Genomic DNA, 72,089 nt, shown 5'->3' with positions numbered 1-72,089 from the left:
AGATTATGGTCTTTTATCCTACGGTGGATGTGACAGATTGTGAAAAAATGATGATTGATTTTCATAGAGAGCTGTGAAGTGACTGATCACTCTGATTTATTAAAGACAAATCTGAATAATACACTGACCCTGGGAAATGTGTTCAGTCAAACACACACATGCACACGCACACACACACACACACACACAGTACACGCATACACAGAGAGAAACGGGGAGGGGGGGGGCAGATCTCCCAAAATCTTTGCTGCCATACATGTGCTGTTTAATAAATGAAATGTAGTGGAAATTATCTGGAATTTTTAAAAAGGTTTGCTATCATGTTCTCTCTCTCTCTCTCTCTCTCTCTCTCACGCACACACACACACACACAGACACACACACATTCTGTGCCCCAAGGGTCGTTCCACGGGAACCTGAGTAACGTATGTCAGATGTTCTTGTGGTTCTAATAAAGAGTTTGGGTTAAACAGACAGACGAATAGAGCGATACTCTAAAGAAAGAGGAAATGACAAAGGGAGAAAAAACATGCCTGTGTACCTCACAGTGTATTATGATACAGACAGAGAGACAGAGTGAGAGAGAGGCAGAGAGACAGAGTGATAGAGGCAGAGAGAGAGAGAGGCAGAGAGAGAGAGTTTAGTCACTAGGTGGCATTATTTTGACACATTTTAAGTGCTGATTCAGATAAAAGATCAGAGAGGCACACTCGCACATATTCTCTCTCTCTCTGCTTGTCTGCCTGCCTGCCTGCCTGCCTGTCTGTCTGTCTCTCTCTCTCACTTTCTAATAGCCAAGGGTGTGCCTGAGGGCTACATAAGGGTCTAATAGGCGTGTCACTCACTGCTGTTGTCTGATTGGTGAGCTGTCTGTCTGCTGTGTGTGTGTGTGTGTGTGCGTGCCTGTGTGTGTGTATGTGTGTGTGTGTGTGTGTGTGTGAGACAGAGTGAGAGAGATGGTTTGTAGGTTGCTCCCCACACCTCTCCCTCCCTGGGGCTTCTTAAGGAAATAAGATTAGCTGTGGTAACTGAATAACACACACACATACACACACACACACACACACACACACACACACACACACACAGAGTTTAGTCTCTTTATGTTCTCTGATAGGACATGAACAAAACATAAAGTAAACCAAGAGCAGTCACAGGCTGTATGTCTATCTCAGAAACGCTGCCTGTGTGAACATGTGAGTGTTTCTGTTAAAGTTAAAGTTGTGTATGGTTGTGTGCAGCTGGTCAAGTCTGTAGATCATACATTTATAGTGGAGAACAGAGCATGTCTCTGAGTAATATAGAGATTATATATTGCACACTGTGTATGTGTGTGTGTGTGTGTGTGTGTGTGTGTGTTTGAGAGAGAGAGAAACAGAGACAGAGACAGAGAGAGGGGAAAACACAGAGAGAGAGAGAGAGAGAGAGTGAAAGACGGAGATGGATGCAGTTGATGAAAAACAGATGCAATGTAATTGGATTAAGTGGCACTGGCCAGACATGTCCCAGGATGCATTTGTGTTAAAGAGGGCATGAGCTTGTCTCACGGGGAGAGAAACTGCTCTGCTTTCAGACCCAACCATACAAATCCATACACGGACACACTCAAACACACACACTCAAACATACATCCTAAATGAGTCCACTGTAGCAATGAAGCTAAACACAAAATTGTCACCAAATAAATTGAACTCAGATATAACACAGCCAAAATCTTCACTTTTCCCCTGGAGGGTACATCTGTCACACCCAGAATACATTTATACACATTCAGTTCATTGGCTTATGGAAAACAAAATACTTTCTGAATGAACATATGTATATATTTATATTACTTAAATCAAATTTTTCTTTATGATTTAAATGTGTCCCTTATATCTGTCTCTACACAGTGTGTGTTTGTCTCTTTTCTCTCTCTTCTCTCTTAAGAGAAACACATCAACAGACAGGAAGAGAAGGCTAGAGGCTGACCCATGAATTGTATGATACACTCTAAAACTGAATGTGAACGGATAAGGATTTTTTTGTTAGTGGCTTCACAGTTTTTACTTAAACTCGGCTTTTGGGCATGTGGAGTGGCGGTTGGCGTTTACCACTGCCCGGAGGCCGAGACTGTTAAGCTGTCATAAGTAATATCTGTGCTGTAGATTCGTTTGAAATCATTTTTATATATATTAGCAGACAAGCTAAATGAGTTTATCAAACCACAGTGTGACAGAATATCCTACCATGGAAAAAAAAAAAAAAAAGGTTCTGGTCAAGTTGTAGTTAAGAAAACAGAAACAGACCGGTTATCTGTATCAACACTTCACACTCCCATCAGAAACGTTTTTTTTTTTCTCCATCACATGCCTACTTTAAAAACTGCTTTAGAAACGGAGGTCGATGCTCCCGGTCAGCTGAGTTTGTAGAGTGCCAGCAGCGGAAATATGTCAAATTAGACAGGAATTCCTTTGCTTCAACACGAGCTATCTCTGTTCTACAGTTAGCATAGAAACTGTTTTACATTTTTTACTTACTTATTTATTTTCATTTTTAATGTTGTTTGAGCTGATGAAGTTATTTAGTTGTTTAAGACAAACATGGTTTATAGATATGGAGTTGTCAGGTGTGAAACCAGGTAAAAAAAAAAAAGAAAAGAAAAAATCTAAAATCATTTCTCTCCAGAGCAGTACTATGATTCTTTACATGCCTCTGTAGTGACCAATGAAGTATGGCTTACATACAAAACATTATAATAAATGTAATATAATAATATAATGATATTGGCATCTGTGATGATGATTTATTGATGGGAATGTTTGTTGACAGCAGATAAAAGGTGTTAGAGCCTTATGAGAAAGGGTGAGGTATTCTAACAGGATGAAAAGCTTGGAGTGAAATGCGATTGCAGCTGATTGCATCTGCGGACAGACACAGCACATAGTCGTCCTTTTCCATCTTTCCACGTTGTCTGAGAAAACTGATCGCATGACAGAGAGGCATTCAAGAGAGAAAAACATGGGCGGTGAGAAACATCTCTTTCTCTCTCTCTCTCTTTCCCTCTCTCTCTTTCTCTCTCCCTTTCTCTCTCTCTCTGGCATGAGATGCTGTGTCTGGTTCCCAGACGGATGCGTTGGAGAGAGAGACAGAAAGAGAGAGAGGGAGAGAGAGAGAGAGAGAGAGAAGGATGCAGTGGGAACTGTCAGGGAATGATTTCCTGGGATCTTGGTTAGACAGACAAAATTTTATTAATAAATAATTCCTCAAATTAAAAAGGGAACTTCTTTATCCGTGCAGTATGGACATAATACAGTCATATTCCAAGGTTCCCTATCTGTCAATGCAGATGCAAACCATATAAATGATTCCTTATGTGTGTGTGTGTGTATGTGTGTGTGTGTGTGTGTGTGTGTGTGAGAAAGAAAAAGAGAGCGTGAGAAAGAGATGAGAGATGGGTTAAAATGGAAGCATAACAGAGATGTGATAAATTCATATTTGAAGAAGACATAAAATATGAATTTTAAACATAAGAGCTTGTTTACACACAAGACTCAAAGCCTTGACAGAACGTGCATCAACAAAAAAATATTTATGTAAGCCAGAGAAGTTTTCGGAATTTTCTTCACTTCCTACCTTGTTAAAATTTTCTGACTGTGGCCACGTTTAATGACTCGCACGTGCAAACATTCCAGATGTGGTGAGACGGCTCTGTTCCACGCCAGTAGCCATTGGAATAAACTTTTCCCGCGGCTGTCACAGATAGACAGCGTCAACTCCACAAACCAAATCCATCTGAAGAGTAGGACGCAGGAAGAGAGTTGCAGCCACTTCCTGAAGATCAAGAACAGTCCGATCAAGAACAGCCGGACGTTAAGAACAGCACCTAAAACAGCACTGGTAATACCACCGGGTTCATTGGCACTGCATGTGAGTTACACCTGTGGGTTTCTGTTCTGTAGAGAAACAAATCTCTGTTGTCTGAGGATGGCACGGATATGCAGTGTTTTGGCAGTCACGGGCCATTCTGTGTAATCTGCACAGAGACAGATTCAGTGTAATTTACAGTGAGAGAGATTCAGTGTAATTTACAGTGAGAGAGATTCAGTGTTATTTACAGTGGGACGGATTCAGTGTAATTTACAGTGAGAGAGATGCAGTGTAATGTAAAATGTGACAGATTCAGTGTAATTAACAGTGAGACAGATTCAGTATAATTAACAGTGAGACAGATTCAGTATAATTTACAGTGACAAGTTCAAGCACAAATACCGACAAGTCTGAGACGACAGAAGAAATCGTCTGGAGACCAAACTTGAGCAGTACAGGCCTGTCACGTAATTCCCTGGTGCCTGTTTTGCTTCTTCATAAAGCATGTGACAAGAGTCTCCGTGTGTAGGATTAATCTGTTTTTTGAACAAGATGATGTACCTAATAAACTGGTAACTGAGTGTACACACACACACTCTCCCTCTCTCTTTTTCTCTCTCTCACACTCACACACACAAGCATAAATATACACACGGCCTTGGATGTCTTTAATTGTACCTGCAGAAGAATCTAGAGAAATGACCCAAATACTTTGCTTTGTAAAGGCATCTGAGTAAGGCATGAAATAACAGACAGAGTGATGTTGTTGAGATCATGCACGAAAATACTGCAAACAATAAACTGATGAGAACAGCAATAAGTATGTAGAAAATGCCTCTGACAGAATGCTGGATAAACAGATCATTCTCTCTCACAAACAGCAGGACTCTCTGGAATAGCAGAGACAGACAAGTACCAAACTAAACCCGCTGTACTTCCTCTGGTCCAACCTGCTGTTTTCAACACACGCTCCACAAGTCTGTGTACATGCCCTAAATGACAAATCAACCCCCTTCCCGTCAGCTGACAGGTTTCTCCATAACAACTCATGTGCTCCAGCAGAGGACGGTATTCCAGCTATTCCATCATGAAAGCCTAGTCTGGACAAACATTGGATGAGTAGCCAGTTTCACTTACACAATCTTCTGGATTTCGCTGACAAACGTAACGTCCGGTGCATTGGATATGTCGCAGAGAGCATGATGATGATAACTAGGGCATTTTAACCAGTGGAGTTTTATAGTTGAAAATGTTTGGAGATTCTGTGTGGCATTTGAGAGATGTGTTTACGTTTCAGATGCTCTTTAAGGCTAAAATGGCCTCCGCTTCTGCCACTGTTCAGGGCTATTAGGAAATTACAGCCAATGACACTGGGACAAAACGACCTCTTTTCTCAGGTGACAATAAACAGTACCACACTCACTCACTCACACACACACACAAACAGCCTCATACACATACACATACACGCACACGCACACACACACACACACACACAAACACACAGTCAGCAGTGTCTCTCTGTAACATCAGACAGAATGAGCTGCTTTGATCTGGTTTAGGAGCAGGAAGTGGAAGCGTGGATATAAAATCCAACAAATGTAAATGAATTTACTGCTCATCTCACGCCTGAGGCCACACACACACTCACACACACACACACAAACATTATACACATATCTACACACACTCTCTCTCTCTCTCCCTCACACACACACACACACACACACACACACACACATACACGCTTCATATAGCTGACTGTGAGGACAGACATTTTCCTCACTCTCTCTTTCTCTCTCTCCTTTTCATCATTGGATGGAGGCTGTGCCACAGTCCAGATGAAATATTCTCTCTCTCTCTCTTTCTCTCTCTCTCTCTCTCTCATTTATGCATCGTCTTACACTTCCATCTTTCTTTCTTACTCCCCTTTTCATCATTCACCTCTTTTCATCATCCTACTTCCATCCAACCACTCATCCATTCTTCTCTCCCCTCCCTCTGTACTTCTCAATCGGTGTCATTCTTGGTCTGCCCGTCTCTCGCTCTTTCACACGGCCAGATGACAATCCTTCCTCATTCCTTTGAATTTTATTGGTTTGTTTTCTCTAACATACCCTCTCACCACTCTTTTCATCTGCATGTGACTGCTCACGCTCTCCAGTCTCCCCCGTTCATTGCTAATCATGAACGTTTCTTCTTTTTCTTTTTTTTACCTTCATCCCTCCATCAGCTCATACTCATAACTGTCTTCCACTTTTTCCACTTCCCTCTTTTTTATGTTTTAACTTCCATGCCGTCTAACAGGGAGAGAGACAGCTATTAATCCAGACACACACACACACACACACACATATATAAAAAGACTGTAGTCTATGGTCAGAGTGTTGAAACATGGTGATGAATGTGCCTCTGTGGCATCAACACCTTTCCCCACAAACCATCATCATAGAAAGCCCTCAGTTACCATTGCCACCTAGCAACCATGCAGCTTAGCAACGCTGCCTCACCTGCTGCCAGGTTTGTAGATGAATTTTTCCAAATGGATCACGCTGATGGAGCGATACTGAGAAGCAGGGAACGCTGTGGAAAAGGGCAGCGGATCTGTTCTCATAGGTCAATGACAGCCAGGAGACACACACTTGTCCTCTTATCCCTCCATCCTTCCCTTTCTCATCTTCAGCTCATCTTGTCCGCCAATTAAATGCTGGCCCAGCCTGGTTTCGGAGGTGAATTATGGGCTGTTGAGTCTCTGTGGTGATATATCACCACTAATTGATAGGCGTCGTTATGGCAGTGATTGCCCGCGTTCCCACGGAGATGGACCGCGGCAGCCATATTAGATTCCTGTGATGGGGCCTGTCGCCGTGGCGATATGGACAGCCCCAGTGGTGATGTTCAAACTCAGTTATGGGAGGATATTAAACACAAACACACACATACACACACACGCAAACACACACGCATACACAGACACAGAAAGCCAGTGGTCAGGTCTAAAACCTGGTTATGTTATATATTAAACATGCCCATCAACAAATGAACACCCACACACATACAGACACACACACACGCACACACACACACACACACCCAGAGACACAGTAGTGATGGGGAAACCTGGTTACAGGCAGTGTGATATTACATACGCCCATCAGCACCTTATTGCACACCACTGGGATTTGTCATTGTGTCTTGTTATCCTATTTACAACAGCCTGTAATGTAGAGCTAGCCTTGGGGTCAAAACACACACACACACACACATACACACACACACACACACACACACACACACAGAATCTGACACATTCACACGTACACACACATACACATGCAGAAACACCAAACAGGTTTAGATTTTGGCTGGACACAAGCACACACACAAACAAACACACACACACGCACGCACACACACCTGCAGTAACTCACTAGGATGTAAAACTGGTCAATACAGAAAACCATGACAGTAAACAGAGAAAAAAACAGGTGAAAAGTAATATGTCACCTATCACTTGTCCTTTTGGTAACTCTCTCTCTCTCTCTCTCCCCTCTCTCTCTTTCTCTCAACATGTAAAATGGCCTGTTTGGGATCTTTGTAAAATAACCAAAATAAGAACTCACTGCTGAACGAAACATTTATCTGCTAATCTTCAAAGACAAGCCTCAGTCAGACTACAACATTCCCATTAGGGATGATTAGAAGGAGGAAGACTGATAATTTTACACCTCACTTAACAGGAAATAACCGTAATGTACGTGACAGAACATTAAGTAGCATTTTACCGTCCCTCCTAGCGTTAGCATCTCGGATTAGCCCTCCAATGAGGCGCTAACACTAATGCTAGCTAACGCAGCGCGGCTAAATGCTTCACTTCTTCTCCAGTGCGCAGTAAGAGGGTCATTAAAGTACAGGAAGGGATGAGGAAAGGAGGACGGCACTGAGAAGAGAGGCAATGGGAGGGACTCTGCTGCTGTCCTTCAGGAATGTTCTGTTGTTCTCTGTCACACCCCACAGGTTAGCTTCCACTCCCTAACGAGCCTTTAATGACTCTAATGAAACTCCACTCAGAAACAACGACCATTATCATTACACACACATACACACACGTGCGCGCGCGCGCACACACACACACACACACACACACACACACACACACACACACACAGAGTCATTATTGTTAAACATGTCTGCGGGCCAGATCACCAATTACAGCTAGCCAAGTGAGTGTCATATTTAGCCTAGCACTGGTGCTAACACTTGGTGCAGCTCGCCAGTCCAGTATTTGCACACATATGCACATCCTCTCTCTCTCTTTCTCTCTCTCTCTGTCTCTGTCTCCCCCCCCCCCCCCCCCCCCCCCCCCCCCCCCCCCCCCCCCCCCCCCCTCTCGGACAGTAATGGGAGTAGAGAGAGGATCCTGCTCTCTGCTATAATGAAATTTGAATGGGAAGTGGCCAGCAATCTAAATCTAAATCTGAGCCATATGTGTCCACTTCCTGTTTCAGTTCCTTTCACACAGACTGCCGTTGACCCTGTTCACACACACACACACACACACACACACACACACAGCTGACCCTGTGCTGTTCTCCCATGAGGCTATGGCCTAGGGCACTGTGGCAACAACAGCATAAATAAACAGAGCTGACAGCAAAACATCATAACAGAACTGATAATGTGTGTTACTGCACAAAGCCATACAGCAGTCTGTGTGTGTGTGTGTGTGTGTGTGTGTGTGTTTCTGAAACAGTGTAAGATAAGAGACAGTGTGGGTGTGTATGTGTGTGTGCACGCGTGCGTGTGTGTGAGTGTGTGTTACTGAAACAGTGTAAGATTAGAAACTCTGTGTGTGTGTGTGTGTGTGTGTGTGTGTGTGTGTGTGTGTGTGTGTGTGTGTGTGTTACTGAAAAAGTGTGAGATAAACAGTGTGTGTGTGCGTGTGTGTATGTTACTGAAACCGTGTAAGATAAGAAACTGTGTGTGTTTGTTGTGCGTGTGCGTGTGCGTTACTGAAACAGTGTGCATGCATGTGTGTGTGTTGCGTGTGTGGAGGGTGCTGTATAGTTTCTGTTGACTGTAGAGCCTACAGTGCGATTTAATGCTGACAACGTTTAAATGTAGTATATATCATCTATGTAACATTGTAGAGTTGCTATATATTACACACATCCTGCAGACAAACACCAAAACACACAGACAGTGACTCTTGACTCCACACTCAAGACATATTCTATGATCTCAACAACCAAACACACACACATACACACTTAGTCAGCATGCTATACTCTACAGTGTACATAGACATACACAATCAGTCTACCGGTCTATACACAGTCTGTATCAACTCACACCTTACAGTAAACATACACTGTTAAATCTACACCTACTCAGACACACACACACATGCACAAACCTCTCTATAGCCATGTGTGCTGACAGGAGGACTGATAACTGTGAATGTGAAAACGGAGCAGAGGAAACATGACCATGGTGTCAGGTAAGCGTGGGTCAGTTTGCTCCCATACCTGACTCTTCCCTTCATCTCTTCTCTACTCTACTGTTATATCACTATACTGCCTCTGTTTCTTCCCCAAATCTGCTCACAATGTGCCTTTTATTAAACTGTAATATCACAGGTCAGTGTGTGTGTGTGTGTGTGTGTGTGTGATGGTGAGCATGTGTGTGTGTGTGTGTGTGTGTGTGTGTGTGTGTGTGTGTGTGTGTGAGTATGTGAGTGTGTGTGTGTGTGTGTGTGTGTGTGTGTAAGGATAAGACAGTTTATTGCTTTGATGCTCTAATATTGTGAGGGAAAGCCAGTAAATCCTCAGAGATCTTTTATTAAAACACCCGGCCTTTCTGTCTCCATCACAAAACATCTGAGAGAGGAGTGTGTGTGTGTGTGTGTGTGTGTGTGTGTAATGCCAAAAATAAGTTTGAACATTTCTTTTATAGAAATATTGTCATAGACATTTTGTGTTAAGCTGTTTCTTTGGTGGGGAATTGGCATTAGTTCATTAGTTGTCTGATGTCATAAAAGAAAACTAGGAGCTCTGTAAGCTGCTGTATACAGAATCAATCCCCTAAAATGTATTTGACACAAATAAAAACAAAGCCAAAGAAATCTTCATTCAGTGCAGTCAATGGCTGTGACTGTGTCCACTGCTTCCAGAGTCCTGCATGGCCTGGCTCACACACACTCCTCCTGTTAACCAGTGAAACCATTTGTCTCTTCTACTCCCACAGCTGAAACAAAGATAAAACAAACATAAACTCACACCAAACAAAGAACTTCACAGTAATGGGAACTGAAATACAACAATCGATAAATATATAACAAAACTTAATTCTGTGTATGGCTCCCACTGTGTGTGTGTGTGTGTCTGAGAGAGAGAGAGAGAGTTGAAGATTTCTCAAAAACACTACCAGATATGTATCTACACACTTTGTTTAAAAAAAAGACACACAGACAAACCCATACACACATCCACAATCACAATCACACACGCACACACATGCACACTGTTGGGAGGGTATTTAGTTAATGGTGGAGAACAAGAAGCCAAACTGGGAGTCATTCAGTAACTCGTTAAAACATTAACAGCGAAATGGACCTTATGCCCACACACACACACACACATACACACACACACACACACACACACACACTCAATATCTCTTTCTCTTTCTTTTTCTCACTCAATATCTCTCTTTCTTTCTGCCTGTTACCCCCCCCTCACTCTCTCTCTGTGATTTCTGTGTATAATCTGTTAGCAGTGGTTATGGTGTTGTAATGTTTTTTGACAGACTGCAGTTAGTGTATCACAGTCATCGCCGCTGGCTAACCCAGACACACACTGCCTCAGGGCTATCGCTCAGGGCCGTGTGTGTGTGTGTGTGTGTGTGTGCGCGTGAGAGAGAGAGACTGTGTGTTTAAAGAGGTTAAGGCTAGTTTGAGTGTCATCATTTTAAACAGCACAGACATAAAATCACTTTATCTCTCCTGGTAGTCAGAAGCTGAGTAGTCAGAAAAATGTTTTGTTCCACACTTAATCCCATATTAATGCTCTCTCTCTCTCTCTCTCTCTCTCTCTCTCTCTCTCTCACACACACACACACAGGTACATATACACTCACCAACACACACACATACACACATACGGGTACATATACACTGACACATATGCGCGTGCACACATACACACACACACACACACATGCTCAGTAGGGGAGGGGTGTAGAGTGTCTAAATGAAGCAGTCAGGGAGTGATAATACTGATCATTAGGTTAAGCACCCATTACTCAACAGGACCAAATTCAATTAAACTCAACTTTGAGTTTTTACAGCTCATTCTCAGACGTCACACTAATGTTTGTCCATGCATGGTTATATGCCTGCCAGCCCTCTGTGTGTGTGAGTCTCTCACTCTCTCTCTCTCTCTCTCTCACACACTCAAACAGACACACACAGACACACAGACACGCACACACACACACACACGCCTGCTTTCAGCCTGTGGATCAAGTCTCTGTGAGACACAAACTCAAACATATAGACAGGCACACTGACACATTAATTCCTACTGTCAAAAATAATACACACACACACACACACACACACACACATATATACAAATACACATACACGCTCATACATATGTCCATGCACATGCATTGTGAGGCAGCTGGACCTGAAACAGCCAAAGCGTGAAATCTTGGCCTCCCAAAATACAATGGGGCTGTTGTATACGAGCATGCTGGGAGGTGGTCGCCGTGACAATAGGGTGTGAGTGACAGCAGCTGCAGCAGACCCCATCCTTCACACGCAGGCCTCTCACTGCACCCGCAGGGTGTCTGTGCAGCTGCCCGTGTGTGTGTGTGTGTGTGTGTGTGTGTGTGTGTGTGTGTGTGTGTGTGTGTCCACTCAGCCCAAGGGACTACTGTGAAATTAAGAGGAACTGAATCAATAATCAATAATCAGAAATAATCACCAAGTAGCAGAACTGCTAGAAAGGATGGACTGTGTGTGTCTTTGCATACATGCACCTTTGTGTGTGTGTGTGTGTGTATTTGAGTGCCTACATGCACTTGTTAGTGTGTGTGTGTGAGTGCCTGCATGCACTTGTTAGCGTGTGTGTGTGTGTGTGTTTAGATAACAATTATGTCTGAATGTGTCAGTTTTACTTTACATTAAGAGGCCTTTAAATCACTAAGCCATGTTTTGACCTTTTTACACTCTGAATGGACAGAAAGGTGTGATTGTCAGAATTAGTTAAAGACTAAAGGAAAGTCTCATTAACTTATACTATAAAATAAGGAGAACAACATTTGAATGGGTTGAATTATGACATTGCATACACACTGTCACACTATCTCCATTTAAAGGATGCTAATGTTGGCATGCTGAAACCCAGCTCTCACAGTCAGTGGAGTGCATCCAACCTGGTCTCCCACAGACCTGTCTGAAATGAAAAACACCAGGGTGAAAAAATAAAAAAGAAATAAATTCATGTGAGGGGTAGGAGTTTGAGGTCAAAGGTTGCTTTTGGGGTGAATCTCTAGAGGTCATTTATAGGTAGGGTCTGTATTAGCCAGACTGCTGCAGGTGTCTGAGAGAGGGGTCCTGACCTTTCACCCTCAGATTGAGGGGTCTGTTTTGTAGCTCTACTGTCGGGGGTAAATGATGTGTGTGTGTGTGTGTGTGTGTGTGTGTGTTATTTGGGGAGATGGTCTAGAGTCTGTTCCTTTTCCTGTGTATCTGTGCCATTTATGAGGAAGGATGGGACAGAATGATTTTATAAAAACATGAGAGTGAATCTATGAAGCTTATTTAACTAATCTGTTGCTTTGATCTCACTGGTCTTGTGCAAGGCTCTCTCACCATAACAGAATGAAAGAGTCACATGTCAATCATTCCTGCAGTTCTTCATTTCCAGTCACTTAGAGGACTGAGTTCCAGATTTTTGGACCATTGCTTTTAGGCGCGATGAGACATAGTCTGGCTACATCCACGAGTCAAAACTATGAGACACACTCGTCCGTGACAAGACTGCATCTTCTGTCTATCTCCAAACATGACAGTTAGCTCATTTGTTTGAGTTGTTCCCTATCCCATGGTAAAATCTAAGTGGTAAAAGCTAAAGAGCTCTGTGTTTTTGTGTCATTCTTTGGACTAGTCCACCTCTGCTGCATCTTTCACATCCCCTCTGACCACTATGACTGCATAAGTTATAATCCCCTCTTAAAATATATTTTATAAACCTGCATTTAGTCATTTAAATCCCTTCTGAAATGCTTTTTGTAAATGTCATTGTGAGCGTGAGTGTGCTTTGGAGGCTTGTGTTGTATTGCAAATATTACTGTGACTATAAGAGTGTTTGAATATCTGTGTAAAACATTGGAGTGAGTGTAAGATTACTGTGCAACATAGGTGAAGCAGTCATAAATACACAAACACACACACACACACACACATACACATCAAACAAATGAAGCAAGCTGCAGTGAATGGAAACGATTCATCCCATCACTCAAATGATGAAATAAGCAGGAAAATTGTGATTTCAGATGTATGTGTAGATAAAATGCCTGAGAGTCACACTGTCTGCAGCAGGAAGCTGTGGTCATTTAGACTGGTCCTGTTTCATCAGCACACTGCTCACTGAGTCTATAAGACCCAAAGCTTTATCAAGGCACTGAATCACTACACAAACACCACCACAAGTGTTCTACATTCCCTCTCCAAACACACACTGTTGATTTAAGACTCTGTCTGTGTGTGTGTGTGTGTGTGTGTGTGTGCGCAGCTGAGACGGAGAAAGAGAGGGATTCTGTGTGGTAGGTAATCTGGGAAGTGCTCTACCTCCATCATTGGACTTAAATAGTTAAATGTTTATTTGTGTGTGTGTGTGTGTGTGTGTGTGTGTGTCAGAGCGTGTATATGCACATGCATATCTATGTGTGTGTATACAATGTGTGTGTGTGTGTGTGTGTGTGTGTGTGTTCCTGTCTGTGTGTCATGTGACACTGTTTGCCATCATACAATGTGTAGGTGGGCGAGTTGGAGGCGGGCCTTGGCTGTTGCCGTTGGCAGTCGCCTGTCCATCTGCCAATCAGATGGTGGTGCATTAGTGAGTGTGTGTCGGAGTGTGTGTGTGACAGTATAATTATGATGCCAGGCTGCAGGCGATCGGCACCCTATTGTAGACATTTATCGATCGCAGGACGGAGCAAATTTATCAATGTCCAGACTCCCAGACACACACACACACACACACACACACACATACAGACTGCCAGTCTCTTCACACGCTCTAACACACTCAACCTGTCAGACTCTTATACATTCACTCTCTCTCTCTCTCTCTCTCTCTCACACACACACGCACACACACACACATTGAAACTGCCAGTCCCACATACTCTTCAAAACACACACACACACACACACACACACATACTCACACACAACTTAATGCAAGTTTCTCACTCAGACACACACATTCTCCCTCCCTGTCTCACTGGACCTGTCAGTCTCTCTCCCTCATATAAACTCTGTATTGCTGTAGCTGCCAGTCTCTCAGTACACAGCGTTAACTCTGTTTGACCCTGTCTCTCAGACCATGGATTTGTGCGACACTTTATTAGAGCAGTGACAGAAACACGTTTGAGTCACCAGCACTGCCAGTAACTCACAAACAACTAATCATGCACCACTCAAAGTCTCTCCAACCTCCACGTCAAAGCATCCACCCACACAGCTCCAGCAACCTCACAACTCCAACCAAAATATAACATTTCTCATTATACTAGCATCTCACACCAAAATATAACATTTCTCATTATCCTAACACCTTAAACCAAAATATAACATTTCTCATTATAGTAACACCTTAAACCAAAATATAACATTTCTCATTATACTAGCATCTCACACCAAAATATAACATTTCTCATTATACTGACGAATTTTAACCTTTGCATTGTAAAGGCATCTTACCAAATCTGACATTCATCATTCTACTGAAGGTTTAAACCACCTCTAAAATCTATCATTCTACTAAAAGCTTGCACCATGTTTACCAAGAGTTTAAAACCTCAGCATAGATGTGACGGTCCCTCTGAATACAGCCTTCAACCAAATCTGAAACCAATCGTTTTACCAACAGCCTAAACCACATCTCACACTCATTTACCATCTTATCAACAGCTCACATTAAACTTGTATGTATGACCTTATCAACATCATCGTTTACATCCAACATTTAATGTTTGCCAAGGTCGTAAAAATAACCAACTATGCATTGTTTTACTGCATTAACCCTCACATTTACAGTCCCACCAAAAGACTGAAACCAAACTCACATCTTATCGATAGCTGAGACCCCCATTCTCATACTAACATCTACAATTCCATCAGTTCAAACCAAAAAAAAAACAGTTACCAACAGGTGAAACCTACAGTAACCTACTCAGTTTACTAAAGGCTTCAACCCTGTAAAACATCTAATATTCAGTCAGATATGGTTGAAGAATGAGATTATTTTTCATTGAAGTCTAGTAACCAGTGCTGTGTGAAGAGACTGAAATACTTCCTATTCAGCCCACACCACTCCAACTAAATTACCAGAACTCGAAATCTAAACCTTCAGATCTGTCACTTACCGGGATTAACACTATCATTCACCCTTTTATAAAGGCATGGTAACATAGCCTTTGGATCTCCTTCATTTTCCAAAGCCTTTAACTCAATAATCATCCCTGCCTCACATTAAAACCGGCTTCCACACAGAGCATGACCCTAATCCAGCAACTGTCATTTCTGTGCAATTTATAAAGAGTTTTAACCACACAAACATCTGCCATTTTACCATAAACTCATAATTAACTAATAATTATAATCACGTTTTATACAAATAAAACATCACACCCATGCATTGACTACGTATCAAGAGTTTTAGTGTCTTTTACATATATATTTTACACTTTTCCTACAGTGAGATATAAAAGTAATTATCTCCCTTTTAAAGATCTAAAACAAACCTAATGCTCTCCACTCTACCACAATGTAGCTGACTATAATATACTATAATACACACTGAAAAAGAAATAAAAAATAAAACTCACAGCCAAATACTCAGCAAATACCTTCAATAAACACCCAAACTCAACATCACTGAGACCACAGGCTAAACACTGTAAGCCTGAGTGGTCCAACTCAATCACTCGGTTCTGTATGGATTACTTGCCTCTTATTAACATACTCTCTGAGGTTGTTACAGTTATCTCTTGATCTCAACTAAATTAAGGTTCAATTTTGGGATCATATTTGTTCTTTTCAGCACATAAATATATTTATCTGTGTTTTACAGAAAAGATAGACTCAAAATCATAACCTTGTGAAGCGGCAAATAATAGAGTTAATGGATTTGAAAGACCACACAACACAAAAACAAAAACAAAAACAAGTTATTAAACAGTGAACAGAACAGCAGGTGATATAGTAAATCAATCAGTGATTCTTCTTCTTCTTCATTTGTAAACAGATTATTCTGTGCAAAAAGAGCAATTTTAATTAAAAAATTCACATTGCAAATTAAATAACATTTTGTAAAGATCAGTAGACCATAAATAAAGACAAAATGTTTTCTTTTTTAACTGGACAGATACCAGTGGGTTGTGGAACACCGATGTCATCAAACAAAATAAGTACTGACGATTTGGAAATGTCTTCCTCAGAGATCAGCGGCCACCCATTGGTTAAAACTCAGGAGATCCCGCCCCCTCCATAGTAATTATGCGCTGAAACATGTCCAAACTGGGTAAGACATGAGGGGCACATAGATGCCAATGACCGGGTCTGTGACCGCATACAAATTTGTCCCCACGTGTTTCACTCAGCCAACTGGCCTGAGTCAGAATTGACTGTGTTAATGATTCCCAATGACTCATTTGAATCATTGACTGTGATATGACCTATGAGCCTAAAGTGATTCTGTTCATTCCCTAAATGACTCTTGTACCAGAGCACAGTTTGAATCACTCCTCAGCTCCTTAATAACAGTTTCAATTAGGGGCTTCTGTCTCCTCTTTGTTTCATTACCTCTTCACTGAAGGAAGGTGTTTAGAGGTGTTTTTCAGAGAGAAACAGACCCAATGAGAGACACAGAGGAAAAAAATGAAAGAGAGAGAGAGAGAAAGAGAGAAAGAGAGATCTATTTTTATGTAAAGCATTTTGTTTATATCATATCATTCAAATATTGTGCATTTCCAGAATATTCTCTACACAAAATCAAAGCACCTTCCTTAGGTTGATCATATCTCCAAATAAATTAAGATTAAGAGTACTTTAAAAAATTCTTAATATTTTTATAAACATTCAGAAAATAATAGTTAACATTATCAGCATTGCTTTCCTACTGTACACTGAATGTAATGTAACAGGAGTGACCTGTAGAGACTGTGTGAGAGCAGAGGGCTTGAGACAGAAAATGGCTTTAAAACTGGACAGTTTGTCATTTCAGTCATTTCAGTCATTTGAGTGACTGGAACACTGAGCAGCTAGTCTCACTGGCCAGTGCAAAACAGTCTGATGTGTCTGTGACGGGGCTGACAACGCAGGACAGTTTGATTTGTCTGTGACGGGGCTGACAACGCAGGATAGTCTGATTTGTCTGTGACGGGGCTGACAACGCAGGACAGTTTGATTTGTCTGTGACGGGGCTGACAACGCAGGACAGTCTGATTTGTCTGTGACGGGGCTGACAACGCAGGACAGTTTGATTTGTCTGTGACGGGGCTGACAACGCAGGACAGTCTGATTTGTCTGTGACGGGGCTGACAACGCAGGACAGTTTGATTTGTCTGTGACGGGGCTGACAACGCAGGACAGTTTGATTTGTCTGTGACGGGGCTGACAACGCAGGACAGTTTGATTTGTCTGTGACGGGGCTGACAACGCAGGACAGTTTGATTTGTCTGTGACGGGGCTGACAACACAGGACAGTCTGATGTGTCTGTGACGGGGCTGACAACGCAGGACAGTTCTGTTCTCTCTCACAGTTCAGTCACAGAACGTCACATAGAGCACAGGAAAACAAAGAACTGTTTAGGAACACAGGGATGGAAAAGAGAGACAGACAAACAGACAGACAGTCAGGCAGAGAAACAGAGAGACAGACAGAAAAATAGACAGGTACACAGACAGACAGACAGAGAGACAGACCAGCAGAGAGTTGGTGTGTGTATAAGTGATAGCTTTCAGTTTCCAGCAGTCATACGTTATCTGGGGGATTTGCATATTTGTCTTAACAGGGAAAAATATTTGTATTTATTTAAGTTTTATCTCACCCCTCTCTCACTGCAGCTGTCATAGTGTAGCAAAGTCTGTGTGTGTGCGTGTGTATGTGTGTGTGTGTTTGCCTGCGTTATTTAAAAAAAGGAAAAAAATCTGTTTAAGTCTGCCATCTAGTGGTGAAAAGAGGATACAAATCTGCCCTCTTATTTCAATAGAATACGTGTGTATCTGTGCTTTCACCTGGCACTGTGTTACTGTGTTTGTATGTTATGTGTGTATCTGCGCTCCAAGGTTCACACTACCTTTCAATACACCCTTTCTGAGAGTTGTTCAAGAGACTAAAATTTCACTGAATGTAAAGTGAAATGCAGTTACTCTACAGTGTTTTTTATTCAATATATTTATACATTTTTAAAAAATTAAATGAGAGCTTTACATTACAATGTTTAGTAAGGTTCAATTTTGCTCTCAGCTTTGCTCTGGCAAATGTTTAGAGATCATACATATTTCTATCGCTTTGGCCTTGGAACACACCAATAAGTGAAATTTCTAAAACAGAACATTCCAGATAATCCAATGTCCTCTCTAGTGAGCTGTGATTTTATCATTAAATATGGTCAGATATAATCACTCCAATGCAAGAGTCATCACCATGTTTTCATTAACTGTAAAAATATAACTACATGTCCTCTCTCTCTCTCTCTCTCTCTCTCTCCCTCTCTGTCTGTCTGTCTCTCTCTCTCATTCTGACTGTTTGTAACAGCAGAGCTGGTGAGTTTTGCAGTGTGAACGTGTGTGTGTGTGTGTGTGTGGAGGTTCCAGGTGCCAAGCGTTCCCTGCTTGACTGTAGAGAGCGGACCCTTTTCCCCAAACTGTCTCTAACCTGCTTTCCCCCCTTAGGCCTATCCCACTAAAGAGAAGTAATTTACCTTATCTCATCCTAGAAACCTACCAGCAGCCTTTTGATTCTCCCTCCTTTTCTCTCGTTTTCTCTCTCTCTCTCACTCTCTCTCTCTCTCTTTTTTTGGGATGGGCTGGTGGGGGTGGAGGACGTGAAGGGGTGGAGGGGGTCCGGCCTTTTTTTCTCATTTAGTCCAACAAAGATTGTCCTCCGAGATTGACCTTGGTTTCGCCTGGGGCCGCAGACCCTCATGCCAGTAACTAGATAACACACTCTATCAGAGCGAGGGGAAAATCGTTGGAAGAGAGCAGAGCCTGATAGTAGCATCAATCCTAACCTGACAACACTCGGGTCAACCATTTATCTCTCACTCCGCCTCAGGCCACGCACGCACACACACGCACGCCATCTCGCTTTGCTACATCCTTTCTTTTTTTTAATAACATTGGCCATGTTACTTCTTTTTCCACTGCTGTGCGTCTCTTAATCTGCCATAAAGCTCTCTCTCTCTCACTATCTCTCTCTCTCTGTGTGTGTGTGTGTGTGTGTGTGTGTGTGTGCGCGTGCGTGCGTGTGTGTGCGGTTACAGAGACATGGAAGCTAAAATGATCTCAGTAAATCTGTTCACCTTCAGTACTCCTTTTCAAATCAAAGCCACTCTCTCTTTCTCTCTCTTTCTCTCATTCTCTCATTCTCTCTCTCTCTCTCTCTCTCTATCACACACACACACACACACACACACACACAGACAGTATCCTGCTCTGTAAGCCTGTGAGGGGTAAGGGAGGGTGGACACAGTTTAAAGATGAAAAAGAACATGGCCCTCTATATCTGGTCTACACTTCATTGACACAGATTCACAGTAACTGTGTAGGATTAAAACACTACATGGTAAAGTAATCTCAACTGAATGGTAAAGTAGTCTGAAAAGGACAGTAAAGTAAACTGAACTGGATGGTATAGTAATCTGAACTGAATGGTTAAGTAATCTTAATTGAATGGTAATGTAATCTGAACTGTATGGTATAGTAATATGCACTGGATGGTAAAGTAGTCTGAACTGTATGGTAAAGTAATCTGAACTGAATGGTTAAGTCATCTGAACTGTATGGTTAAGTAAACTGAACTGTGTGGTAAAGTAATCTGAACTGAATGGTTAAGTAATCTGAACTGAATGGTTAAGTAATCTGAACTGAATGGTTAAGTAATCTGAACTGTATGGTAAAGTCATCTGAACTTTATGCTTAAGTAATCTGAGCTGTATGGTAAAGTCATCTGAACTGATTGGTTAAGTAATCTGAACTGTATGGTAAAGTAATCTGAACTGAATGCTTAAGTAATCTGAACTGTATGGTAAAGTCATCTGAACTTTATGCTTAAGTAATCTGAGCTGTATGGTAAAGTAATCTGAACTGTATGGTAAAGTAATCTGAACTGAATGGTTAAGTAGTGTCAAATAGGAGTGGGACAGGTGAAATACTGTACAGTTTGGGATAAATCACTGTGTATTCTGTGTCAACGAATAATTCAGACTGAAATTCTCCTGACTCTGAGGTTATAGAATATTGCTGAAGGTTAACCAACAGTCAACCTATAGCAATGCAAAAGTGTTTTCACACAGTCACCACTATATATCAATCAGTCTGTCTCTGTTATCCATCCATCCATCCATCCATCCATCTATCTATCTATCTATTCGTTCATTCATTAACCCTTAGTTTGCGCATGTCTTTTTGTATTTTTAGATTGTCAGTCCCTGGAGTACAGGCGTCGTTTGTTTACACTGAGTGACTGACTCATTGTAATAGCCCATCATTAGGGCGTGATAAAACACTGACCTGTCCGCCCAGTCACTCCTACATCAATCAAACACTGTTACTTCATTGGCTCACACTCCTGTCCTCTGACATCCAGCCGTCTTCATTCAGCCTTTCCACATGTCTGTAACCGCTATCTTGATTCGCCGTGTGGATAGCGGACACTCCATCACTGCCCGACGTTTCTATAGTGATGCGCTCAGAGTAGTGGAGGATGAGTGCTGTAGGGCGAGAGAGAGAGAAAGAGAGACAGAGAAAGAGGAGGTTAAATAGTGTCTCATCAATCTTAATGAAATGCAATTATTTCTAGCCGTATTAATCATGGATGGCCGTTAGCTTGCGGCCAGTGGAGGCTCCCATCCGTCAAACTCGCTGCATTTCTGTGATTCGGTTTCTTTTGCTCCGTCTGTTTGTTTTTCTCCGGGTCTTTTTCTCTTCTTTACTGGTTTTGAGTCAGTTGCTGTCTGCTCACTGTGTATGTGTGTGTGTGTGTGTGTGTGTGTGTGTGTGTGTGGGTGTGCGCGCGCGCGCGCGCGGGCACACTTAGAGATTACTCATGCGTTTTTCAAAACATATTACAGAGAAAATGTTTACTTTTGTCTTAAAATGTGAACTTGTTTTGTGTTTTTATTGAATCATTACATTCATCGATTTTTTATCGTTTAAACTAACATTGTCTGATGAGATTTATTACTAAGACTCTCTTCTCTTCTCTTCTCACCAGAAGTAACACAGCGGACGGTTCTACATAAATACAAATGCATACATGCATGCATTTTATTTGTGTACGTCCCTTAATGAAATCTACTTATTGAGAGCTGTGATAAATCAGTCAGCGCTCTTGTCAGGGTACAGCGGGCAATCACACACGTTGGTGAATACTGCCATCTTGTGGCAATGCTATGTAAACGCAACTAAAAATGAACTGAAATCAGAAGGTTATTATTTTCCAATGAATATTCCTTTGCATACTTGGTCGTTCTTTTTACCGATGCATTTTCTCAAGTTGACTTTATTCTTTTCTTTTTGATCTTTGTTTTGAAATTTGAGGCACCTCATGCCAATGCAGTATTTGTTTGTTTGTGTGCGTGTGTTTGTGTTAGTAAATTTTAAGCTCTATGTGTGACCTTCTGTTTAAATAAGATAAAACACATATAAAATGTATTTTGAAACTGGTGAAGATATTACTACTCTATTAGATAAAAACATGTTAGTTTAATCCAGTAGAAAGTGGGAAGCGATATCAGCTTTGCTTTGACCCATACACAGTGAGTCAGTTGGTTTGGGAATGTTGTCTTTAATCTAAACTATCAGACATGACCTCCAAAGCAATGAACTTTATGCAGGACAATTCTTCACTGAGTGCAGTCCACAAAATAAAGGTAAGGCATTCGTTTGTCTTTGTCAAAGGGGTTGGTAATTTAAGGGTTTTTAAATTGTAACTCCTTGCATGAAGAAAGCATCCATTCAAATCAGTCAGTCATTTATAGTCAGAGAAAGGTAATGTGTCAGGTTCATTCATGTTCATTAAGCTCCCATGCTGTTTTCTCACAATTCACTTTAACTGTTAAAAAAAAAAAAAAAAGAACTCAACCTGATGTTCTCCATGTCCGTGAACAGTAAAAAGCAAAAAACTGAAAGACATTTTACTGTAAAAGAAAAAAAAACCCTTCTACCCCACACTTAAAAAAGGCTCTCTCCAAAACATTCATGTATTTCTGAAGAGCAAAATCGTAATGGTGAGAATATGTTTAAATTAGAGCCAAAGGAACAGGACACATGACCAGTCGGAATGACAGGAAGCATGCAGGTTTGAGCTTTGATATAATATGTTTAATGTCAAATCAGGTTTAACATATTCAGAAGATTCACAGACATGAAAGGCCAGTACATTTACAATAAAACTATAATTATGAGTGATATGCACTTATGATAACATTAAAAAGGCAATCAGTGCTTTGAACATATTATAAAGGCATTACAGTCTATACTGAACACACATTTCAAAAACAGTACAGAGAAAACAAATCAAACTAAAGCTGTATGAGGTTAATATGGGGTTAGCATGCTCACATCTATTCCACTTCTCTAAAAATACAAATCAAATCAAATACATTTTGCTATCCCAAAATACCATGTTGAACTGTGCATTGTCTTCTCTTTTTTTTTTTTTTTTGCTGATTGGTTAACATTCAATCAGTCCCTCAAAAAAAAAAAGAAATCTCTGATAAATCTTCCTCTGATTTAATGTTATGATATTGGCTTTAACTTCACCGTGGAAAAGGTAAGCCACTTCCCCCAAAAAAGAAAAAAAGAGAGAAAAAAAAGTAGTTTCTTTTAGAAACAAACACATCAGAGCAGCCAGCAATGTTACTGAGGTATGTAAAAACAGTGAGCCTTTGTTATAACCCTTTAAAACAGGCTTGTCCGAGTCAGCCCTGTTTAGCACTTTAAAACAGGTTTTTCTCAGAATGCCGGTTCTGACGCTTTAAAACAGACTTGTATCTGTTAGCCCTGTTCTAACACTTTAATTTAAAACAGCTTGTCTTAATCAGCCCTGTTCTAACACTTTAATTTAAAACAGCTTGTCTTAATCAGCCCTGTTCTAGCACTTTAAAACAGGCTTGTCTCAGTCAGGCCTGTTCTAATACTTTAAAACAGGCTTATCTTAGCCAGCCCTGATATAACCCTTTAAAACAGGCTTTTCTCAGCCCACCCTGTTCTAAGATTTTAAAACAGGTGACTCTTTGGGACATGAGAGGCTACTCATGTGGTCTTCTTACGCCAGGAAACATCACCATTTTAGAGCTAAGATTCCCAGCTCTGGTCCAACGGGCCTGACGGGACTTCCTTTGACCTGAAACCACAAAAAGCTGTTCCAAAACCTGTTCTGGCGTGGTCCTGGACATGGACCAACTTCATCCATGTTTTACTCACTCCTAACATCACCTCTTCAGTCACTCTCTTCAACGCCATCTCCAGAGGCTAGTTCTGCAGTGGTCAAAACTTCAGTTAGTCATTAAGTGGAAATTCAGTGTCAGTGTTTAGACTGTACCCATTAGAGTTAATCCAGAGGTCTAAATGGGGATTCACACTGATGTTTCTCAGTTTGTCTGAGCGTGACAAACTCAGATCGCACTCTCTGTGCTCTGACAGGTGCTTTCACTCGCCTAGTCACTGACAGTGGAGGGAAAGGTGCCCAGTGACTAACACAGGCAGACGTCTTAATTACACTGACATCAAATCAAACTCGCTGTGGAAAAGTTGGTCTGTTTCAGTGTTGGCTTAACTCCCAGATATGTCAGTTTCCAACAGGCAACCTCAACACCTTAAGAAAATCAGTAGTGACATGATTTTAGAGCAAACCTTTGATTTTACCGTCAAACTATCTGGAATACTGCTGTCACCTTCCAGTATTTTCTTTTCCCTCCTCAGTAAAAACTCAATTAAAATCACAGGAAAAAACATTTGGAATGATTCGCACAAAGCCCATGCACACTGTACTATTAGTACAAAGTCTAGTCAATTACAGAGAAGTATTAATGCCCCAGAAAAACAAAAAGAAACAAAAACAAAGGAAAAAACTACTGTGGTAACAACAGAGGTACACTGATATAAGACAAACTTGATTATCTGAGGTTGTCAAAATGGCTGCCAGATACATGAGTCAGGTGAAGGCCAGACAAAGTCATCCTGTTACCATGGTGACAGGGCCAAGCACAGAGAGCCATTCTGTTACCATGGTGACAGAACCAACCAAACAAAGCCATTTTGTTACCATGGTGATGGGACCAAGCAGACAATTCCAAGCCCTCCCCATACATAGTAAGCATTAGATTCCTGTACATCCATTGCTCTCAAATTTGGCCATTAATTTTCAGCCAAGTCTAAGTCAGATTTTGAACTAGCAAAATACATGCTATAGACAAAAACGACAAAGTTGGGGTTATGAGACTAAAGTCAAAACAAAGCAATTACATGTGTCTGAGTTTAATCTGAAAAACGTGTCTCTCAGGTAGGTGTTAGAAAATCACACACACACCACACACATGCACACGCTCACTCACACTCACACTCACACGTACTCACACACACGCACATACACACGCTCACTCACTCACACTCACACACACACGCACGCACGCACGCACACACACACTGACACATGCACACACACGCTCATTCACTCACACACACAGACACGCTCACACAAACACATGCACACTAGCACTCACACACACAAGCAAAAAGAGAGGTAAGATATCAAATACTTGCTCCCATTTCAAACAAACCGTTACACTCTCATCATGGTTTTGAGCGGCCAAGGCGTAAAATCAAAGTGTACAGCCTGTTCAGACTCTGGGGTCCTGGACTCCTGTGGCTGACTGTCTTTACAGAGACACTGCTTCTGATGTCCCATACACACACAGTCAAAACATAGTGAGAATGCAAGACCACAGCACCAGAGCAAAAATAGCTCCACATTACACAATTATGACTGGCTGAAATCGACAGCAACTCCTGATACACAGACAGAGATATTTTTAGGATAAAATATGAAGCCTGTAGTTACTTTAAGCCTACAGAACTGATCTGGGTTCAGTTCGCCTGACCCTGTGACTGAGTCATAATCAGTAAGGGTTTAAACAGTAAAACTGACCCCAGAACAACAGTCGGCAAAGTAAGTCCAGAAAACAACTGAGAGAATGAGGTAGTTTTTTGCTGTAAACAAAAAAGGAATTTCTTACTGTAAAAACAAACAAAATAATAAAAAAAAAAACTTACAAAGAAAAACTAAATAAAAATTTGTGACTCTCTTTTAAAAAAAATTATAACACAAAAGAGAACCTTGAATGAAATGCACAACTATGTAAAACTCAAAGAGGTAGTTGCTAACATAGCAGTTTGTAGGTCTATCTCTGTTTAAGATCAACAGTCCATAGTTCATTGAGTAAAAGGTGAATGACTCCCAAAAGAATACATTAATACACTTATTTGGTTCATTCCCTGAGAGAAGTCGATCGTCCTGAGACGTAATGTGGAATACAAATGTTAAAAAAATACATCTTCTAACTTAAACAACCTCTGGCAGAGGTCTGAACTTGGGGTTGTGCTGATTCTGGTCGCTATCTTTTTTTTTTGTCCGTTTCTCTTTCTCTCAGATTGTTCCTTTCTTTTCTTTTTCTTTTTTTTTTTTTTTTTGATCGATTAAACACACGCAGACGGACAGACAGACAGACACACAAAGCTGCATTTCACGGCATCAGTGCTGATCTTTAAGGAACATGAGTTTCCTCTGTCAGTGGATTCACCAAAAAATAGTCCCACACGTCCAATACCTTCAGTACAGCCTGTCACTTTGGTATATTCATCTATACCAAAAACAAAAAAAGTTATATACAGTTTACAATTGGTCACCTTCTCAAATGCCCATTGAAATACAAACACATTATGGATGCATCACAGGGCCTGTTTGATTTGTCAACACATACACACACACACACAAAAAAACCATTTGTCAAGCAACCAGTTGGGAAAAGTCACGTAGGGCTGCCTTAAGTTCAAAAAAACAAGTTCATCTGGTTTTTTTTTCTTTTTTTTCTTTTTTCACATTCAATATTGTCCAAGAAGAGTCATGTCGTCTGAGACCTCTGGAGAAAGAGCCTTGAGTGGATTCAAGTCACTGTAAAAGACCAGCTCTCTCTCTCTTTCTCTCTCTCGCTCTCTCTCTGTTGTATCTTATACAGCACTTTCTCTGTCCATCTGAAAGAGGAGGCTATGTGAACGAGTGCAGATGGAGGAGGGGATTATGGAGGTGGTGAAAAGAGAGGAAAGGTATCAAGACTTTATTCAGAACCGACTCCCTCTCCGTCTTTGTATTGGTTTTTTCCCATATTTAAGAACATTCTAGTATTTGTTTTTTTTCCCCATATTTAAGAACATTCTAGTATTTGTTTTTTTCCCCTTATTTAAGAACATTCTAGTATTTGTTTTTTCCCCTTATTTAAGAACATTCTGGTATTTGTTTTTTCCCCTTATTTAAGAACATTCCAGGAGAAACTTGAGTTTGGTTATGTTAAACCAAATGATTAGATTTAGGTGTGCTAGCTAAACCCAGCCCAGGCAAAAAAAAGCACTCCAGAAGAATAATTTCTCACACATTTCACTTCACCATAACCCACAGCAGTGAGTGTCAAGACACGACCCCATGTTACGGTGCGATAAAGATCTATGAAATCAATCTTTGGAGGTGCTACATATCTTTCCTACGAGGTTTGGTAAAAGTCAGGGAAAGCGCCTGGGCGGAGGTTCAGTAGGAAGCTTAAGTTGACGTGGGCACTTTGGCCACTCTTAGCAAACTGTACTAAGGCCACAGGTAGGGAGAGAGAGAGAGAAAGAGAGAGAGAGAGAGAGAGACGACTTCAGGCCCAGTACCTGACAAAGGCAGAAACGTGTCACAGATATGTACGCATGCAGACTGAAAGAAAGCACGTCTTACAGACACATCGACATCTCAAAAATGCTTTGTCTTTTCTTTTTCTTTTTTTTTTCATGATTAGACGTATCTCTGGGCTACCAGGATTCGTAAAGGCAATTTCATTTTCAAAACAATCTTTCTGTCTTTAAAGACACAATAAGACTGCAAAGGTCGTTTGAGAGGGGTAAGCGTTAATTAGGAGCTAACCACACCAGTAATGATCTGGCTTTTCTTCTGTGGGACTGTGTGTTGCGGTAGTCTGACAGCAGGAAGCTATCAATCAATGTGTCATCAGACGGGAGAATGAAAGACAGGCTCTATAAAGACGTCAAAGTCCAGGTCTGCGGGTTGATTCACACAGGATGTAGCTCTATACGGTAAAAGAGTGAATTAGAGGAGGCATGATGGAGGGATAAGAAGAGAGCAAGAGGCAGCAAATGAGAGGTAGGGAGAGGTGTGTGACATGAACGCTCTTTGATGTGATCTGAGATAAATATTCTCAAACCCCATACAGCATGCTCCATCTTTGTTTCATATGTACCCTGACTATATTGATTTCTTACACTCCTCCCACCCCCTCTTTACTCCCCCCACTCTAAAAACCACGGATTAATCGCAATCTCCAAAAAGCTTAAGCTCAGAGCCAAGCTGGCTGAGTGATTTCTCTGCACATTCTCAGTTTATACGTATGAAGCTTTAAATCCATGTAATATGAGACAAAACTGAACAGATCCATATTACCAACACACATTATCACTTCCATATTGTGGACTCAACAGATCAAATCTACTCAATTTAGTCACAACCATCTCATTAATACAGATAAATATGTTTGTCCTTTCCGAGTTACTATACCTTTAGCCCCGTCTGATTAGAATACAAAGATATTTAGACTAGGACTACTACTTATCCTTATGATATGAGCAATGACTGGTCCCTCTACTCAAAACCCGGTGCTACATAGTTCAAATTTCTCAGAGTATGAGTGCTGATGTAGGATCAGTCGATTCCTTTTCTAATCCTAATAAATACAGTCATATCGACCGAAGGAAACTGACCGTAGATCAGCGGTCTTACACTGGGATCAAGCCCTGATATGTAGCGACCTTCCTGCAGCCTGTTCGCACACAGAAACACCCCCACACGTGGGCGTGCCAGGAGTTCCGTACTGGGTTAGACTGTGAGAGAAAAGTGGGGACCAGAAGTGGGTGTGGCTTGAGGTAATGACACAGTTGCGTCAAAGTATGGTCGTCTCATTTCTGCCTGGGCTGTTGTCTGTTGGTTTTGAAGGGATATGAAGAGGAATGCTTTAAAACAGGGAATGTGACTCTGGAATGTTCTGCCATCTACATGAGTCTGAGTCTTAAGTATGGCATACATGACTTAGATGAGGGTTGTTTTTTTTTTTTTTTGAAGTTCACATCTGCATGAGGTGTAGTGGAGGCTGGGTGATAATGAAATATTAGGATTTGATTTGAGAATGAGTCACAGTGTCCCACTGCACTGCTTTTTCTTCTGATTCACTTCCTTTTTTTTCTTTTTGTTTTAAATCAAAGTCTTTAGAGCTGCACTGACTGAGATAATCCACTTCTGCAAAACATATTCACACATTCATATGCGTCATCTCCGACAGCTGTCGCCACTGACAGCAGCAATTAGAAAAAAATCACAATACACACACACACAAACACACACACGCACAGGTCGGTAACCCCCATCAACCGTCACCGTAGCCGCATCAGCAGAGAGTGTGAGGTAGATCGTGCTGGGCCCGGGCTCTCAGAGTGAGGTGAAAGGTTAGAGGTCAGCAGTCAGGGGTCAGAGGTCTCAAGGTCAATCTCAGGGCTTCCTCCAGCGTTGAGAGTGGAGGCCACGCGGCAGGGGCTCCTCCGGAGAAGAGGAGGATTCCTGGCGGGGGGAGGAGCCTGGTCTATCTTCCTCCTCCTGGGCGTAGCTAAAAGGGTGGGGATCCTGAGAAGAGGAGGGGGGAGTCAGTGCTCTGTGGGGGCACTGAGCCACCATGTGCGTGATGCTCTGACAACAGTGGCATTTCTTTGGCTGAGGGGGCAGGCCACACTCTTTAGCATGATGATCAAGCCCTCCACAGTTATAACACCTGACAGAGAGAGAGACAGAGAGACAGTTAAATAAGACTACAACATCAGAAGCACTGAGAACAATTTATACAGATAACACATAATGATCTGGCCCTCCACAGTTAAAACACCTGACAGACAGAGAGACAGAGAGCACTGAGAACAATTTATACAGAGAAATCATGGGGTCTGGTCTGGTGTTTTTATCCAGAACAGAAGGTCTGTACACTCCCCACTCAAAACAAACCTTAACATTGTGCATGCTAACAGAATCAGCTAAAATTCCAAAATAACAACAAATACCACTGTATGAATAATTTAGGAACTAACCATCTAATTGACTGCAAATTCCACTGTTTCTGTTAAATACAACAGACCGTAGTAGTGCATAAAACAATTCCTCCACAAGGTGGCAGTAAAGCATAAGCTTCAGATCCTCTTAACATATTAATGACTCCATTCAAATGCTTCACCACACATCATAAGTGCCAGGAAACAGGCCAAATAAAAGGGCTGGGCAGACATATGACACAAACACCAAACAAGAGCAAGACAGAGAAACCCAGGGGAGAGAAGAAATATGTAATAAGAGAGAGAGAGAGGGGGGGGGGGTTCAGATCAGATCTAACACAGTAGCAGAAAGAATACAGACACAGAGCAAACATGCTTAAAACTCACTTTCACTGCCCAGGAGAACAGTCAGCCCAGCCACAATTTACAGAGGCCTTGTAGGTTACTATGGAGATCTGACAGGTTACTATGGAGCTTGCAGTTGCCACGGTAATCTCCTCTCATGGTAACGATCGTATAGAGTGATGACATTAGCTTACTCTATATTTAGAGTTCCCTACTCCCACAAGGGCTGTGTGTCCACATTAAAACCTTTACTATTACACACACACACACACACACACACACACACACACACACACACACACACAAGGACTATATGCAAACACATACACATATTCAGAAAAACTGTATACATACACATATACAATGACTACATACACAAAACCACTATACACACATTCACAATAACTACAGATACAATGAACACACACACACACACACACACACACACACTATGACTATACAGAAACAATCACACAATGACTACATCACGATACATATACACGGGCAGCCGTGGTCTAAAGGTTAGAGACAAATTCACTGCTCACTGTTCACAGTGTGTGTGTGTGTGTGTGTGTGCGATCACAGAGTTTTAGAGGACAAATTCACTGCTCACTGTTCACAGTATGTGTGTGCGATCACAGAGATTTACATTAGATTTACATTTACATTCTTTCAAAATAACTTTACACACAAATACACAAACACTGTACATACCCACACACACACACGCAATGACTATAAACACCCATAAACACACACAGCATAGTAACAATGTGAGCCAGTTTGCTGAGATAATCTGGTGAATTGAGGCAAAATATGTAATCTAAACATACCTCTGCATGTTAACCAACAATTACGGATAGGAATCTGCAATTCCTCTCACTAATGGTGAGCAAAGAATTAACCGTCATTTTTGAGCAGGTCACTATGATAGGATAGGACAGGGCTTCATGGCATTTTTTAATGAAAGTGCAAAATGATTTTTTTTCCCCAGCCAACAAAGCAGATGATGAATAATTTCAGGATGTTAGGAAGTCACCACAGAGGATAATGTCCAGATCAAAACTGTCAGATTTCCCCACAGGAGAAAACTAAAACCTGAATTCACTGACAGAACAAAGAACATTCAAAAGAACAAAGAGTGTATGACTGGTTTTTTTTCCCATCTGCAGAGTTATCTAGACTGACTGTGACACTGTGACATCATATGAAATGAATCAAGGCAAGGATTCTTCCGGTATAGGACTATTTTCTCCTGATTTACTCCTGTTTTAAAACTGCTGAATATGAAAATTCTGGGCTAAAATGACTCTCACTGAATTCTCATTACTCATTCTCTGTTTCTCTGTCATGTGAAGCAGATAAACGTTTCTGTGTTCTATGTTTAAAGTCTCCTTCATAAAGCAAAATCAACAGTCAAAAATGATGTGGTATAAAACTAATGCGAAATTAAGACTTTGGGAAAATTCTCTCTGATAGAGCAACAGCACCTGCGATAGACTGGCGACCTGTCCAGGCTGTTTTGCCACCTTCCACCCAGTGAACGCTGGGATAGGCACCAGCCACCCCATGACCCTAATTAGGATAAGCGGCTAAGATAGTGAATGAATGAATGAGTGAATAAAAATAGCATTACCCACACAGCATTAGCCACACCTGACACACAACTACGACTCAAAGCTAACAGACTTCTGATATAATATGCTAGACCATGTTTTACACCAACTCAACATTATAAATATCCCTGTTTCACAGACAGACAGATCTTACTGAGAGAGATGGAATGCAGTTTGATAGAGAGACAGACACTACTGAGAGAGATTGAACGTAGTTTGATGTGTCTTTTCCTTCACTCAGGAGGTGACCAAATTGTAATGTCTGTGTGTGACCCATAGGAGGCAGTGGGGAGTTAATTTGAAAAGTCCAACACCAGCCCGATGCGCAAAATATGCCGAGAAAACTGCAGTTTTGAGGCGTGTTTGCCTGCAGATACACAGCTAGTTCTCTCCCAGTCTAAAAACCATATTCAACACAGAGCCACAGACAGCACCTCTCCAAAGTCCACCAGTCCAGTCAATGCCTCTCTACAGCCAGATACTCATACATTTCAACACTGTCAGCCCTCTTTTCCAATCCCATTCTCCCTCAGAGAAAATGTCTTTCTCTGCATCAAGTTTTTGTATTTGAACATATAAGTTGTTGGATATACTGAGTGAATGTAAGATATGCTGAGAAAGAAACAAAGAAACAAACACACAAAAAAGAATAATCTAATATATATATATATATATATATATATATATATATATATAAATAAATAAATAAATATATATATATATATATATATATATATATATATATATATATATATATATATAATTTATATATTTTAAATTCACATTCTCAGAGAAAACTTGCTACACTCAGCACTGACAGACATTAGTGACAAACCAGTGATTTCAAATCTTCTGAACACATATTAAACCAACAGCCAGAGATGTTCAGAAACAAACCTACGGTTTCTCATCTTTTAACTGTCAGTGGACTTTAGCAGAGCAAAATCTACGGAAGCAATGCAAACATAATGTACAACATTTTATCATGAATATGGATAACGCTGAAATGTGGCCATGGGGATAGCTGAAATATTCCACAGTCTGTTCTCATTTAAATCACATTTAAATCAGGCAGATTTTTAGCCGTCAATATGGACCCTTCTCTTCTCTATGCACGGACACATCCCTCACGTCTCATGATAACCTGCTAATGATCTCAGCTACAAAATAAACAGAAACCTGCGCAGTGGGATCTGTTTAAGAAAGACAAACGTAATCTTTCATGGTAAGTAATATTTCAGGACAACATTTTAATATTAATATTTTCCACTTGGAAATTAAGCCATGGCTTAAAGGTTAGAGAAGCAGGCTTGGGACTGAAAGGTCGCCGATTTGATCCACTGGACCGGCCGGAAGAAATATGGGCGGGAGGAGTGAATGAACAGAGTTTTCAGCGTCCTCCCTCAATATGTACGGCTGAGGCGCTCTCGAGCAAAGCACCTAACCCCCAACTGCTCCCCAGGCACCGCGGCTGGGGATGCCCACTGCTCCGGGTGTATGTGTGCTTAAGGCTCACTGCTCTTAGTGTGTGTGTGTGTGTGTGTGTGTGTGTTCACCACTCACGGATGGGTTAAATGGCTAATTTCCCACGGGGATTAATAAAGTATCTAAAATAAAAATTGAAAAAAAAATAAATAAATAACTCACTACCATAAATGTGTGCATGTTCACTGTCACTGGTCTTTGGAGAAAAGAAATGAAATAAATCTTTTGTAAAAGAAAATCATTTGAAGCATGTTTTGAAGCATAATGTTTGTAATACCTGTCCATAATATATAAAGATGATTAATATAGTTTATTAGGTTAATGTAATTCATTAAGATAATGTCATTATTCCCAATATGAGGAGAATACTCTAGTGGAATCTGAACACACATTCCGTAACTTTTTTTTTTCTCTAAAACCACATCGGTTTCATAAATAAGTAAATTAAAGTTTGTTTAAAAAGAAACTGGAATGAGCAAGACTGACAGATTTGGAAACAGAGAAGAACAATGTTAAATCCGAGCTAAAGTGAGAAACACAAACTACATTCATCTTCTCTCTTTTCTACATAAAAATCATGCACATTATTCCATAAGCCTCTAGATTGTGCCTTTACTGTCTCCAAAAAAATCCATTAAAACAGAGAATACTGCTGCTAGTGTAGCCATTCTGACTTTGAATTTTTGATAAATGTGAGGAGTTGAAGTTTCCCAGTATGATACAGTCATTTTTTTATACACAGACAAAGCCACTTGGTTCAGCAGGTTCTCTGAGTAATGCAGCACTTTTCTCTCTGTCTGTCAAATCTGATATGCGCTTGACTCTTAAGTGATGTTTATTTCTCATTCCTTACGAGACTGAACAGAACAGAGCGGCCGTGATCAGCAGGTCTCAGTCTCTTTCTCTCTCTCTTTTTATTTTTCCTTGTGACAGTGAGGATGAGCGTGTCCTTCCAAACGACAAATAAAGAGAAAGTCTGAGCTGTCCATTTTCTTTTCTTTTCTTTTCTTTTCTTTTCTTTCCTTCTTTCCTTTTTTCTTTCTTTCACTTACATTTGACACAGGTTTGATGCTCTCATTAATGTGTAAATTGTGAAAAACAACACTGAACACAATACTGTCATGTCTATTTCAGACTTTGTCTACACTAGTCACTTAATTCAACGCAAATCTTCTATCAAAAGATTCAAATAACATTGGCCCAAACCACAAAATTTAAATTAAAATGACTAAACAAAAACAAACTGCACATAATTTAGATCATTCAGACTGAACAATTTCAGAAATTTTCTTTCTTTTTCTTTCTTATCTAAAAAGAATATTTATTTGTAAAATTATAAAAAATCTGAAGTTGTTTTCTGTATGCCTAGAATTTCGAGACAATCGTTACCGAGATGAAAACATACAGATAAAAATGCAGTGAAACTATATATTTCAGTCAGTATTAAGGAACATATAATATTTCATATTTGGAGGTTAGAACCATTCTACAGAGCCTATAATCCCATAGAGCAGTCTACCAGCAGCACACACACACACACACACACACACACACGCACACACATTGGCTTAAAATAGAGCATATGCACCAAGCAGAAAGCTTTATTCAACACATCATCATTCTGTCACATTACCATGGAAACAGGCAGGGAGGGAGGGACTAGCTAAATCAATGCCTGCCTATGCAAAGCCTGCTGGCCCAATCAGATCACACATACTCACACACACGCACACACACACACACACAGAGAGAGAGAGAGAGGGAGAGGTCTGTGGAAGTGATCAGGGGCAATCAGGGAATAATTTCACACTGATCAGAGAGGAGTAGTTAGAGGTGAGTGTGTTCCATCCACACAGGCATGTTAAACAATATGACCAGGAGTGGTTAGAGAAACAGACGTGTTTCATCTGTAATAACCAGTATGACCAGGAGTGGTTAGAGAAACAGACATGTTTCATCTGTAATAACCAGTATGACCAGGAGTGGTTAGAGAGACAGACATGTTTCATCTGTAATAACCAGTATGACCAGGAGTGGTTAGAGAGACAGACATGTTTCATCTGTAATAACCAGTATGACCAGGAGTGGTTAGAGCTGACTGTGTTTCATAAATACAGACATGTGATATCTGTAATAACCAGGTCACTTCAAGGCTTTACACACTACAGTATTCAGAATTACTGCTCTACAAATATGTAACTTATATATAACTAATATACATACAAGTCTTTACCAATTTAAATATTTTAAAATGTTTGTTAAAAAACCTGCCACAATATGTCAAAACATCAAGCCAACAATAGATAAAATGAAAAATGCAGATTTCAATTGATGCGGTTATGAATGATGAATTTAAGTTGAAGCTTTAATGAACGAAAAAAAAAATCTTCTAGATTTTCCTCTAGGTTCTATATTGAACAGATTTTCTTTAAGAAAAAGTTGTTCCTTGCATGTAAATAAATTGCTTTAAAAGGAGGAAAATCTAAAATCTTTAAGTATAGATTTTATAGCAATATGCGGAATTTGCTTAGGAAATACAGATAAACAAATAATTTAAATCATGAAAAAATCTGAAAAGATAAAAAAAAATTATTCAAAACAGAAGATTTCAGTTGAACTGAAAAGTCATACAATCTTATATTAAAGTTAACTTTAAGCTGTTATTTTATTATTTTTGTGTATTATTTCTTTATTTGTTTAGAAGATGAAGAAGTCATATTTCACTGTTGTTTTATTTAAGCAGACCACTCTTATACTAAAAGAAAAAAAGACAACAGTGAAATACTGGACCCTGAAACACAACTAACTCACACAGTCTCATACTGCACTGGTAGACAAAGACTGTCTCAATTAAAGTCTGTTTTAAAAAAGACTGGTAAATCTTACAGAAATGCCTGACACCATAGAATACACACACACACACACACACACACACACACACAGCATGTTGACCAGTAGTCTCTGAATGAACCATAACACTTCTCCATATTAACAAAAAAATTGTTCCTTTTTGATTCATAATGACAAACTGACAAAAAAAAAATGTCTCAAACCATAACCGTCATTTTTTTTTTTTTAAATGGGTTGGTCCATGAGTTTTCACTGTGAATTTAATTTACTGTGAGTTTCTCCTTTTCAGGGACATTTCACATCTTATATAACTAACTCTAGTAATACCAGGCAAATAATGAAAAACAGAAGCCCCTAAATATTCATACACTGAGGTTAACAAAAACAGAGGTAATGCCTAAAGAATATGTATGACTATACTAATACACACTGCTTATGTAGTAACACATTATGTTATAGCACTGCTCAGGTAGTAACAGGCCTGACAGCTGCTTTTCCAGCCTGCTTAGCGGCACTCACCGGTCTCCCTTTGGTTTGCGTTTGATGGGCGGGGCCTTTCCTTTGGGCCGTCTCTCGCTCCCGGAGCAGGGCCCGCCCCCTGGGCCCGTGACCCTCAGAGACTCCAGGCCCTTACACGACCTTTTATAGGTGAACTCCAGCAGCTCCCCTTCCCGAAGACTGCGAAAGCCCTCCATTACCAGCTTGCTCTGTCAGGACAGACACACACATACACACAGACACACAGAGACACACGCAGAGAGAGAGAGAGAGAGAGACAGACAGACAATGTGGCATCAGAAACAAGCCCTCAGACAGGCACACACATAGCTGATAGCAGAAATAGTTCACAACCATTCATTTTAGTCGACACTCTCATCCAGAGTCTCTTTCTGTGTCACAGGTCAGAGGTCAACTGTCTTATGTAAAGGACAAAATGAGCTGTCAAGTCCACAACCCACTGCTTTCTGTTTCTCTTCATCACTAAATCATTTCCTCTTACTGGGGAGCAACTGTCTGGCAGGGTTTTCTGATTCTGTGAGAAATAATGAGACATTGTCTGGCAGGGTTTTCTGATTCTGTGAGAAATGATGAGACATTGTCTGGCAGGGTTTTCTGATTCTGTGAGAAATTATGAGACATTGTCTGGCAGGGTTTTCTGATTCTATGAGAAATGATGAGACATTCTCTAGCATGATTTTCTGATTCTGTGAGAAATGATGAGACATTGTCTGGCATGATTTTCTGACTCTGTGAGAAATGATGAGACATTGTTTGCTTTCTTTAATGAACAGAAGATTCTGGAGCCATATCACAAACACTTCTTTCTCCCCTAAGCCATGCAGAATCACTGATATTCATTTACAGAGATATGACCAGAGTGGTGAAAATGACATGGTATTTGATTGTATAGTGAGCAGTAAAAATCATGTATGTATGGTATGTCTAGTATCTGGTTGTATGGCATGACTGGTTTTGTATTTTTCATCCCAATATTGTATTTTTTTTTTTTTTTTAAATCACCGCTGAAGGTATTGCACAGAGTCTATTGGTAAAATCAATGCTGGAGAGTTTGGATCTAAAAGATCTCTGTATTTAGAATCATTGATGGTTTCTCCACTCCCTGGATCCTCGCTTTAAAAACCAACTGTTATGTCTCAGTTAAAGACTTAAGGGTGAACATTTCAGACAAATGCTTTCAGAGATGTGCAACCATTTCAGACCAACGCTTTCAGAGGTGTGCAACCAGCGCTTCCTGCGTGTCCTATTCAACATATGCCACTTCCTGTGGCAAAGGAAACTCTGCAGTCTTATCTTTCTCAACTGTGTTATTGATCTGAACACAGCCCATTCCAGAGAGAGACAAACATAGAAAGACAGGCACGGACAGAAAGAAAGAGAGAAGACGAGAAAAAGACAGAGACAGAGGCGTAGAGAGAAGGACAGAGAGAGAGAGAGAGAGAGAGAGAGAGAGAGAGAGAGAGAGACGTAGAGACAAGGACAGAGGGAGAGAGACGCAGAAGGAAGGACAGAGACAGAGGGAGATTAATGGCGTAGAGAAAAGTGACTGTAATACCACTGAGACAGACTTTTATGAATGTGGCTAAGCCCAGTAAACATACACCACACACACACACACACACACGCACATACTCTGACACAGACAAAAACATAACCGAAAAAGGGGAAAAAGAGAGAAGGAATGGTGAGAGAGAGAAGGAATGGTGAGAGAGAGAGAGAGAGAGAGAGAGAGAGAGAGAGAGTGTGTGTGTGAGAGAGAGAGAGAGAGAGAGAGAGAGAGAGAGAGAGAGAGAGAGAGAGAGAAGTGGAGAGGTTTCCATTTAAGAGTAACAACAGAGAAGGCAGAGAGAACAAAGTCCATAAGATCAGTGACATGTCTTTAAATTTAGCTGCATGAAAATGCAAAAGACATTTTAAAAATATTCTTACAGTCTCTGCATTTTATGTGATAGGTCAGGACTTATCATTGTAAGAAAACACATAAATATTTTTAACTTCTCGTTCAGATCAGAGTGACTATCTTTTGCATAATTCTTTATTAACGAAAACATTTTTAATTGGCTAACAAATCATTAACAAATTAACAAATCTGTCAAAAATAAGTACATTCAAATTAAAACTACATCAATAAAGCGTGTGTTTGTACACCGCAAGCCAGTTCTGTAGATTCATTTTTAGAGGAAACACACAGTGTAATGTTACAGTAGAATCAGGTCGTAGAATGACAGTACATTGTTTAACACCATCCCTAATACCCAATCATATCACTGTTGACTGATAATTACGTAAAACTACATGATGCACATTAGACAGGTATTAAAATGCGACAGATATTCCACAGATACTCCAACCCGTGTGCACAACAATTTCCGCTTTAAAAATTTCCATACATCAATTCTGAGAAAGACATTTCAAAATGTTGCTGTTTGCATAAACCAAACAGCAAAAAAATAATGTGAGAAAAAATGCTTTTAAAGATTCTGTGTGTTGTGTGTATTGATTGGTCTTCAGTCATCTCCACAACCGGGTCACGGTAACATGTTAAAAAAAAAAAAATCATGTTTTGGATTCGCCAAATTCAGTTTGGGACAGGGGTTTAAAAATTGTGACGGCATTTTTTCATTTGTTTTTTTTTTTTATGAACTTGATGTGCTTGGGTTGTAAAAACAAACTTAAACCTAAATATATACGTAATTGTGCAAATCGTCTGAGATGGATTAATGTTCATTTTGATAACCTTTACTGGGAAGCTAATAAAGCACCTTTCTTTTCATTTTTAGGCTTTTGTTCATCCAGCTTATTTCAATGAAGTCACATCTACTTATTGAGTTGGAGCATTGTTAAACCCAGGTGATTTCTACTATTAATTCAACTGACTTCTATGCTTGAATTGGTTTTGAAAACTTCACTGAAATATGACGTAACTATGGAATGGAAACTGCTTCTATCCTGCTTTTTAAACATACGTCTACTGGACAAATTCACCTGCACTACTAACACTGACTAACATTAGCAACCTGTTACATGCTGGTAAATATCCTCTTATGGACTGTTCATTTCTAAGCTAAATCACACGCTGCTCACTCTCTAGACAACCTCTCAGAAAGAGGCACGTTTGTAAAGAAACTTTAGATTTAAAAAATCATTTTATTTGGATTTCTGTTGTTTTTGGATTTCAGGGGAAATGTGGGAAACACAGCACCACATCTTTCCTTGTTATAATTCATTTGAAATGTAATTTTTGTAAACTGAAATAACAACATATTTTCTCATAATAAAGCATTACACATATTAGATCTATTTATCTAAACAAAGTTTAACAAACTCAAAACATCATAGGCATAACCTACAAAAAAAAAAAAAATCAAACAAACAAAATTACTTCCAACTGCAAAACAAAATAACTCTCTTCCTGCAGCTCCTCATGCTGGATCAGAGCTAAACTGAATATTTGATTATATTCGGGGTTTTGGACAGTTCATTGTACTGACGGAATAACTGATTATATTTGGGGTTTTGGACAGTTCATTGGACTGATTGGAGGTAGGTCTTTCACAGTAGTGTCTTTCTAGAGTTTTTTGTTTGTTTATTTTTTGTTTGTTTGTTTGTTCCCCACTGTGCGGGGAAATCTGATAAATATTCAAAATTAAACAAATGAACAAATAAATCAAATTAGTTCTCTTTTCAGTCATCTGTGAGAAGAGACATACAACAGGGAATTTCAGCTCAACAGAGTCTTGAATTTATAGATCTAGCTAAAGTGTTGTTCTCTCCAAGTCTGTAGCAAACTGCTTTCTCTGTCAATGCTATACCCATACAGTAATTAAGTACAAAAGAGGCACTTTCACTGCGAGTGCAGCCATCAAATGCCAAGTTCTCATTGTCACTGTGACAAATTTACAAGAGCAGAGCTGTCCTAAATATCGTTTAAGTTTGATACATATATTTTTTAATTGTACGAATGCTAATAAATAGTTTTCATCCAAGTGTAGAACTAGGAGGGAGTTTAGTCACTCTTAGAACTTTGGAGCAATTAGAACCAAGTTCCTACCATGTCTGTCGCTTAAAATTAGAACCTAGCTCTGACCATGTCTATTATTTAAAATTAGAACCTAGTTCCTACTATGCCTGTTACTTAAAATTAGAACCTGGTTCCTACCATGTCTATTACTTAAAATTAGAATCTAGTTCCCACCATGTCTATTATTTAAAATTAGAACCTAGTTCCCACCATGACTATTATTTAAAATTAGAATCTAGTTCCTACCATGCCTGTTATTTAAAATTAGAACCTAGTTCCCATCATGTCTATTATTTAAAATTAGACCTTAGTTCCTACCATGTCTATTATTTAAAATTAGAACCTAGTTCTGACCATGTCTATTATTCAACATTAGAACCTAGGTCCTTCCATGTCTATTATTTAAAATTAGACCTTAGTTCCCATCATGTCTATTACTTAAAATTAGAACCTAGTTCTGACCATGTCTATTATCCAACATTAGAACCTAGGTCCTTCCATGTCTATTATTTAAAATTAGAATCTAGTTCCTACCATATCTATTACTTAAAATTAGAATCTATTTCCCACTGTCTATTACTTAAAATTAGAACCTAGTTCTGACCATGTCTATTATTTAAAATTAGAACATAAGTCCAACCATGTCTATTACTTAAAATTAGAACCTGGTTCCTACTATGTCTATTATTTAAAATTAGAACCTAGTTCCTACCATGTCTATTATTTAAAATTAGAACCTAGTTCCTACCATTAAAAAAAAGCAAAAAACAAACAAACAAAAAAAAACAGTGCCACTGTTCTCTTTTCTAGTCTTGTTTAGTTCAGTAATCAGCATTGGAAAAGAAAAAAAAACAGAAAGGAAAACAGAATCAGTATCCATAGTTATATCAGTATCAGCAGATATGGACAAGAAAATACCATTCATTGTCAATCACTATGTCATATGGAGTATCACTGTCTTAAGGACCCACAAAAATAATGATTCATTAAATAGATTTTAGGTTACACTTTTGAATGAATCAAATTTAAACTAATTCACACACCAAAATGGTGTCAAAAGGACACTGTCTGGCAAGAAATCAAAGTCTAATTCTTGGCTTCCTGTGAAACCAGATTTAGAGATGTTAAACAATTGAAAATGCTAGAATCCATTCATGATTGGATGGTGAGCACTAAATCACTTTCAGTGTTATTTTTCTTTTGGAAGTGCCTGTTAAATCAGTTATAATGTGATCTACCACAACACAGAATAATACATTTAAATGAATAAATATATTTCAGCCTATGTTAAAATAACTGAACTTTAAAATACCAACACCCAGATTTAAGAGAAAAGCCACATCGAGTCAGTCTCAGATTAATGAAGTGGATTGTGACTGAGTTTTACTAATGTGTAATATTAATATTAATGCTCCAAATATATGTAATAACCCTAATATTCCATAATAATCCCAAAATGTATTCAACCAACAGTAACTCCCTAACACAGAGAGTTTGTCCCACAGGAGAGAGAGAGAGATCCAACAATGAATGATGATCATTTTGAACAGAATTTCGAAATGTTTTAAAGTTCCTCAAAGCTGTTCCAGTCTGACAAAATTAAGCAGGTCCCCAGCTACTACAAACTGACAACTACTTTTTCCCCATAAAAAAATGTCTCTTTTAAGCGCTCCAAAAATTCTCATTGTCTTTAAACTAAATCCCACCCACCATTCTCCAGAACGCTTTTATCACGTAACATTTTCAGTATGAGGTAACAAAACAGAAGAATGAGTGATTGGGCTTGGTTTTCTTTTGTTCGTTTATGTTTGTGTGGAACCAGTAACCCAAGGATCCGGACTGGTGTACACACAGTGGAAACACAAATATGAACACAGTGAGACCAAATTCAGAATTCATACCCACATATCTCTCTCCTGTCACAGATTCTGTTATACATCTCTCCTGTCACAGACTCTTCAGTCTTTAAACACTGTCCCACCTGCTGGGAGTGAGACATCTGAGAACACACTGCATGTTCACCACACTCTGTCTGCTTTTTACCTTTTTTCAATTTCAGGCATAAGGAAATAAGGAAGATTTCCAAAGATTTTGACTTCACTAACCGTTCGTCCCTATCTTGCAAAACAGCTACGTTTTTAATGAAATATTTACACTCTGCAAACTACCTGATTCACTCATGCAAAGCCAATGACTTGCATTCCTACTGGCCAACCAGCAGATTGCGATTTCCTCTCCTCTCTGGACTGAAAAAAATGTGTGTGTGTGTGTGTGTGTGTGTGAGTGTATCAGAAGCCTGAATCCTGCCTGGACATGGGTCAGTGCAGGTCATGAACAGTAGAGGGGGAGAGGAGAAATACAAAGTGAAAATATTTCACTTCTATATTCATCTAGCAACCAATGCAATTATCTATTTATAGTATAGCCATGATCAGAACTATTTTTACAGTCAGAGGTAGAACGATGGCAATAATGCACCACAGCGCTCACGAGAGAGAGAGAGAGAGAGAGAGAGAGAGAGAGAGAAGTCCGTTGGGAGTCTCTCTTGATATAGAGGAACTAAAGGTTTCACTGGAAGGGAATCCACACAGAAGGATCTGGAATCTGAACCAAAAAGATCCTTCAAATCCTTGTGAATATGCACAAAGACACACTGTCTCTCATGCACACACACGCACGTACACACACACACACTCACAAAGATCACCGAAAACAGTGCCAGTGTAACTTCACATTGCTCTTAGCATGCGTGCGACAGAGGTCCCTTACCTGTATGTCATTGCGTATGTACATGTGCGTGCATGCGGGTACGTGCGTATGTGTGTGTGTGTGGTTACTGTCTGAAAGCGAAAATTTTAATGAGTCCATCCCTATTCCCCTCTGAGTCTCAGGGCGGGGCAGATCAGAGGGACAGCATGTGTGCCTCTATAAAAGAGCTTTCACACACAGGAAGTGCTAAATGGACAAAGCTGCACACGATCGACAGACGGACAAGACCCAACAGGATGTACATAAACCATGCTGAGAGAGAGAGAGAGAGAGAGAGAGAGAGAGAGAGAGAGAGAGAGAGAGAGAGAGAGAGAGAAAGAGAGAGAGAGAGAGAGAGAGAGAAACCACCAACAAAGCCAGTTTCACTGCTGTGACACTCATGCCCCTCCTCCACACGTTTTCATCATTTCTTTTAACCTTTGACCTGTTTCCCGCACACAAACGCACGTACGCACGTGCACACACACACACACACACACACACACACATACACACCACTGCCATTTCCCCTGCTCCAAATTAACAACATGCCCCCTTCTGCTGATTATTACAGACATTCACACACGCACACACACACAAACTATATTTGATCTGCCGACACACACTCTATCGCTCCCCACACACCATTAATACCAGTGGCAAATGAGGTCCACACAGAGGTGAGTGACTAGGGTCCTCAGCACCCACACTAAGACAGAGCAGAAAACTGCTCAACCGCTATAGAAAAACACACTGGGACTTATAAAGTTCTCCTTACTCCCTTTACTGTCAGACTTTACATAGGGAAGTCTACAATTCATTATCAAAAACATTTCCTGCACAAAAGTCACAACGTGGTCGATGAAAGGAGAGTCAAAAATACATTAGTCAGTTCTTCCTTCAGCTTTAAATTAGCTTTATGTAATTTGGTTTATTGTCAGTGTGACAGGAAAAATTAAGGCACAGATATTTAATATTTAATCATCTCTGATTTTCCTACCGCCCTCCCTTCCTTTGGAATGGTTTACCTAAAGAAGTTAGAGAAGCAAACTCTCTCAATACCTTTAAAACAAAACTAAAGACTTATCTATTTTCTCGAACTTATGCATGATATAATTTTGATTTGACTTTGTTATAGACATGTAAAGCCCTTTGAGACTATAAATAGTGATATTGGGCTCTAAATAAATATTATTATTATTATTATTATTATTATTATTACTATTATTATTATATTGTGTTTAGTTCTAAAAAAATAACGGGAAAAAAGGAAAAATAAATTTTCAGATTTGTTCTTCTGATTTTCAGTGTATTCATTTTAATTTTTCAGTGCTGATCATATATATATATATTTATTTATTAATTACATCAGGGGGCATATGCGGTTAGCAGGAACATGCACAAGAATGCACAGAAAGGCAAATATAACAAAATGCAAATGTTCTCTTTTTCAAGACGCCTATATTAACAATAGTAGCATTTTTTCTGCTTACACTGAATTTGTTTTTCTGGTTTGCTGAATTCCTCTGAGACATACAGTATGACTCCAACAATCTTTCCAGTTTCTTACATCGCTGTTTTTGTTTCGGCAGGGTTTTTTAAATCAGATACTTTTGGGATAATATTCAGTACACTCTGAAGCAAAACACTGAAATGTGACAGTTAAAATGACTTAAATTTCACTGAAGTTTTGGGGGGGGGGGGGGGGGGGGTTAGCATATAGGCATGGATGAAATATAAAAATGGTTACTGAGAATACTCTATCCATGCAGCACATGGTAAAACATGTGATATTCTTCCCAAACAGCTTCCATAACAGCCTTGTAAACCTGTACATCAATTAAACAAGTTTTACATTCTTTTTTGCCCAAAAGTCCTGTCAAATTCTCAGTTATTCTCTCAAAATATACTGCATAGATTTTTTCAGAAGTTCATGTAAAAAGAAAAAAAGAAATGATGAACTTTGTCAATATATATTTAAGCAGTTTTTAGTTCACTATTTCTCCGTTTTACAACATATAAATTATTTCAGCGCTTCACTCACAAACTTAACACATTTTGGAGACATGAACTCGACAGATATATTCACCCAGTTCATCAGAAAGTCTGTTTTTGTGATTTTACACCACCGGCGAGTATTTGAGCTATTTTTGTGACGTTACACCACAGACATGTGTTTGAGTCGTTTTTATGATTTTACATCACTGTGGAGTGCTTGAATTGATTGAATGAGCTTACATTGGGCCATAAAACCGTGTTTGTTTGGCGCGTACACATTTGGTGGGGTCCACATTGTTCACATGAGACCCTCAGCAGAGATCAGGTTTATGTTACTATCTTTACACACCCACGTCACAGACACACCCCCAATTTGACCATATATGGTCGAAATGTTGGAGGAAGTCACATGACCCAGGGCTGTTTTTTTTTTCTCCCCTGTAGTAAAGGGGAAGAAAACGACTGTTTTTCTTTTCTGTGGTTTTTCCAGCGGGGAGGTTCAGATACTGACTATCTGCTGGGAGCACAGGGCCAGAGCTGGATGCCAAATGCTGACACAGACACAAGGCTAATCTCACCATGTCCCCGACCAGTACAACATCTGTACACACATATATACACACCAAAATCACACACAACTTACACACACACAAACTCACCATATACATCTAATATATACACACAGACAGCCACACAAATGCACTATATATGTACACACACTTACACACACACACACAAACGTACAATACAAACACAAAACACACACACATATGTACTTTATACACACACACACACACACACACACACACACACACACAAACCTATTAAATAAAGACAAACACACACTCTCATGTGTCTTACACAAACACACACACGACACACAAATGTATATACATCCACCCGAACTCATACCTGTTTTATACACAGACAAATACTAGGTTAGAGGACTGAAATGCAATGTGTAAAGCTCAGCATACATATTAAGCATACATATTAATTAGTGTGATATAATTTTCAGATATACTGCGATTTACCCTTTTTTATTTTTTATCTTAATATTGAAGTTGTGATATAATTTTCACTATTTAAATAATAAATATTAATTTATTTAAGTTGTGATATAATTTTCACTATTTAAATAATAAATATTAATTTATTTAAGTTGTGATATAATTTTCAGATTCACTACAATGTTACAATTTTTTTTTATCTTAATAAATATGAATTAAACTGTGATGAAGCCTATTAAAACCAATAAGAAAATACCTTGAGCCAGTCAATTAATCTCAATCAAACCTGGTCCTTTTCACTGTAAGAATATAATTTTAGGAATTCAGTTCTACTGTCTCTCTAGGTTCCACACTGAGGTTACTACATCTCCTGGCAGCAGACGAACATACAGACACACTCACACACACACATTTGTATAAATCTCAATACAGTGCCTGAAAGTCAAAACAGTGCAATGCAATGCAGTGAACTCAACAGCAGTGTGTGTGTGTGTGTGGCGCGTGTGTGCACGAATGTACTGTGGGTAATCTGGATGTAGCAAGTTATTTATGTAAATTAAGTAAATAATGCATTCCCGTTCATCATTTGAAAGGAATTACAGCAGTAACTGATGGAGAAATGAAATTCAGAGACAGAAATAAAGACTGGAAACTGCACCATGGTTAGGGGGCTGGACTAAAGCCAAAACAGTTTAAACAGGTTTTCATCTTGGGAAATGTCAGCATTCTTGCACATAAAGAGGCATTCGACAGAGATGTTCAGAGACAAAAGTGTGCCTTTGAAGCGTTCTAGAGAAACAATCTCGACAGAAACACCCAGGATGTGGAGGCATCTCTGAGCTACACTGGTCCAGAAAGGCCACACTGCCTGGCATGCCCTCCACCTGCTCCACTGTTTTACACCCAGATTTTATTACAAACAGTGACATCACTCACACACACATTCATACACATACACTCATACTCACCTACACTCATACTCACACACATTCATACACACACACTAACACATAAACTCGTAAAAATCAGACCCAGTGGCACTCAGTTGGACCTTTTGAGTTGATTACCAGAAAAAGTGGAGACGCCCCCTTCTCAAGCCCCACCCCTTCTCTTCCTTTTTTGTCTTTAAAGAAATTCCTTCTAAAGAATGCCTTGGGAAGGGAGCAATCCCAGCCCCCACACAACGCACACACACACACTTACACACACATGCACACCCACATGCACACCCACGCACACTTACTCACTCACTCACTCACTCTCCCTCTTATACTTCTCTTCCTTAGCCTCCGACTGCATACCTACCACTCCAAATCAGCCAATCTACAGCTATCTCTCTCTCTCTCTGTCTGTGTCTGTGTGTCTCTCTTTAGAGATGGATATGTTTATTGGGATCATTCATATACATTGTGGGGGGTCTCTATCCCGTAACACACAGCGCTGGACCTGCCAGACGCTACCAGCTTTCCAGATGATCAATAACAGATCGTTAACCATTGAACAGTATCAGAGAGTGTTTCTATTATAGCACACAGAGCAGAACTGTGGAATAAGGCTATAATAAAGGATACACACACACACACACACACACACACACACACATACACACATGCACTCAGGCTTCAGGAAGTGATCAGACAGGCAGCTTTCTGATTCCTGAGTAGCTCTCTGGGTTAGAGAGGCCCTGTAAGAGCTCTTTATCTCTCTCTTCCTCTCTCTCTGTCTCTCTCTCTGTCTCTCTCTCTGTCTCTCTCTCTGTCTCTCTCTGTCTCTCAAGCTCTACTGTGATGAGTAGAATGGTCTGAAATATGACATAGGAAGAAAATATTCTTTTTGTTTGTTTGTTCGAAACATCATCTCTCTCTCTCTTTCTGTCTCATTCCCTCTCTTTCCTTCTCTCTCTGTCTCTTTCTCTTTGTCTCTCTCTGTCCCTGTCTCTCTCTCTCTCTCTCTCTCTCTCTCCCTCTTGCTTGCTCACTCTGCTCCCTCCCCCAAAACACACACTCTCCTCCTCAGTATAGCTAAATAAAGCTAGCATATATAGAGTGAAGGTACCCTTAATGTGTGTGTCTCTCTCTCTCACACACACACATATACAGAAACGCCAAAAATGTAACGTGTCACCCAGACACAGATGGTCTGTAACCTGCTTAATGATTATCAGAGGAAAACAACACTACTGCAAAGGAGCAATCTCTACTACACAGAATCAGACCAACTCACCCCGCACTAACAGTAACTCTCTGTGTGTGTGTGTGTGTGTGTGTGTGTGTGTGTGTGTGTGTGTGTGTGTGTGTTTTGTGTGTTTCATAACCTTATAAAAAGTCACTAATGTTCTCCACAGTTCTCTGGTCCAACACTAAGAATCTACAGGGTATTTTATGTCTCATACGAGTGATTAAATGAATCTGGGACACAGACAATGGTTTAGAAGATCTCACAGCAGACTGAGCAGGTAAAATGAATGGAAGTATGAGTGTGAACTGTACAAACACTGTTACACTGAGAGCTGTGACAAAAGTGAATTTCCAGAAACTGAAAGAAAGAAAGAAAGAAAGAAAGAAAGAAAGAAAGAAAGAAAGAAAGAAAGAAAGAAACCAACAAACAAACAAACGATGAATGAATGAATGAATTTAGGATTTTAAGGCCCCTAAAAGTATATGTACATGCCAGTACCTGAGCTGGGTTGAAAGGCTTAGAGTTGGGTTAAAACAGTGTCCAAAGATACTATAGTTACTATATTTCAATTACATGACAGAATTACAAAAATAACCTATACTCACACGAACTCAAAAATAAACTATACTCACACAAACTCATACATAAACACACACACACAAAAATTAACTTCAATTCACCTCATCACTGAGGAAAACCTTGCCACTAAACTGAAATCAACCCAAGGTCATCTATGACCATACGTCATACAAAATCATTCAATCATAAACTGAGTCAGAGGACCCTTGTCTAAGTTATAACAAGCTCGTATTCTGTTTAAAAAGATAATGACACGGTAGAGTCCCGTTAAACCTTATGATGTGCCTTTTTACGTTTTAGTCAGGGCAATTATCGTTATTATTAACAGATACCTTTAACCAACAAACACACAGTCGACCTGTTCTATAGGCTACAAAAGACAACACAAAAACTGTGTAAGTGAAATAAATGTAAAACTAAAAAAAAAAGTTCACTTAGAATATTGCAAAGTACTACATTAACATTAGGCTCAAGTACAGGCATAGCTGTTTTGATTATCATAAATTAATGCTCCGCTTACAGAAGCCAAAACTCTGTCGTCATCTACATGCAGTATGCCTTTGGAATAAATAAAACGAATCCGAAAAGTATTGTGTTCAACAACCGTATTCAATACAACTGTATTCAAATCACCTATGGCCCTATTTGTTTGTGACAGTTTTACACATTTCATCAATGTAAATAGCTTGTTTATTTACCCTGAGGGAGGGCAGACGGCAAGAGAACGTTTGCAGTAGGATCCCGGGTGAATTCTCCTTTCACCGTAATGCAGTGAAGTCAAAAACAACCCCTTAAGAGGAAACAAATAAACAGCCAAATAACCCGAGATGCTTTCGTCGAAAGGACTTAAAAATGTTCTCTGTCCTCTGGCGCTCCTTGTATTAACTCTTCAAAACATGATTACTAGGTCCGTTCTTACTGAAAACACGTAGAGGGTTGAAAGATCAAATTTAATATGCGAAAATAAACGAAAAATACCCCAAACTGGGACCACAAACAGACCACATGTTAACAGGTACGTAAGCCATGTTTTCCGATGTTCCTGATAGCCTATGAGTAAAACAACAGTGACGACGAGCAATATTTTGGGGAAATCAACCAATTCTCATGTCACCGTCTGTTCAGTAAACAAGCGTTAACGTGACGGTGTCTGACACAAACAGTCAACACCAAATCTCACAAACAGAGAAAAAAACAAATATGCGCTGAAACTTCTACTTCTCTTGCCCTGTTTATACGAGCACAGCGAGTCTAACTCGGTAGTGAAGGAGCATTTTCCGCGATACACTTTCCGACATGTTCACTAGCCATACAACCATGTTCTCCAGCCCATGAGGCAACAGAGTGACTACCAACAGTGTTCTGCGTAACCGTTCTCCATAACCCTCGAACAACCTCGGAGTTGTATCGCTTCATGAGGACCAAGCGTGTTTTCACATAAATGTTATATGTGAAAACTTAATGAAGTTAAAAATGTGCTAAGTGACCAATATTAGATCAGTTCATAACGATTTATGGTCCCCTGAGATACACCCGTGATTCCATGTGTACATTAATGCATAACCCTACACATCTCCTCAGCCACAGTTACTCTTAAAGTGACAGGGGACAAAATTTTCAATTTTTTTTTTTTTTTTGGTTTGGGTAGCTTTGTAAATCTTCCTATAACATTTCAAGGACATAAATGAGGCAAATTAGCTCCTGGCAAACAAGATACAAGATCAACATATATAAATTAAACTGTGCATAAGTAGACTGCACGAACGAACTAAATCAACGGAACAGAAAAGATCGGATACACATCATCACTCTGGCTGTTAAGTCGCGTGAAGGGGTCTTACTTGGTGAACGAATACGTCCTGAGGTGGATCCACGGGGCTTCCCTCGCTGCTGGTCATTGATATAAATCCAAAACCCATCCGTACGTTGAACCATTTACAGTAGCCAGAACCAGCTAAGATATGCGACGAGCTCCGGTCGTCCTGTCCGGGCGACTTGGCGGGGTCTCCGGCGCCACCTTTTCCCACCCCTCCTGCATCGTAAAGAGGAAAAAAACTTCTGTGAGAATACAACCGTTTGTGTTTACATGGTTCAAACAATAACCGTCTTAGCCACGATAACACTGTATGAAGATAAGGGGTAGGCTACTGGGTCTGGGTTGTATGTGTGAAGAGACAGCCAGAATTACCAGGAGAAGTCCCCCTTCTTTTCCATGCTTGTTCATCTTAGCCCCTACTGACAGAAAAGCTCTCTCTGTCGTACCCTTTATACATGTCTACATACATGGGCTGAGCCATGAAACATGCCCAGAACCAAAACTCCAGCTCTATATCTAAGTGCTGGTTAGTTGCAGCATGCATGGCGCACTGTCTCGCTATGACTTATATGCAATCTACGGGGTTCAATGGAGAAGACTTGGGGACCTAGTAAAGCTCTCGCATTGGGGTTCACAGCTTCTTATGGTAGTCCGCGGGCAGGTGTGCGAAGTCGTACCCCCAAAACTAAACCCGACTGTAATCTCAGGCACAGACGTCCTAAACAATACCAGAAGACATCTTTTCATAGGGAAATCGGCGTGGGCGGCCCATCACATGCAATGACTATAACAATAGCAGCGAAAAAAAGCCCCCTTCTACGCCATCGGATCTGAGAAAAAGTGCGACAAAAGAAAAACAGAAATAAAGGCAAGGGTATAACCTTCGGCCATGTTGCTGCGCGGCCCCTCTGATCCAAAGTTCCAGTAAAAACGCTTCCTCTGTCACACGGCGCAGTGAGTCTCACCGTAGAACCGACATCCCGATTTCCAGCGGGCTCAAATTTAGCTCGCATGGTACTGCGTGCCTGTCCTCTTCTGATATTTTGTCATGTCTCTTTCCCCCTCTCCGTTTCCCTCTCTATCTCTTTTTCCCTCCCTCGCACACTCACTCGTTCGTTCGTTCGTACGTTTGAACACTCTCTCGTTCTCTCTGACACACTCCCCTTCCCTCGCTTGCGCTCTCTTTTCAGTCTCCCTCGCTCTCTTCCCCTCTCCCATTCGCTCGCTCGCTGCATTACACACGTGACTGTGTCAATTACATGCCCTCTTGCTCTTAATTCCGCACCAAGTCCGAGAGAGAGAGAGAGAGAGAGAGAGAGAGAGAGAGAGAGAGACAGAGAGCAGTTGAACATAGGACAACCGCATACTAGGTCGTCAAAGATATTAGGAATTCTTAGTTCCACCATTCGCAACCAATGCCACACAAGAGTCGTGAGCATATGCGTTGCAAGACTTTCAATGTGACTGATTTATTAGCTACCTGTTGCCCATATCTACAAAAAAAATCCTTATGACTTTTCCTTATCATGTTACATGCGTTTTCATACTGTTTCACAGAATTACACTCAAACGGAAACTCTGGCTGTTGTTTATCAATAACAACATATCGTTTTAAAGTAAGTGGAGGGTCACAACCACTTTACAACTAACACACGGTTACCGTAAACAGCTTCAATCCGGCCAAAAGATTAAATGATTGCTGAATATATTTTTGTAGTTGTTGTTAATCAATTCAATTCAATTCTATTTGTATAGCGCTATTTACAATCATAATGTTAGCCGTTAATCGTAATGTTCAGCTGTGGCATCGAGTAATATGACGTTATTGCTACAACACAGCGATCTGTACAATAGGCTAGAACCAAACTACTTATTGTCAATGGGATATCCAAAGACCCTATTCTCTTACGTCACTGAAATCACTTTTATTCATATTTAGGGGAAGATTTTTTTATGCAGACTGATGCGAACATTTATTTCTTGAAAGGGCTCCGATTATTTTTGATAACATTTACTGCTGTGTGATGGTAATGTGGCGGTATTAACCTCTGAGTGAAAGTGAGGTGGGTAAAACTGGATGCTTTTCCTCCACATCATTCTCGGAAATGTTTTGGTTCACTATGTGTCTTTCAGAATCCTAGTGGGAGAGGAAGTGTCTCACTGCTACAATGTTCAGATCGAAACTTGAGAAAAGAAAATTGAAAGCAAGAGTAAACGTGTTAGAATGTTTTGCTGACCACAGGGCTAATCAGATGCTTTTAAAAAGTGACGTCGCGTTCCAATTACTTGGACGAACAGTTAAAAGCCCGGGAACATCTTCAGAATTTGTCCACTTCAAATTCTGACCTCTAAAGGGCACACATCAGGTTTCGTCACTAGTAAACAGAGAGATAATACCCTTTCTTGGACGAATCTACACATTTCTTCCCTCTATACTTTTTAATCTAAGATATAAGCCTATATCTAAGCTATTCAGGTCGTCTGATAAAGTTACTGCCTTGATTTCATCTTTTTCTTTTTTTTGTTCAGAAAAAAAGTGAACTGGTGCTACACGCGTCAGAAAAGTTTTTCTCTCCCTCTCTTTCTCTCTCTCGGTCCATCTTTTGAGTCATGGAGAAAACACGTTAGAAAAGTGAATCAACAACTACCCCCACACCACCACCCAGAAGAACCACCCCTTCGCTTCAACCCACCCACCAACCAAATCGCCCACCCTCCGGAATTCACGAGTTTTACCCCTGCCCCCAAAGCGCAGGGTAACGACGGCTGTTTTTGAAGATGCTGTGTGGAGGATTTTGGGGTGGAGAAGGGGGTGGGCTGTGCGCCTGCCCCTGTAGTCCTCACGGCATTACGGTGCAGGTCGGACCGCCGGTCACCAGGGTCAGATATTATCCAGTCACTCATTTCCTGCATCAACCTTTCCTTCGGTACCTCATGAACTAACCCACGAACCGGAGTATCTACCGACCAGTGCAAGCCGTACTGACACACCCTAAATGTCCCCGTTTGATCCCGCAGAGTTCGGAGATACGTCTTAGTCTCTCCGTGGTGTGATACGGTTCTCCCAGAAGATAACGGAGATAAAAACGAAAACGTAGACAAAGAGTGCAGTCAAACATGGAAATAGGTGGTGAGAAAGAGCAGACACTTGGCGCATATTTAATAGCAATCATAACTCTCTCTCTCTCTCCAATATTTCTAAAAATACTACAAATAACACATTTTTACGTTTGAAAACCATCTTCAGCGCGATCTAGTGATGCAGCTCGTGTCTCCTACCTTGATCATTTGTTTACAAACATAACTTAAGGAAATCATGTGTTACGTTCCTAGGTGATGTTTAAAAACAGCCTTTCAGTTTCGTTGACACTTTATGTTAAAAAAAACATACGTTTATTAACTGGTTCAACTTAACAAACCCATCTAGTCTTGACGTTTCCAAAGTAGCTCTGAAAGTGTAAATAAACTTTCATTCAAGGCAGAAGAATTCAGATCTCCTCTGAATGTCTGAAATTCAAAGCCTCTGACGCATGTTTCCGGTTAAAATTCAAACAGTAATTAGCAGCCTTAGCAGTCTCTTAGACTAGGCTACTCTGCCCACGTGTTAGGTTATTTTTTGAGAGTTTAAAATGAGAGAAATCCAAATGTGCTCATGATTTTACACATTTTCGATGTTACCAGGACTCTTAGAAGCATCTGTTCTTACCAGTTGTGTCTTACAAATTAAAAGTCTTAAAGCAACTATTATTCGATAAGAAAATATCTGATTATTTGGACGTAATGAGTGTGTTATGTTACACACACATAGACTGAGAGGAATGTAAATGTGTTTTAATAATTTGGTTGTAAATACATTTTAAAATCTTACCAGGTTTGAAAGTACCAAAGTTAACGTTGTTTAAGTTTTCTTGTTAAACTAATTTGACAAAAGAAGGACACTATTCGGATCTGGCCAACAAACCACTTCTTTCTTCAGTAAAAAATAATGTTTATAGTTCAAAACAGTTTTGGTCAACATTTTAGCTTGTTTTCCAAGAAGATAACGATGAACGAAACAATGGAATTGTGGTATTTTCCCTCCATTACCATTACCAACTACCTTCAAAATTCTCTGAACTATGTTCACACTAACATAAGATGTAATTATTCAAAATTATTTTAATGGTTAAAAGGAATGATTTCAAAACGCAACGACCTAAACAAAACAGGTAATATCTTTGTTATATTCGAGAGGTAACAGACGAAAAAGTTTTTAAAAATTGCTTCTCCTGGTAATTTGGGAAGATTGTGAAATTTAGTCTCTCAGTCAATTATTTCATAGCACTGAAATTCGAACAAATTCTACTGAATACATAAATAGGCTACTGGTTATTGTCAAATACATTGGAAGAGCTTCAAACTCTTCAAAAACTTATTGATTACAGGTCATTTTTCAATCAGACATGAAAGCTTTAAATCAATACTGAGCCTATCAGATGAATGTCATAGCAGACTTTACTATCAGCACATTATCAGTATGACAAACGACAAAAACATCCCCGTCCATGTGTGTATGTATGTTTTGTGGACTCACCCATTGTAGAGATATGTACCCGTTTACTTGGAGCCCTCCAAACACAGCATATTGAGTAGTTTGGACCCCTTCACCCTATCCTACCTTAACCCTACCCCCATCCCCACGCACCCGCGCGCAGCCTAGCCTGAGGAAATGCACTCACAAGCCCTGCATTGCTATCAATGGGGTTCAAAGAGTTCATTCAGTTCGTCTCCCTCTCTCTCTCTCTTTCTCTCTTTTTTCCTGTCCGGTGAGTAAGTTCGTTGGGTTTAGAGTAGCCTATGCATTCCGATCACCAGATCCTCACCATTTCAAATTCTCGCCAAAGGCAAACAAAAGGGCCCGAGGAACCTCGCACACACTGACAGGAAGTTTTGGAAGTTTTATTTGCTAATATTGCCTACAAAACGGCCACGAAACTAAAAATCATGTTTTTAGTCATGACGAACGATAATGTTGGGTGAAAACCGTTCAAGAGTTCCAATCTAAATCAAATCGTAGTTACATAGTAATTCGTTAAATATTGCAGTAATAAGTCTAACAGGTACACATTTTACTCTTCAAAGAAGTGTGGTCAGTTGATGGTTCATAAGACCTCTTGTAATGGTTATTTTACAAAAATATCATTTGGCGACGGTATAAATGAACGAAAAACACGAGCCAGGAATATATACCACAGTAAGAACTGCTGAAAATGTCTGGTGTGAAATTATGTATGAGAAGTTAGCATGTTGAATAGTTGGTGCACTGAATACACTGCCTTCCCAGCTCGTGAGGTTTAAATTTTTATTTTGTATGTGTAAGAAACGATTGGATCAATTCTCAGAGAACGAAAATGGTTGTTTGAAAATGAGAACTGTTGAGATTTCCCTATTATGAAATGTGAGACTATAGGTGAGTAATTGTTTTTAGATGTGCTTTTCCTTTTGCATTCAGGATGTGATAAAATCTCGTTTATTGTGTCAACATTTCGACTCCAAAAAGGATTAAATGCGAACGCAAAGGTTTACACGTAATCCCGTTCATGCCAAGAAACTTCTATAAAGGTTCAGCAAATGCCTCAACGATAAAATTGGCGAAAATCTTTAAAGTTAAAACTCATGTGAATCCAGATTACATGGGCTAACGCAATTTTCTGCAGCGAAAAGCGAAAACATAAAAATGAATTAACGACAAAGTAAAATGCCTGCAGTGCAGTAATTAAATAAATGCAAGCAATAATTTTCAGGGTAACAGAATAAAAACTTTGGAACACGACGAAAATAACATCCTGGTAGTAGCCTAATGATGGACTGTATTTTTAAATTATACATTTATTTTAGCCTAATGATCATTGGGACCAAATCAGAGCATATATATCAAAGTTTTAAAATGTCTGTATTTAAATTGAGATTGGCTGACAAAATGACATCACACAGAGGGCGTGACGTCAGACGGAAGCGTGCAGGGTGAGTGAAGCCTTGAACGCCCCGGCTCCTCATAAACTATTTATTCTCCAAAGCACAGGGGAGGCGACAGAATCTCAGCCAGGAGTGAATCTCATGACGAGTTTTCTCCGCGTTGGGTAAAATGGATCAGTTTTGAGTTGTATAGACTATAGGCTATAATAGCTTGTAGTCTTGTCGTTTCAGGGAATGTACAAATTAATGCGGACATTTACATTTCACAGTGTGTCATTCATAGCGTGCGATCTATCCTGTGCCCTATTGTTGAGGAACAGACTGTGTGAGGAAAGAGCGTAGCCTAATCTTTAATGATGTTTCCCATCAAAACCAGCGCATCAGGCTGTAACGAATTCAATTGTTTAGCTGTCATGAGCTACATTTTATACAAAAACTCGTAGACCAGTTGAAATAGGCAATCTTAAATCAGACTTACTCTGACTTAAGATACTGAGGAGGCGGTTTACACTTACAGAATCTGTTCTTGTCTTTCATTCAAAAGCGTTTCTCTATCAGTAGTCCTTAAAAACTCACCCGACAGAGAGTGGACGGCCATCGCCTTTCTTCTCTGTCTCTAAACCTGCACGAGAGAAATACGTTAAATGTCTTCTTCCGTTCAGACACAGGGTCTCGATATAAGTGCATTTCACACGTCTAAAAAAAAGCAGTGCTAAAGCCTTTCAAATTTCTATTTGTTTTTTTCCCATATCATAGCCAGGAAAGTTCGTTCCATTAACTGGTTTGTAAATCGTCTTAGTCGGAGGCAACGCTTCATTCGTGTGGATTCGGGGAATTTTCCAACCATGAATATTTAATTGGGACGCTGAAATGTAAGAGGAGGCGGTCGGACAGGTTTGAGTGTGCCGTTATTATCAGGAGGTTCAAGCTGTTAATTCTGTAACCTCTCTTGGCAGTAGATGAAACAAACCACATTTTAAACTACGAAACTATCTTTGCATTCTTTAATGCCTGAACACGTGCTCCCATTAGCTTATGGTCCCTTTTCTCCTTTTCTTTGTAAAGTCTCGGGCAGGCGGCGAGCTCCCCTAATCAGAACACGTGACATGCTCTCGTGGAGAAAGGTAACCAAACCAGTTTGGCCAGTTGCAGTCCATCAGTTCTAGACCTCCCACTCAGCGGTCTCTCCTCTCTCTCTTGCACAGCCCATCGCCGTCCACGTTCACGAATAATTAGCAATAGAACTTAAGAACATAAATAAGTTACATTTAATGTAAAATTCATATTCACTTCTCGGTCCTCATACTCGTCGGGCGGATTTGTAAGGTTCCGAATACAGGACTGACGATGAGGGCGATTTTTGGAAGTCACAAAGAGTGCAAAGCCTCCATCCGCTGGAGCCCGCGTGTCGTCCAGTGAGGGACTCCACAGCTACTGCAACTCAATGTGCGTGGATAGGGCACTGATCTGTTCAAACGCAACGTTCAAATCTCTATTATGATCGGGCAGACAATCTATGATTTATGTCTTTTCTTCCAATTACGATATTGTTTCAAATGGGCTTAGTTGTTCCCATATTCCTTAACGGTCTCCGAATTCTCATTAATTTAGCGCAGAACTGGGGTAAGGTAAACTGTACTGGGCGAATGATACGATTAACTCGTAGAGCAGGCCATCTTCCTTAGCCTTCGACATGGCGCATAAATGTGGTGTGTACAAAGCTGCTGGTCTGAAGTCAGCTCTGGTCCATACAAATAACAGGATTAAAGGGTTGTCGTATGGAGGGTAGGCGTATGGAGACAACCTGACCTCAAACCGGCACTCAATAACCACAGTGAAACAAGAGGGTCTGATTGGCAGCCATTTTGTGTGTCACTGTGGCGCATTGGGATGGAAGTGGCAAACAATTAACACCACTTTAAACAAACAATACGAATTTGATCGGTGGTGGAAATTTCCATGGTGTGATTGTCAAAATTCGATCTTCTCGCGGGGATAGAATTGCTTTCCCTCTTGTTAAACCAGTGCAAGTTTTCAGTGACTCAGGTGCTCAAACTGGCACCTCTTAGGTCCACGTTACAGGGCCTCTAAGTCTGTACACTGCTTCTAGGGAAACAGCGCCCTCTGGCGTACTAATGTTTTTTTTCTCCCACACCCGTTCAATGGCCAAAGCCCAAATTTTGGGACTGGCTGGGGTTTGTCTACAGGTAAAGACTGTTAATTGCTTGACCTCAGTTCCATCCGCCTGGCGGCTGGCATTCATTTGGCAACTGGTCTCTGTACACTTAGGCCTATTTCACTAATTATGACTTTTTAAATTCATATTACATGGCAAATATTTTAGTTGGAGATGTTAATTATTTATACTGGGACGCCAAATGACCAGCTAACCTTTAGAAATATTTTTGCTCGTGTCCGAAGGATCTGACTTGATGCACCATAAAATGGCTTCTACAGATCAATACATCACAGGGAAGTAAACCGCCCGTCTTCTGTGTCATTTCAGCATGTTACTGTATTTAACACAGTTATCTGTACGTGTGTCTATACGTTAAACAACCGAAAAACTATACAGTGTTATGAAAGCCAAGCATTATTTTCAAGCATTCGGTTGAAACACGTATGCGCCAGCGTACCGCGCTCAGAAACCTACCTTTCGTCCGCCATCACAAGGGCGTGTTAATTTACTGTGAGAAAATCCTAGGACTCCTCTCTTCTCTGACTGAAATGTCTTAGAGGAGTTCAGTGCGCCGCAGATTCACCACGCTTGAGTTTCGCTGCCCTGCTGAGTTTTAGTGTCGCGTCATTGTCGCCGCAGTCTCTCTAACAGCTCGCGTGGAGGCCGTTACGTTGATCATGCGCAGTGTCAAAGAGGAACTCAATTTGACCCTTTTTAGCAAAATCGTAACTTTATTGTATTTAGGTACAGCCAAAGTTAAGAGGTCGTATTTCCTCGCCTTTCCGTATTTTACCCATGAATAGTCAAGATGATGCATGACGTTTACTAAATTTCCCAGCGCTGTGTATTTTAGCTGCCTCCGAGTTTTGTTTCGAAGTCATCTGGCTGTCATTAGGCTAATGATAAGCGAGATCCACTTTTAACAGGTGTTTTCCTATTAGGCCATTCGGTAAAAGTAAAATGTGTTTAATATGTCTAGTATCTAGTGTGGCCTCAGTGATACTCTAGTGCACAACCTAGTGGTAGTATAATATCAGTGCTGCAGTTAGAGTTTTTGGAAAGGAGTAACCTGAACCTGCTAAGCAGTGAAGCAATTACACATCGTTCAATGACTCAACGTTCAGCATTCTCATCGTTATACACTGAAAACAAACACACAGATTCCAACGGCGTAAATTTGATCCTCATGCTTTGAAAACTGATTATGCATTTATTTAAACGAATGGATGGCGTATAGAAACAGATGTTCACTGAAAACGACTCGTCGACTCAGCATGTAAACCGGTTGAAATTGTATCTTGATAGTAGGATCTCTTGACTGTCCAGTTTCGTTTATTTCGTTTATTTTAGACGGTTTGAGGCAGCCTTTAGACATTAATCAATTTAAGCTATTTCTCGAACTCATCTTAAGCCTTTCGTAGGTTATTTTTAAAAGCCGAACGTACCGAATAGAGCAGTTAAATTAAGCAACATTTTGACGTGATCTAAAGCAGAAGCTCTCTCGCTGGAATGAGAACGTATAACACGGTTTAACTGCTCAGAGGCGGTCAGGTCGTGTATCTGATTCCTACTTTACATGGAAAATATTTGTAGACTGTGTATTCCACTGTTTTAAACTCGTGTTTTTTTTTCTTTATTCTTCCCAAAAATATGATATTTTCATATCTTGCTACGTAACATATTAACATTATCCTTGGCAATAATTTTTGGTGGGTATTATTTTATACTTTTAGTACATATTAAAGACCAAAGATAAAGCAGTACATTTTTCTTTGGAAATGTCGAGGTCATACGTATTCCACGAGCCGATATTTTGAAAATTTCAGTGGAATAATATTTGGTTTGTTTTAAGTGCAAAAGGGGAAAAAGTGGCAAACATTTTGCGAATGTATCTGTACAGTTAAATCTGAGATTAGTATGTTATTTAAAATATAGTTAAAATAAAGTTTATCTCCAATTTGTCATTCTCTTTTGTGTCTTAGCGTACCAATATAGCCTACAACCTCCCGCTTGCCCTGCGAAGTCGTTTAAAATAGGCTTGAATGTAGCTGTCAAGAGGCTACGCTACGTCTGAAAGTAGTCGGCAAATTTAACTCCACTAAATAGGCCCTAACTTCAAAATTATGAGGCGTGACAATGTATTTCCATTCGCGCAGGCAGACGTACAAAATGTAATTTTAATGTAATAATGTAATTTATAGGACATTTAGGGTATTCACTTTGCCACGACGTGACTACCTCTTCTTTTATGCTACACAACACTGAGTATATCTTAAATTTTAAGCATCAGTTGTTAAACATAAGGTACGTGAGTTCCATTTCTGCGTGTGATTTTTTGTAGCCTATGTAGGTTATGTGTCCCTGCAGTTTACTACAATCTCGCTGATTCTTTTTTAGCATTACGATGTTGTGTACAGTCTATACTAAGATGTATAAATAACTATTCTATGAAAATTTATCGTAAAATCATGTGGGGTTTTTTTCCCGGTGTACCCTGGAAGGAGGGGTTACGGAAGACCAGGACTATGTTTTGTGGTGACGGCCTGAAATGAGTACGAACGGTACTTCACACTTGGATACCTGTAGTAGACATAGCACGACGACATACAAACGTACAACGGTAGTGAGTTGTTGCCACGGTATTAACAGACTCGATATTTACCGACCACAGATTCACCCACTGACTGAATACGACTGATGCTTAATAGTGCATCATGGGAGCACCGGTGGCAAGGGATGATACAAAAAGAAAACGTTATTCACTAGGGTATCTTAAACCAGTCATTTCAATACGAGAACAATTAACTACGTTTTTTGAACGTTTTTCTCCACTCTTGTTTTAACTGTACTGTTTGTTATTGCTAACCCTGCTACCTGCGTAGACAATTTAGGCTCTTAATTTGTAACATTTTATTTAATGCTGTTCTAGACCAGCATTAACTGTGGTTGTCGTTTTGGAAAATAAATTCAAAAAGCTTAAACAGTTTCAAGCAGTCATTGTTCTGAAGTGCCTGAACGCTCTTTTACTCTAGAATGTAAAGTTTCCAACAGCTATGTGTATGTTCTTTGCATATACACTCATTCAGTGCCTGCTGGCTTAACCACCTTATACTCACATCACCAGCAGCATCACGAATGTTAATATATAACTACATACAAAATCAAAGGTAAACATACAGAGAACAGAAAGAAGCAAAGGTGTGATGTTGAAAAAAGATCTCATTTATTGTATTAACCGCCTGTTACATTTTCTTTTCTTTTCTCTTCACAAGCAACACAATCTGCATAAATCCAGAGGTAGAAACTGATGTTAAACTGCAAAGGATATGATCATCCACTCTCTCTCTCCCACACACACATACACACACACACACTGAGGGATTCTTTTAAACCAATCTACAGCACAACTGTTCATTCTGCTTCTGAATGCCCAATAAATACAGTCTGTCATACAAGGGGTTCATTCAGAGGTCAAGACATGTGACCCTGTGCTGCACACCACGACTGTGACTCTTGTGGTGTCAATGGTGCACGCACACACACACACACACACACACACACACACACACACAGCTCTCAGATCATATGACTAACGGAACCATTAATAAGTGAACATTGCTGATTATGAAATCACACGGGACCCGCAGTGGATTCAGCCAATCAGGCCCCACCTGTCTGTGGGGTGAGTGCACGTGGATCAGACTGAGGGGTAGAGATAGGTAACAGACTGGGGTACAAGGTAAACTGACGTATGTGCACGCCTGGGGAGAAGAAGGCAGCGGGGGAAGGGGGGTGTAAACTGGATGACGCAGTGGAGAAGTGAAGAGAGGATTGAAGATAGAGAGAGTGAACAGTCTGGTAAGGGAAGGAGAGGGGCAATAACAGTAGAGTGGGTGGAGGAGGGAGCAGTGTGGGAATAAAAGTGAAGTAGTGTGAGCTTGTTCATTTGATCCAGGACAGATTCAGGCATCGGGCAATGAAGGCAAACATGTCTGCCACCTCCTGGATCACCTTACTGGTGGGTTTCCCCGCCCCGTGCCCTGATTTGGTGTCCACATATATAAAGAGAGGGTTTGATTGACCGGGCCATTGTCCAATCACGTGCTGCAGAGTAGCAATGTATTTGAGGGAGTGGAGTGGAACCACTCGGTCGTCATGGTCACCGGTCAACAGCATGATTGATGGATACTGCACGCCCTCCACCTCTGGGATATGAATGTTATGGAGAGGAGAATACCTGGGAGAGAAAGAGAGAAAGATAAAGAGAGGAAAAAGGAGAGCAGGAGAGGGAGGAACAGTGAGAGAGAGAGAGAGAGAGAGAGAGAGAGAGAGAGAGAGAGAGGGAGGGAGGGAGAGGGAGAAGAAGAGTACGTAAGCATTTGGTTGTTAATGAATCTGTGTGTGTTTCTGAGTGTGTGTGTGTGTGTGTGTGTTCATGAGCGAGTGCGTGTGTGTGCGACTCACTTGATAAGCCAATCGAACTGTTCTTTGATGTCAGAGCAGCCAAAGTCTGTGGTCCAGGCGTGGCCAATGGTGAATTTATGAAACTTCAGCATGTCCATCACTCCAACCTGAGCTACAGCACAGCCAAACAGGTCTGGTCTCTGGTTCACACATGCCGCTGAAACACATGCACATAACCAAACACACACGCACACACATGCATGCATGCGCACATACACATGTAACCATACACGCACATACACACAAAAACACACACAAAAAGAGGAAATTTACCAGCCAATGTCAAGGCGCACGACATAATAACTACATTTAGAAAAAACAAAAGAAATGCTCATTAAAGTGACAAATGAGTATGGTGTGTATGAGGGGGTGTGTGTGTGAAGGTGTGTGTGAGGGGGTGTGTGTGTGGGTGTGTGTATGAGGGGGTGTGTGTGAGGGGGTGTGTGTATGAGGGGGTGTGTGTGTGGGTGTGTGTATGTGTCCATACCCACGAGCAGGCCACCGTTGGACCCGCCATTGATGGTGAGTTTGGAGGGCGATGTGTAACCCTCTTTCACCAGATACTCAGCTGCACACTGGAAATCAGTAAAGCAGTTCTGTTTATTGGCCAGCATCCCCGCTACAGACAGAGAGAGAGAGCGATAAGAAACAGAGAGAGAAGATGAATGTCAAATACTGAAATGGAAAAACAGATTTCTGGCTAGCACAGGGCGTGTTTCTCTATGGAGTTAATACATATGTCATACATACTCTGTGTGTGAGAGAGAAAGACAGTGAATCCTGTGTGTGTGTGTGAGACAGACAGAGAATCCTGTGTGTGTGTGTGTGTGAGACAGACAGTGAATCCTGTGTGTGTGTGTGTGTGTGAGACAGACAGAGAATCCTGTGTGTGTGTGTGTCTGAGTTCATACATTCATGTGTATGCCATAGAGAGTGTGTACTGTGTGTATGTGTGGTACCTTTATGCCATGTCTCTCCGTATTCTCCCCCTCCGCGTATGTTGGCCACAGCTAAGACTCCACCCAAATGTCTGACAAATATGAGGCGGGAAACGCTGCGATACAGACACACGCAAAACACGTGATCATATTTTACCTGACCCTGAACCTCTTATTGCTTCTACAACCCATAGATCATATTTTTAATTTGTGGATGTGTCTGATCTTAATCTGTACCTGTATCTTGAGTTTACAATCTGAGCCTGAATTCTGAGTTTATAATCTGAACCTGCGATGGAATGGAAATTTGTTGTACAAACCAGTGTACGTATTCCATTATACACAAGTGTATTCTCTTTAGAAATCGTTAGTGTGTTTTGTCCTGTATCTCTCCCTCTCCCTGTTTTTCATGCTGATAAATCTTCCACTGACCACAGCGCATTCCTTACTGTCCAAGACCAGAGTACTAACATCCCTGCCGTGCTGAGAGAGAAACAAAGCACTGTGTATTCTGACTCCACTATTACTCTTAGTCGCTGTCTTCACTCTCACTGTCTGTTCCTGCAGACATTTCTTTGTACCATGCCTGTGAATCATGTAACTGAAGAAAGCGTTAAGCCTTTGTCTCTGATTGGCTCAAAACACTGTATCACACCGGGTCTTCAGACCACAACCGTGAGAGGGATTATACTCTCAGATTAGCTCTTGCTCTCCTGTATCCTTGACATGTCTCTTTGATTCGCCTACATGTCTAGAAGAATGTTCTCAATAAATGTTCCTATTTGATTTACCCTGTGTCACTGTCTCAGTGACACACTGCCTGTATCTGAGTTTATAATCTGAACCTGTAGCACAGTTTATAATCCGTATTTGTATCTGAGTCTGTAGTCGGTATCTGAGATTTTGATTTGCACTTGTATCTACATGTACGACCTGTGTTTGAGATTATGGGCTTTTTGTAAGATTATAATCTGTACCTGTAGCTGGGTGTGATGGAGATGTTGAATCCTCCATATCCATAGAGAAAAGCAGGGTGCGATCCATCCATTTTAAGGTCCTTTTTATGGACTAAAAACATAGGAATCTGAGTCCCATCTTTACTGGGGTAAAACACCTGCCCAACACAGCACAGGACAAAGGTCTGAGTGCAGGAAAGTTCCCCAGTCCTGTAGAGACGGTGTGTGTGTGTGTGTGTGTATACCTGAGTAGTTTGGTAGTCTGTGTGTGTGTGTGTGTGTGTGTGTGTGAGTGTATAGGTCTGTACCTGAGTGGTCTGGTATTCTGTGGGGTCGAACCCTTTCACTGTGACTTCTCTGAAGACGTGTGGCTGCAGAGGTTCTTTGGTGAGGTCACAGTGGTAAATGATGGCTGACAGGACAAACACACACAGGGAATTTAGTGTCACTATGTTTCAACATTTACATCTATCTTCAGTACTGAGCAAAACCCAGCTCAGCAAAACCACTGTAAGACGGACCTCATATAATTCACATACTGTCTGAGCCCATTTCTCTATCATAAATCCTTAACACTGACTCAGTACTACAACCCCACTGTTTTAAAAACCCTATGTCAGCCAGAGGAGGATAGGCTCCCCCTTCTGAGTCTCAGTTCCTCTAAAGATTTCATCCACATTTGTAGGATAAAGGAGTTTTTTTTTTTATACTGTTGCCTTCTTGAGTGTCTCAGGACAGAAATTTTGTAAAGCAGTGAAAAATGCAAAAAAAACTTAATTCATTTTCCTGATCTATGTGCATTATTGCACAAATTTGCCTGCAGGTCTAACACAAGAGGATTATAATATGAGGTTTTGAGTTTAATCTGCACCTTGATTTACACAGATTGAGACAGATTACACTGATGGACTAAACACTGACTTCACTGGTATGGAAATTCCTGAGCATATTTAGGTCTAAAAGTGAATATATATGCACCAGAATGTAAGTGTGCGTGTGCGCGCATGTGTGCGTTCACGTGTGTGTGCGTGTATGTATGTGTGCGTGTCTGCGTGCGCGTGTGTGTGTGTGCGTGCGTGTGCATGCGCATGTGCGTGTATGTGCATGTGCATGTGCATGTGTGTGCGTGTACCTGGAGAAAGGAAGGAGGTAAAGTAGTAGAAGATCTCTGAGTCTGTCTTGCGGCCAGTGAAACCCACCACAGAGCCCACGTCCAGTGGGAAGGTTCTCACCTCCTCCCCCGTGGCCAGACGATACATCTTCAACACGTTTTTCACATCGTGCAGAAAACACACAAACAGAAAACTAGAGTATGTGCAGGTGGCAAACACTGTGGGACAGAGAGAGAGAGAGAAAGAGAGCGAGAAAGAGAGGGAGAAAGTCATTTGTTAAAAACAGAGAAACTTTTCAAGCAGCATCGTTGACTGGTTAACGGAATAAAACAAATTATAACAGCTCTCATTTTTCCATTTTATTCCTTTTCCCCTCCAAAGATGGAACTGTTAATTCCCTGCACTACCATGAGTCCCTGGTACAGCACAATCCCTGCACCAGTCCAGCAGAGTAAAGACAGAGTAAAGATGATTATTGCTGCTATTGGAGCCCGGGCTGTGAGGTAGACAGGTTCATTAAAGATGACAGGGCTGTGAGGTAGACAGGTTCATTAAAGATGACAGGGCTGTGAGGTAGACAGGTTCATTAAAGATGGCAGGGCTGTGAGGTAGACAGGTTCATTAAAGATGGCAGGGCTGTGAGGTAGACAGGTTCATTAAAGATGGCAGGGCTGTGAGGTAGACAGGTTCATTACAGATGACGGGGCTGTGAGGTAGACAGGTTCATTACAGATGACGGGGTGTGAGGTAGACAGGTTCATTAAAGATGACGGGGTGTGAGGTAGACAGGTTCAATACAGATGACAGGGCTGTGAGGTAGACAGGTTCATTACAGATGACGGGGCTGTGAGGTAGACAGGTTCATTAAAGATGACGGGGCTGTGAGGTAGACAGGTTCATTACAGATGACGGGGCTGTGAGGTAGACAGGTTTATTAAAGATGACGGGGTGTGAGGTAGACAGGTTCATTAAAGATGACGGGGCTGTGAGGTAGACAGGTTCATTAAAGATGACGGGGCTGTGAGGTAGACAGGTTCATTACAGATGACGGGGCTGTGAGGTAGACAGGTTCATTACAGATGACGGGGCATTCTGCTGTCTTACCGATGACATCCTTGTCATGCTGGGGCAGAAGCTCCTTCCACTGGCTCGTGTCTGGCTGAGTAAAGTCGATGTTGATCAGGCGATAACGCGGAGCGTCCAGGTTGGTTTTAAATGTAAACACCGTGCTCTCGTTGGTCACGTACTCGTATTCAGCGTCAAAGTTGTCAATCAACTTCACCCACGGCAACAGGCCTGTTTATGAATGTAAATAATATGAGTTCCCCTGAGCACCAAAGCAAAGCATTACACACACATCTCTAGTCCATTACACACGAACACACACATCTCTATTCCATTACACACAAACATACACATCTCTATTCCATTACACACAAATATACACATCTCTGTTCCACTACACACAAAGACACACATCTCTGTTCCATTACACACAAAGACACACATCTCTGTTCCATTACACACAAACACACACATCTCTGTTCCACTACACACAAACACACAAACACACACATCTCTAGTCCATTACACACAAACATACACATCTCTATTCCATTACACACAAACACACACATCTCTATTCCATTACACACAAACACACACATCTCTGTTCCATTACACACAGACATACACATCTCTAGTCCATTACACACAAATATACACATCTCTGTTCCACTACACACAAACACACACATCTCTGTTCCATTACACACAGACATACACATCTCTATTCCATTACACACAGAAATACACATCTCTGTTCCATTACACACAAACACACACATCTCTGTTCCACTACACACAAACACACACATCTCTATTCCATTACACACAAATATACACATGTCTATTCCATTACACTCAAACACACACACCTCTGTTCCATTACACACAAACACACACATCTCTATTCCATTACACACAAATATACACATCTCTGTTCCATTACACACAAATATACACATCTCTGTTCCATTACACACAAATATACACATCTCTGTTCCATTACACACAAACACACACATCTCTGTTCCATTACACACAAATATACACATCTCTGTTCCATTACACACAAACACACACATCTCTATTCCATTACACACAAACACACACACCTCTGTTCCATTACACACAAACACACACATCTCTATTCCATTACACACAAATATACACATCTCTGTTCCATTACACACAAACACACACATCTCTATTCCATTACACACAAACACACACATCTCTGTTCCATTACACACAAACACACACATCTCTATTCCACTACACACAAACACACACATCTCTGTTCCACTACACACAAACACACACATCTCTGTTCCACTATACACAAACACACACATCTCTGTTCCATTACACACAGACATACACATCTCTATTCCATTACACACAAATATACACATCTCTATTCCATTACACACAAATATACACATCTCTAATCTATTACACACAAAAACACACATCTCTATTCCATTACACACAAATATACACATCTCTGTTCCATTACACACAAATATACACATCTCTGTTCCATTACACACAAACACACACATCTCTGTTCCATTACACACAAATATACACATCTCTATTCCATTACACACAAACACACACATCTCTGTTCCATTACACACAAACACACACATCTCTATTCCATTACACACAAACACACACATCTCTGTTCCACTACACACAAACACACACATCTCTGTTCCACTACACACAAACACACACATCTCTGTTCCATTACACACAGACATACACATCTCTATTCCATTACACACAAATATACACATCTCTATTCCATTACACACAAATATACACATCTCTAATCTATTACACACAAACACACACATCTCTATTCCATTACACACAAACACACACATCTCTATTCCATTACACACAAACACACACATCTCTATTCCATTACACACAAACACACACATCTCTGTTCCACTATACACAAACACACACATCTCTGTTCCATTACACACAAATATACACATCTCTATTCCATTACACTCAAACACACACACCTCTGTTCCATTACACACAAACACACACACGTCTATTCCATTACACACAAATATACACATCTCTGTTCCATTACACACAAACACACACATCTCTATTCCATTACACACAAACACACACATCTCTGTTCCATTACACACAAACACACACATCTCTATTCCATTACACACAAACACACACATCTCTGTTCCACTATACACAAACACACACATCTCTGTTCCATTACACACAAACACACACATCTCTGTTCCATTACACACAAATATACACATCTCTGTTCCATTACACACAAACACACACATCTCTATTCCATTACACACAAACACACACACCTCTGTTCCATTACACACAAACACACACATCTCTATTCCATTACACACAAATATACACATCTCTGTTCCATTACACACAAACACACACATCTCTATTCCATTACACACAAACACACACATCTCTGTTCCATTACACACAAACACACACATCTCTATTCCACTACACACAAACACACACATCTCTGTTCCACTACACACAAACACACACATCTCTGTTCCACTATACACAAACACACACATCTCTGTTCCATTACACACAGACATACACATCTCTATTCCATTACACACAAATATACACATCTCTATTCCATTACACACAAATATACACATCTCTAATCTATTACACACAAAAACACACATCTCTATTCCATTACACACAAATATACACATCTCTGTTCCATTACACACAAATATACACATCTCTGTTCCATTACACACAAACACACACATCTCTGTTCCATTACACACAAATATACACATCTCTATTCCATTACACACAAACACACACATCTCTGTTCCATTACACACAAACACACACATCTCTATTCCATTACACACAAACACACACATCTCTGTTCCACTACACACAAACACACACATCTCTGTTCCACTACACACAAACACACACATCTCTGTTCCATTACACACAGACATACACATCTCTATTCCATTACACACAAATATACACATCTCTATTCCATTACACACAAATATACACATCTCTAATCTATTACACACAAACACACACATCTCTATTCCATTACACACAAACACACACATCTCTATTCCATTACACACAAACACACACATCTCTATTCCATTACACACAAACACACACATCTCTGTTCCACTATACACAAACACACACATCTCTGTTCCATTACACACAAATATACACATCTCTATTCCATTACACTCAAACACACACACCTCTGTTCCATTACACACAAACACACACACGTCTATTCCATTACACACAAATATACACATCTCTGTTCCATTACACACAAACACACACATCTCTATTCCATTACACACAAACACACACATCTCTGTTCCATTACACACAAACACACACATCTCTATTCCATTACACACAAACACACACATCTCTGTTCCACTATACACAAACACACACATCTCTGTTCCATTACACACAAATATACACATCTCTATTCCATTACACTCAAACACACACACCTCTGTTCCATTACACACAAACACACACACGTCTATTCCATTACACACAAATATACACATCTCTGTTCCATTACACACAAACACACACATCTCTATTCCATTACACACAAACACACACATCTCTATTCCATTACACACAAACACACACATCTCTATTCCATTACACACAAACACACACATCTCTGTTCCACTATACACAAACACACACATCTCTGTTCCATTACACACAAATATACACATCTCTATTCCATTACACTCAAACACACACACCTCTGTTCCATTACACACAAACACACACACGTCTATTCCATTACACACAAATATACACATCTCTGTTCCATTACACACAAACACACACATCTCTATTCCATTACACACAAACACACACATCTCTGTTCCATTACACACAAATATACACATCTCTGTTCCATTACACACAAATATACACATCTCTGTTCCATTACACACAGACATACACATCTCTATTCCATTACACACAAATATACACATCTCTATTCCACTACACACAGACATACACATCTCTATTCCATTACACACAAACACACACATCTCTATTCTATTACACACAAATATACACATCTCTGTTCCATTACACACAAACACACACATCTCTAATCCATTACACACAAACACACACACATCTCTATTCCATTACACACAGAAATACACATCTCTATTCCATTACACACAGAAATACACATCTCTATTCCATTACACACAAACACACACATCTCTATTCCATTACACACAAATATACACATCTCTGTTCCATTACACACAGACATACACATCTCTATTCCATTACACACAAATATACACATGTCTATTCTATTACACACAAACACACACATCTCTATTCCATTACACACAGAAATACACACGTCTGTTCCATTACACACAAATATACACATCTCTGTTCCACTACACACAAACA

The 72,089-nt window shown here is 40.3% G+C and overlaps 2 protein-coding genes across 2 annotated transcripts in view; both read right to left on the bottom strand.

Annotated features, from left to right (window-relative positions):
• Positions 1-29,180: 29,180 nt before the first annotated feature.
• Positions 29,181-51,784, bottom strand: lin28b (lin-28 homolog B (C. elegans)). The gene is made up of 4 exons (XM_030782949.1): positions 51,775-51,784; positions 50,919-51,109; positions 36,544-36,731; positions 29,181-29,457 (listed from the first exon to the last, which is right to left on the bottom strand). Exons 1-4 carry the CDS (start codon positions 51,782-51,784, stop codon positions 29,181-29,183), a joined length of 666 nt encoding a protein of 221 aa, XP_030638809.1.
• Positions 51,785-62,284: 10,500 nt separating this feature from the next.
• Positions 62,285-72,089, bottom strand: part of prep (prolyl endopeptidase) — a 15,268-nt gene continuing 5,463 nt past the window's right edge. Inside the window, exons 8-15 of the mRNA XM_030781586.1 lie at positions 67,602-67,793; positions 66,518-66,715; positions 65,694-65,797; positions 65,407-65,543; positions 64,451-64,545; positions 63,979-64,110; positions 63,492-63,648; positions 62,285-63,264 (exon numbers count right to left, since the gene is read on the bottom strand). Coding sequence (XP_030637446.1) covers positions 62,970-63,264; positions 63,492-63,648; positions 63,979-64,110; positions 64,451-64,545; positions 65,407-65,543; positions 65,694-65,797; positions 66,518-66,715; positions 67,602-67,793 — 1,310 coding nt within the window. The 3' untranslated portion in view covers positions 62,285-62,969. The remainder of the gene's footprint in view (positions 63,265-63,491; positions 63,649-63,978; positions 64,111-64,450; positions 64,546-65,406; positions 65,544-65,693; positions 65,798-66,517; positions 66,716-67,601; positions 67,794-72,089) is intronic.

Source organism: Chanos chanos, chromosome 8, assembly GCF_902362185.1.
Source record: "Chanos chanos chromosome 8, fChaCha1.1, whole genome shotgun sequence".
Taxonomy (NCBI): domain Eukaryota; kingdom Metazoa; phylum Chordata; class Actinopteri; order Gonorynchiformes; family Chanidae; genus Chanos; species Chanos chanos.
The sequence above is the reverse complement of the archived record's forward strand: the minus strand, read 5'-3'. Positions and strand labels throughout refer to the sequence as shown.

Excerpts from the sequence above, each read along its gene's own strand:
- lin28b (XM_030782949.1), bottom strand. Across the intron at positions 36,732-50,918 it reads AGGACGTATTCGTTCACCAA|AGCAAGCTGGTAATGGAGGG; the intron begins GTAAGACCCCTT and ends CTGTCCTGACAG. Across the intron at positions 29,458-36,543 it reads CGCAAACCAAAGGGAGACCG|GTGTTATAACTGTGGAGGGC; the intron begins GTGAGTGCCGCT and ends TCTCTCTGTCAG.